The sequence below is a fragment of the Triticum dicoccoides genome, chromosome 3A, assembly GCF_002162155.2.
Source record: "Triticum dicoccoides isolate Atlit2015 ecotype Zavitan chromosome 3A, WEW_v2.0, whole genome shotgun sequence".
In the NCBI taxonomy this organism is placed as follows: domain Eukaryota; kingdom Viridiplantae; phylum Streptophyta; class Magnoliopsida; order Poales; family Poaceae; genus Triticum; species Triticum dicoccoides.
In genome coordinates this window covers 533,900,504-533,972,592 of record NC_041384.1, presented here as the reverse complement: position 1 = coordinate 533,972,592, position 72,089 = coordinate 533,900,504, and positions in this window count along the sequence as shown.

Here is a 72,089-nt window from a genome sequence, read left to right as displayed (position 1 = left end):
TTGATAAGGTAGGAACCTATTGCCCTGCATTCAAACCTTGGGAGTTACTATTATGTTATGCTTATATTGCCATGCTATGCTCGTAGATGTGGATTGGGTTTGAGTGTATTCCATGACAGATGTGAGATTGTTGATTAATGGTTAAACTTAAGGTGGCAACTTTAATACACATCTGGGTGGATTGAGGCACCTGGGTATTCCAGTGATTGCCTGTTTTTCTTTATGGACCGCCACCCAGGCTCAAAGGGATCATGGGATTATTCACGCTAGAAACTTCCGTGTGCAGCCACAAGCTACTATGGGCTCTAGCATAGTTGACTAAGTCATGCGAACTCTTATAGTGGTAGACTAGTAGATGTAGGGGAAAGTAGGTGTAACGGTCTACCCGATCGTAAGGTGCTAGCGCTTCTGAAAGACTATGTCTCGGTCATCCGTTTCTCAAACACCATGTAGTGCGAGAATCCTAACCGAGGAGATCGAGTCTTGTGGGGAAAAGTACGCAAACCTCTGCAGAGTGTACAAACTAATCATGATTAGCCGTGTCCCCTGTTATGGACAATCTTGAGTATCTGGTTCTTGGATTATCATGTTGATCTCATCACTCTATAATTAATTTGTTGGGTTGTTAATGATTATTTTTAATTGGGATTGAGAGGGGGTTTACCTTCTCAATGTTTTCAACAAACTTTGTAGTTAAATAAAATTTATTCTTTTGCAGTAGGGAAAAATTGGCTTTTCGCAAAACATATTAACCCTACAGCCTCCACTAGCCATATATGCATGTAGTGATAGTTATTATTCATCATTATCCTATGGTGTGAATTTGCCAGTACATTCAATGTACTGACCCTTTGTGGCTGCAACGTCTCATGTTGCAGGAATCTTACGACGAGTAAGTGATACGTTAGGGTTACAATTTCTACACTCAACTTTGCCGCTGGTGTTGATGGGAATCCACAACCTTGTTACTTCCGCTATTTGGATTGAGGTAATAGTACTAACGTTACTTTATACATGTGATTTACCTCTGTTATAAATCCTCGAGTACTGTGTGTGTCAGCATACCGATCCAGGGATGACACTTAAGCACAGAGACTTGACCGTCTGAGGTCGGGTCGCTACAAGATGGTATCAGAGCACATGTTGACTGTAGGACGTGACCCCTAGAAACTGGCAAGCCCATAGCAAAGATTTTTTCTCTACAAATTTCCCTTTCAAAAAGATCTTTTATCTCTCTTATCTTCTGAGATTATTAAAATATCCCCTTTTAGTGATACCATACCCCCTTTTCCCTTTTGACCACACGAAGATTCGACTGATGAGACCACTCCAAGAAGTACAAGATATCGGACAACCGAGACCATTCGGAATGAAGAGGATTTTACCATACATTATGATAATGGAAACTACAACTGTTGAAGACTCTGAAGACTAGGAGAATCTGAAGACTTTGAAGAATTTCCCGATTAGTATGACTAGGAAGACTACCCTTGTGGAACTTGGCAGACTATGGAAACTGTCAATACCCGAGATCAAGGTGTGTCGGAGAAAGACCGGAACATGGAGCATTAGAACTCAAAGTTTTTGTAAATAAAACCCCAATCCAGGAGATATCAATTATGGAATGAAAGCTCATGGCAGTAACATGGGCATAGACACGGCTAACCATGGAGTTATCGTCGCTTATGCTATTATCACCGTGCCAAGTTAAGCATGCATTTCTTCGGAAGGATTGGATGGTAGAAGGATGATGGAGCACCTATCAGCAAGAGGGGAAGTTTTAATCTTAGCTGGTGTATCACCAGGATCTGGAGTATTACATCAAGGATTTTAAGGTGGACCTGCAGGAAGCCGTATTTGACGAGAAAGCATTTCGTGAAGAACTTAGGAGCAAGAAGCTGAAGTAGCCAAGCTAGCGGAATAAAACCTTGAGATACATGAGATTCGTCAGGAACTGAAGGATAGTAGGACCATGGTTCATGCCAAGGATGTTGAAACCCAGAAGTTTGGAACACAACTCCAGAAATATTAAATGACGTCATGAGAGACTTCGCGTTAATAGAGATGATCTGGCAAAAAAACTTGTGAAAGACAAGCACGATTGGAAGAAGCCATCGGAGACATGAACAAGACTTGAAGAGTTTGGCGATGTTGACTTTTAGAAGACCAAACCCCAGTTATATCCCTAAGTTAGATGTGACTATTGTGAGCTGTCATTTGTTTGATGTTTTTCCAACAGCCACAATAAAAATCTGTCTTTTCAAAACTTTTGTTTGTATTGTGTGTATCCCTCTCTATCTCTCTTACCCCACCCCAAACCCCTGGATCCAATAGAGGATGAATGGAGATGAAACCATATTTTCTGGACCGATGAGTCAATTGGAGATAGACCGATGGATTCAGAACATGGAGGATCATATGGAGAATAACACTATAACTGGGAAGGATATGGCCCATCATGCTCTTGAGTGCTTTGAAAGAGGTGCCACTACCTGGTAGAGGATGTACCAAACCATCAATGGATGGCAAGGAGTAACCACTTGGAAGGAATTTAAGTGGACTTTGTTAAAGTCTTGGCTTGTGTCCCAGAAATTGAGGCCTTATGGAAAGGATATGAATAAACCTTGTGCATACAAGCTTTGTGAACAAATAGGACACAGCTATAAAGAAAACAAGGACGAATACCCTCATAATCGGAGGATTACCGAAGGAGTTAGCCGAGGATCTCAAGGAACTTCGGTTGGAGATTGTTCCCAAAGGTTTCATTGCAGCAATGGAAGTTCAGTCTACATTGTTGGGAAAGATCCGAGAAGCTCAGAAGGATGACAAAGAGATTGCTGAGGTAAAAGAGGGGATGAGCAAAGGAAAGGCCAAAGGTTTTCGAAAGGATGAGCACGACACCATATGGTTCGAGGACCGTGTATATGTGCCCAATAATGCAAAGATCAGGAAGTTAATACTTCAGGAGGCTCATGACTCACCATACTCGATTCGCCCTGGAAACACCAAGATGTATTTGGATTTGAAGGAGCGTTTCTGGTGGACTGTTATGAATAAGGATATTGCGGAGTATGTAGTCGTACGTGATGTATGCCAGAGAGTAAAGGTAGAGCATCAAAAGCCAGCAGAATTACTACAGCCTATGTCGATACCCGAATGGAAGTGGGATAAGCTTGTCATGGATTTCATTACCGGATTTCCCAGAACCCGATCGGGATATGATTCTATCTGGGTAGTAGCTGATTCGCTTGACCAAAGTGGCTCACTTTATCCCAGTGAAAACCACCTATACAAGTGTGAAGTTGGCCAAGATATATATGACCAAGATCGTATGTCTGCATGGAGTTCCGAGGACCATCGTATCAGATAGAGGAACACAGTTTATCTCCAAGTTTTGGAATCAGTTGCACCAGACTTTGGGTACTAGGCTAGAGTTCAGTACAACCTTTCATCCCCAGACAGATGGACAGACCGAGAGAGTCAATCAGATTCTGGAGGACATGCTGAGAGCGTGTGCGCTAAATTATGGATCTAGTAGGGATGATAATCTACCTTACACGGTGTTCTCATACAACAACAGTTACCAAGCCAGTTTGAAGATGGCCCCTTTTGAAGCTTTGTATGGGAGAAGGAGCCAGACACCGTTGATGTGCCTGATGTGATCAAGGAGTCAGGGCACTACCTCAGCCGTTGCCCAAAAAGGAAACCTCGAGACTTGTCAGAAGTAATATGTTTCTGCTGTAATGAAGCAGGGCACTCTGCCAGAGATTGTCCCAAAGAGAAGGAGCCTTGAGCTAAATAGTTGAGTTTGCAAGAAAGAAATGTAGTAGTAGAAGTGGTGGGAACAACTCTTTTGTATTGAGGTGTTGAGTTGAGGCATGTAATGGAAAAGCAGGAGATTGTAATCATTGGAGAATCAATTAATTTAGCCTCGTTGGTACTGATTGGATTTTACCCTATGAAGCAAGAGTTTGACCATTTTCGAGGATATGAGAAATATGGTCTATGGATGGTTGGAACATTTAAGGGTGGTAGTACCCTGTGAGGAGATTTGACCCCTAGCAAGGATAATGATGTACCACGGAGTGGACTTCATAAGTATAAGTTTTATCTCGGTATGTGGGATATCCCCAAGAGTATGAAGAGATGAAGTACTATTGGATAAAGGAGGTATGATGTTGGAAATATGGAGCAATTGCAACTCCATGATGAGTTTGAGTAAGCACGTCTTAGTCTTGTACAAATAGAAGGAAGGGAGACAATACAATTGGATGGATTTTAAGTATGCTAGGAAGCTGGAAGTTGGATGTTGGAATAACGATCAGTTGCCCCGAGGATGAGTTCAAGATTTACAAGTGATGAGATGGGCCATAACCCACATGCCCCCGGACCTGCCAAGAAGCAAGCACACTCTTGCTGAAGGCAAAACCCTGGAAGAGATTACGACCTTACCCGCCGATGATTTTATAGGAGTAACGCAAAACCTGAGAGTGGTGAAGGAACTATAGATGATTGTTTGGCTTGCAGAATCCATGGATTTATCCGAACCCAGTTCGTCGACAAGAGAAATTCTGCAATGCTTGTGAGGATGACCAAGTGTTAGAATGCTAGATTCACTAAACCATATACAGGGTAATGATTTGGGTGCGGGATGGATTGATCACCATACCGACTTACTCTTATTATTCGCCTTGCTATATGGGATGGTAAATCTGAGTGACTTACCTATAGTATAGAGATGACGATCAAAACCTTGTTTAAACCTTAGAATGGTATAGCAATTTTTCCCTAGTACAAGGAAGCTTTTGCCAACCGTAGGTTATACCGTGAGGATCAACCAGGCCCCTTCCCTGCAGGAGAAACCATGAATTGATGACCACCATGAGATATCGATAGTTGTTTAGTTTTGGCGCCAGACCCGTCAGCTAAGAAGACTCAGTCATGGAAGAACCTTACCAAGATGAAAGGATAGAAGAATTGCGATAAAGGTTATGCCACTACCAGAAGAGCCCAGAGAAGGAATTTTCTTGAGAATTTGAGAAGACGGCCCCATCAAGAATAAGGAGGAGTAAATGAGTTTACATGGAACAATAACCATGTTTCTAAGGGTGGTAGCACCCCAGACCCCCTGTGATGATCGATGGATTTCGAGAAGACCCCCAAACCCAACCTATTTCTTTCTAGCCTCTCCGAATCTCGAGGACGAGATTCATTTTAAGGGTGGTAGGTTTGTAACATCCCAAAATTCTAAATTTTGGAATGTTATAATAAATAGATAGATTTGATTGTTTGTTTGATTGTTGAGTGATTGATTGACTGAAAGTGAGTGAATTCGAAACCTTTTTGAAAGTTAAATGAGAGGGAATAAAAGTACTTCCCCAAACTTTCATTTTTGCATTTATGATCTCCGTGAATTCAAATTCTTTTCATCATAAAACCCTGGAGAGAAGATGACATGACTTCTTCCATTTAAATAAATGAAAAGGGTTTTTGAAATATTTGAATTCCATTTGGAAATATTTTCCAATTCAGAAACTTTAAGAAACTCAATGATTTTCACGAGCGAAGATAAAATGACTTCTTCAAAACATATGAAATATGAGTTGGGAGTTTAAAATGATCAAATTCAAAGTCCTTTTGGAAATTATTTTCAATTTGAAGTTATTTGGGTTATATTCAAATTATTTTCTCCAAAAATAAAATATACAAAAATTAGGGTAAAATGATTCCCTACATCAGAAAATTGGAGATAAATAATTTTGAAATTATTTTTGTATTTTAAAATGATTTTTATTGGATTTTATTAGAGCAGAAGCACTATTTGAATTATTGGAATTTTTGCGGATTTTATTTGACGTTAGAAAAATGTTCATGTCGTAGAAAATCTTTTTCTAAAATTTTTGATATATAATATGCCTATATAATTTGTTTTTTATTTTCGTTTTTCAGTTTCCCTTTATGTTTCTATTTAAAAAAACAGTACATGCGACCCATAATTATTTGTCGCCGACGTGCGCTGCATAGTGGCATCGGGCGCCCCCTCGCTTTAGTTTTTCTTCTCTCCTACATGGGCCAGGCCCAGCCAGCCTTTTCATTTTTTCCTTAGGCCGAATTTTGTTTCAAAAAAAAAGTTGCAGCGGCAGCGTGCGCGCGCGGCCGGCCGAAGGCCTTTAGGCCCATGCGAGCCGCCTCTTTTCTTCTCCGTTTCTTTTCTTTTCATCTACGTTTAGTCCCACATTGCCTAGTCTTTAACCTCTAAACCTCTATTCCACCAATAAATATAGACCCATAGAGCCTTCAAAAATCATCCGATTCGAATTAAATTAATATTTTGGTTTGACTAGATTCACTAAAGAAAAAATATTTCTTTTCTCCGGCGGGACTTCTAGAAATTGTCTCCTCTCTTCGAAGTTTTTTTCTCTACCTTATAAAGATATCTTTCTTCATATATACTTCTGTAGCTTATTATTTATAGACTAGTACGGTAGAATAATTAGATTATCAATTAGTCTCTGTATTTATACATTAGACATAGAATTTTCTCAGTCGTAGTTATTTTACTTCCGTAAAACAGCTTGGCCCTGATTTTTTTTCAAATAGCCATAACTTTTTACTCGTTCATCCAAATTAGATGAAACCAACGCCTATAGTTTTGTCTTGTTTTCACCTATCCAGTTAAGCTGTCATGTCAACTTTTTGAAATTTTCAAATTTCGAAATTTGTTCAGATTCATATTCAAACTTCTTTTGTTCATAACTTGAGTTTCGTAACTCCGTTTGAGTTGATTCTTTTTGCAAAGCGAAGCTCTTGACCTAAACTTTCTGATAAGGCCAAATCCACCTAAGGTACTGTTAGAAACTGTTTTATGTTGCAAGAGTTATTTTCTTGTTTTCCGTGATCTTTTCTTCGATTCTTTTGTTTGATTGCTTATATGTGGTTACTATTGCTTGCTTACGATAGATTGACCGAAGTGCGACGAGTAGAACTATCAAGAGTTTTGAGTGCGAATCATCTTCATCAACAGTACAGGCAAGTTCACACTTTGATCATATCCCTTTCATACCCAGTTTTTACGCATTAGTTTCACCTTCAAACATTGCATGAGTAGGATTGATAGCATGTGGGTATTGGGAAGTACTTGATAAGGTAGGAACCTATTGCCCTGCATTCAAACCTTGGGAGTTACTATTACGTTATGCTTATATTGCCATGCTATGCTCGTAGATGTGGATTGGGTTTGAGTGTATTCCATGACAGATGTGAGATTGTTAATTAATGGTTAAACTTAAGGTGGCAACTTTAATACACATCTGGGTGGATTGAGGCACCTGGGTATTCCAGTGATTGCCTGTTTTTCTTTATGGATCACCACCCAGGCTCAAAGGGGTCATGAGATTATTCACGCTAGAAACTTCTGTGTGCAGCCACAAGCTACTATGGGCTCTAGCATAGTTGACTAAGTCATGCGAACTCTTACAGTGGTAGACTAGCAGATGTAGGGGAAAGTAGGTGTAACGGTCTACCCGATCGTAAGGTGCTAGCGCTTCTGAAAGACTATGTCTCGGTCATCCGTTTCTCAAACACCATGTAGTGCGAGAATCCCAATGGAGGTTATCGAGTCTTGTGGGGAAAAGTGCACAAACCTTTGCAGAGTGTACAAACTAATCATGATTAGCCGTGTCCCCGGTTATGGACAATCTTGAGTATCTGGTTCTTGGATTATCATGTTGATCTCATCACTCTATAATTAATCTGTTGGGTTGTTAATGATTACTTTTAATTGGGATTGAGAGGGGGTTTACCTTCTCAATGTTTTCAACAAACTTTGTAGTTAAATAAAATTTATTCTTTTGCAGTAGGGAAAAATTGGCTTTTCGCAAAACATATTAACCCTAAAGCCTCCACCAGCCATATATGCATGTAGTAATAGTTATTATTCATCATTATCCTATGGTGTGAATTTGCCAGTACATTCAATGTACTGGCCCTTTGTGGCTGCAACGTCTCATGTTGTAGGAATCTTACGACGAGTAAGTGATACGTTAGGGTTACGATTTCTACACTCAACTTTGTCGCTGGTGTTGATGGGAATCCACAACCTTGTTACTTCCGCTATTTGGATTGAGGTAATAGTATTTACGTTACTTTATACATGTGATTTACCTCTGTTATAAATCCTCGAGTACTGCGTGTGTCAGCATACCGATCCAGGGATGACACTTAAGCACAGAGACTTGACCGTCTGAGGTCGGGTCGCTACATTGCAAGTTTTACGTGGCTGCTATGGGCTGAGCAAGAACCGTGCTTACCTACACATCAAAAACCACAACGCGATATGATACGTCTCCAATGTATCTATAATTTTTGATTGCTCCATGCTTTTATATTAACTATTTGGATGTTAATGGGCTTCATTTTACACTTTTATATCATTTTTGGGACTAACCTACTAACCGGAGGCCCAGCCCAAATTGTTGTTTTTTGCCTATTTTAGAGTTTCGCCGAAAAGGAATATCAAACGGAGCCCAAATGGAATGAAACCTTCGGGAACGTGATTTTCTCAACAAACGTGATCCAAGAGACTTGGAGTGGGCGTCAAGAAACGATCGAGGAGGGCACGAGGCAGGGGGGCGCCTACCCCCTGGACGCGCCCTCCACCCTCGTGGGCCCCTCATTGCTCCACCGACGTACTTCTTCCTCCTATATATATCCACGTACCCCCAAACATCCAGGGGCACCATGAAAACCTAATTCCACCGCCACAACCTTCTGTACCCGAGAGATCCCATCTTGGGGCCTTTTCCGGAGCTCCACCAGAGGGGGCATTGATCACGGAGGGCCTCTACATCAACTCCATGGCCTCTCCGGTGATGTGTGAGTAGTTTATTTCAGACCTACGGGTCCATAGTTATTAGCTAGATGGCTTATTCTCTCTCTTTGGATCTCAATACAAAGTTCTCCTCAATCTTCTTGGAGATCTATTCGATGTAATCATCTTTTGTGGTGTGTTTGTCGAGATCCGATGAATTGTGGGTTTATGATCCAGTTTATCTATGAACAATATTTGATTCTCCTCTGAATTCTTTTATGTATGATTGGTTTATCTTTGCAAGTCTCTTCAAATTATCAGTTTGGTTTGGCCTACTAGATTGATCTTTCTTGCAATGGGAGAAGTGCTTAGCTTTGGGTTTAATCTTGCGGTGCTCGATCCCAGTGACAGAAAGGGAACCGACACGTATTGTATTGTTTCCATCGAGGATAAAAAGATGGGGTTTATATCATATTGCATGAGTTTATCCCTCTACATCATGTCATCTTACTTAAAGCATTACTCTATTCTTATGAACTTAATACTCTAGATGCATGCTGGATAGCGGTCGATGTGTGGAGTAATAGTAGTAGATGCAGAATCGTTTCGGTCTACTTGTCGCGGACGTGATGCCTGTATACATGATCATACCTAGATATTCTCATAATTATTCGCTTTTCTATGAATTTCTCGACAGTAATTCGTTTACCCACTATAATACTTATGCTCTTGAGAGAAGCCACTAGTGAAACCTATGGCCCTCGGGTCTATCTTCCATCATATTAATCTTCCAACACTTAGCTATTTCTATTGCCGTTTATTTTACTTTGCATCTTTATTTCTCTTTATCATAAAAATACCAAAAATATTATCTTATCATATCTATCAGATCTCACTCTTGTAAGTGACCGTGAAGGGATTGACAACCCCTTTATCGCGTTGGTTGCGAGGTTCTTATTTGTTTGTGTAGGTGCGTGGGACTCGAGCGTGATCTCCTACTGGATTGATACCTTGGTTCTCAAAAGCTGAGGGAAATACTTACGCTACTTTATTGCACCACCCTTTCTTCTTCAAGGGAAAACCATAGCAGTGCTCAAGAGGTAGCACGGTATAGTGATTGCTTTTTGATCTTCAGAAAGAACCCTGTTCATTGAATCCGATTCAACTAAAGTTGGAGAAACTGACACCACTAGCCACCTGTGTGCGAAGCACGTCGGTAGAACCAGTCTCGCGTAAGCGTACGCGTAATGTCGGTCTGGGCCGCGTCATCCAACAATACGGTTGAATCAAGAATCAACTAGTGACGGCAAGCAATATGTATATACCCACGCCCACAACTCCTTTGTGTTCTACTCGTGCATATAACATCTACGCATAGACCTGGCTCGGATCCACTGTTGGGGAAAGAAGTAATTTCAAAAAAAATCCTACGCACACGCAAGATCTATCTAGGTGATGCATAGCAACGAAAGGGGAGAGTGTTGTCTACATACCCTTGTAGACCGTAAGCGGAAGCGTTATGACAACGCGGTTGATGTAGTCGTATGTCTTCACGATCCGACCAATCCTAGTACCAAAAGTACGGCACCTCCATGATCTGCACACGTTCAGCTCGGTGACGTCCCACAAACTCTCAATCCAACTAAATGTCGAGGGAGAGATTCTCAGCACGACGGCGTGATGACGGTGATGATGAAGCTACCGGCACAGGGCTTTGCCTAAGCACTACGACGATATAACCGAGGTGGATTATGGTGGAGGGTGCCATCGCACACGGCTAAGACAATGATAAACTTGTGTGGCTATGTGGTGCCCCCCTCCCTCGTATATAAAGGAGTGGAGGAGGGGGAGGGCTAGCCCTCTATGGCGCGCCCTAGGGGAGTTCTACTCCCATCGGGAGTAGGATTCCCCCCTTCCAAGTAGTAGGAGTAGAAGAGAAGGAAGGGAAGGAGACAGAGAAGGAAAAGGGGGGCACCCAATTCAGATTGGGCTATGGGCGCGCCTCCCACCTTTTCCCTTCCTCTCCTCTATTCCACTAAGGCCCAATAAGGCCCATATACTCCCGGGGGGTTCCGGCAACCTCCTGGTACTCCGGAAAATGCCCGAACTCATCGGGAACCATTCCAATGTCCAAACATAGGCTTCCAATATATCATTCTTTATGTCTCGGCCATTTTGAGACTCCTCTTCATGTCCGTGATCATATCCGGGGTTCCAAACTACCTTCGGTACATCAAAACACATAAACTCATAATACCGATCATCACTGAATGTTAAGCGTGCGGACCCTACGGGTTCGAGAACTATGTAGACATGACCGAGACTCATCTCCGGTCAATAACAAATAGCGGAACCTAGATGCTCATATTGGTTCCTACATATTCTACGAAGATCTCTATCGGTCAAACCGCACAACAACATACGTTGTTCCCTTTGTCATCGGTATATTACTTGCCCGAGATTCAATCGCCGGTATCTCAATACCTAGTTAAATCTCATTACCGGCAAGTCTCTTTACTCGTTCCGTAATGCATCATCCCGCAACTAACTCATTAATCACATTGCTTGCAAGGCTTATAGTGATGTGCATTACCGAGAGGGCCCGGAGATACCTCTCTGATACCCGGAGTGACAAATCCTAATCTCTATCTATGCCAACTCAACAAACACCATTGGAGACACCTGTAGAGCATCTTTACAGTCACCCAGTTACGTTGTGATGTTTGATAGCACACTAAGTGTTCCTCCGGTATTCGGGAGTTGTATGATCTCATAGTCATAGGAACATGTATAAGTTATCGAGAAAGCAATAGCAACAAACTAAACGATCATCGTGCTAAGCTAACGGATTGTAACATCCCAAATTTTCAATTTGGAATGTTATACATTAGATCATCATTGCATATCATATTTTATTTTTGCATTTTGGTTGATCCTAGAAAATTCTACGCAACTCAAGGACCCACGGAGAGAGTTGGGGATTTCGTTATTTTCATATTTGAGTTTTCTCAAATTTTGAGAATAGGATCATTTGATTTTATTTATTTTATCATCAATTATTTCTATTACAAAAATATGAGAGAGGGAATAAAATGACTTTCCCAAAATAGAGAAATATTGAGGATTTAATAATAAAATCAAATAAGATTTTTTCGGAGTTTTTCGGTGTTTTATTTGAATTTAGGAAAAATGTGCGTTTTTCAAAATTGCATTTAGGGCCCAAATAAATGTTCACTTTGTCGGGATTGATTTTAGAAGCCCGGGAAAATTTATTTCGGGATTTTTGGAGTCCGTTTAGTATTTCTTTTTATTTTTCTTCCGAGCGTAACTATTTAAAAAAAGGGAACCGACATACGGGCCGTGTCCGACTAGGACTCCCGGCCCGTAGGGGCTTTATAAGCCGGCCCACCCCGGGAGGGGGGGAACCCTAGCCCAGCGCCCGCCCTAGCGCCCCGCCCCAGCCCCGCACCCGCCGCCGCCGCCTGCGTGCCACCGCCGCCCCGCCGCGCCGCCCGCCGGAGCCGCCGCCCCGTCGCACGCCCGCCGAGGTTCGCCGCCGCCTCGTAGTCCGCACCGCCGGTTTTTTTAGAAAACTGAACGGTTTTCCGTCGGTTTTTTTCGGTTTAGGTTAAATAGCGAGCGTTCGCTCGTTTGTTCGTTTGAACGAACACGTTCATCGTTTAGATCTGGATAACGAACGTTCGTTCGTTAATCCGTTCGTCGTTTTCTTTTCTCGGATTAAATCTGCGATTTTTCTGATCGCGATTCCTGATCCGATTTTCGTTTTAGTATAACTTTTTGCTCGTTTATCGGAATCAGGCGATTCAAGCGCCTAGAGTTTCGTCTCGAAACCCTCTATCTGTTTAACCAACTTAAATAAAGATTTTGCTACTGTAAAACTTGCCCTAGACCCAGATTACTAGAACGAAGTTGTTTTCTTTCGCCGTTTGACTTTTGTTGCTTCGTTCGATTTGACTCTTTTTGCCAACCGGAGTTCTTAAGTTGAACCTTCTGGTTAGATCTCTTATTTGAGTTTTACCTATGCATTAGATGAGTACTTATTGTATGCTTGTTTGTTTGTTTGCGACAGAGTACCCGGAGTGCGCCGCCTGTTACTTCTAATCGTTAGGTTTCCAGGATCATCAGCAAGGCAAGTAACACTTTGATCATACCTTTTCTACTACCCAGTTTTATTGCATTAGATCAATCCTCACACATTGCATGATTAGGATCTAATTAAATTGTGGGATGGGAAGTAGATGAGGTAGTACCTATTACCTGTTTATTATCAAACCTTTGGGAGTTACTTCTACGTTTGCTTATTATGCCATGCTATGCTAGTAGACGTGGATTGGGTGAGTGATATCCATGACAGATGTGAGATTGTTAATTAATGGTTTATCTAAGGTGGCAACTTAAACACGCATCTGGGTGGATTAAGGCACCTGGGTATTCCAGGACTTGCCTGTTTTCTTTTGGACCGCCACCCAGGCTCAAAGGGATCATAAGACTATTCATACTAGAAACTTCCGTGTGCATCCACAAGCTATTATGGGCTCTAGCATAGTTGACTAGGTCGTGTGAACTCTTACAGTGGTAGACTAGCAGATGTAGGGAATGTAGGTGGTACGGTCTACCCGATCTTAAGGTGCTAGCGCTTCTGAAAGGCTATGTCTCGGTCATCCGTCTTCTCAAACACCGTGTAGTGCGAGAAAACAAACGGAGGTGATCGAGTCTTGTGGGGAAAAGTGCGCAAACCTCTACAGAGTGTAACAAACTAATCATGGTTAGCCGTGTCCCCGGTTATGGACATCTTGAGTATCTAGTACCTGGATTTTCATGTGAATCTCAACATGTTACTCTAAATTAATTTTGTTGGGTTATGTTTAATGATGTTGCTTAATTGGGATTGAGAATGCTGTCAACCATTCTCAATGTTTAACAACCACCATGATAGTAATTAAATTTTATTCCTTTGAAGTAGGAAAAAATTGGCTTTACGCAAAACTGTAACCATAGAGCTTTCCACCAGCCAAATATGCATATAGTATAGCTGTTCATTCCACTAATCTCTATGTGTTACCTTGCCAGCATATTCCATGTGCTGACCCGTTTCGGGCTGCAACGTTAATGTTGCAGACTTTTCAGACGACGATTAAGGAGTTTTAGGTCGTGGTTCTATACTCAGTGATGCCGTTGGAGTTGATGGACTCACTTATCTTCCAAGCCTTCCGCTGTTATAGTTATTAGATGGCCTTAAGCCATATTTATTGTAATAAGTTCTCTTTTGAAACACTCGATGTAATAAGTGTGTGATTGCTACTCTGCTATAAATCCTCCGAGTACTGTGTGGTGTCAGCATTGCTGATCCAGGGATGACACCAGAGCACAGAGATCAGACTGTTTGAGGTATGGTCGCTACAGAGATGGTATCAGAGCACACGTTGATTGTAGGACACGACCACTAAGCTACAGACCTAGATCACTCTCTTCTCTTCTGACTTCTCATCTTTTCTACTCTTTAGGATGGCAGATGCAAGGAACAAGTTCATACAACCGGATGAAGATACACCCTTTGGACGTCACTTGAAGGAAGTCACTAGATACCTGAACATAGGAGTACCAAGCTTCACGGGAACCTACAACGCCACTTTACCTGAAGAAGAGCGCTGGATGATTCAAGTTCAAGTTCCAGGAAGAACGTTCATGCCAGTCACTGAGCCCATAGAGTTTTCTTTTGATGCACCAACTTGGAGTCTAGGAAAGAGCATGGCAGCTCACATCGCCATGGGACGCATTGGAGAAGTCTACCGCAAGGATCTCAAGGATACTATCTACCAGATTTGTGGGCGCCGAGATGAACACTGGGAGATGATCAGCACCAGAAAGGATAGATCAATTGCAGCTTTTATCCAGGAGCTAAACCAGCACATTCGACGACAGGAGAACCAGATGTGCACCGACATGATGGATCTGAAGAAGGCTAAGACTAGAATCAAGGAACTGGAGGAAAAACTCAAGGCTACACGTGAAGATTATGAAGAGGGAATTGAAGTATTGGTGGAGAAGAATGACGACCTGATCAAGAAGATTGGAATATTTATGGGAGGCCCGACACCCATAGATGAAGACGAAGAACCCAAGGAGATTAGCCCGGAAGACTACATCATCATCGACGGCACCGACTCGGAAGCAGATAGTAGCGATGATGACTATGTTAATGAAGCAGGAGCAGATATTATGGAGTCAACGACCGTAGAATATTTCTAATAGACCACCTCATCAGTAGTAGTAGTCCACCATGTAAATATAGTAGCCCGAGCACTTTTGCGATAGTTAGATCGATTGTATGCCTTTGTTTGATTGATTGAAGTGAATTGTTTGCTTTTGCCTCATGTGCATATGGGTAGTGTTTTCTCTTTAGACCCTCTCTATTCTTATATCTCATCTTTTCTAAACCCTCAAATGCCTCCGAGACGTGACCCCGATTTTGCTTTCCCACCGGAGCTCACCCAGTTGATCCAACAGCAGAACACATTGATGCAGTTGCTAGTCCAGAATCAGAATCAGGGGAACAACAACAACAACCCACCACCACCACCACCTGTTGACCACTTAGCCAGTTTTCTTAGGCTAAATCCGCCGGTGTTTTCTAGTAGCACCGAGCCGATAGTAGCAGATGATTGGCTCCGCAAGACAGCTAGGGAGTTGACCACAGCAGGATGCACAGATGCGGAGAAGGTGAAGTTTGCCGCACATCAGTTAGAAGGACCCGCAGCATCATGGTGGGAGAATTTCACAGCCACCTTCCCAGTAGACACTGTCACATGGGACCAGTTTCAGCAGGCTTTCCATACTGCCCATGTTTTAGCAGGAGCTATGGCCATGAAGAAGCGTGAGTTTCGCAACTTGTGCCAAGGAGGAAGGATAGTTGGCCAGTATGTGGAGGAATTTAGTAAGTTAGCACGTTATGCCCCAGATGACGTCGCTACGGATGCAGCTAAGCAAGAGAAATTTTTGGAAGGACTGAATGATGAGTTGAGCATGCAGTTGATGGTAGCCACCTTCAATAACTACCAGGAGTTGGTAGATCGTGCTCTTATGATTGAAGGGAAGCAGCAGCAAATTGACAATCGCAAGAGGAAGTATGGACAAGGAAAGTACAATTCAGGAGCTCAGCAGAAGCCACGTTTTACCCCTAGACTGGGAGGACATTTTCAGCATACCCATGGAGGAGGTAGCTCGCACAATCACAATGGCACCAAGAATGGTAATGGCAATGGAGGAAGCAACGGCCAGAACCGCACCAACCCCTCACCCCCAGCCAAGGACTTGAGCCAAGTCACTTGTTATATGTGTTCGAAGACCGGACATTATGCCAATGAATGTCCTGAAGGCCAAAATGGCAATGGAAGTTCTGGGAAGAAGCCGAACCCTTTCAACAGGGGACAGGTGAACCACGTTAGCATGGAGGAGGTTGAAGCTCAGCCCGATGCAGTAATAGGTAAGTTTTTGGTTAAGTCATTTACTGCACTCGTTCTTTTTGATACTGGTGCATCGCATTCATACATCTCAAGGGGATTTGTGGATAAGTATAACCTACCAACCCAAGCCCTTAGGTCACCCATGTTAGTAACCTCGCCCAGAGCAGAGTATGTGGCTAGTCTATGGTGTGATCGGTTACCATTAAGGATTGGTAACTATGTTTTTCCCTCAGACCTAATAGTATTGGAATCTCAAGGATTGGATGTGATATTAGGCATGGATTGGTTATCAAAGTATGAAGGGAATATTGAGTGTGCTAGTAAGTCAATTTTGCTTACCACACCATAAGGGAGAAGGATCAAGTATGTATCCCGGCATGTGCCAAAGAGGACCCAAGTAAATTGCCTAACAGGAGTTGTGCAGGACGAAGTACCCGTGGTAAGGGATTTCCCTGATGTATTTCCAGAAGAGTTGCCAGGCATGCCACCGGATAGAGATATTGAGTTCTTGATTGAGCTATTGCCCGGCACTGGGCCAATATCAAAGAGACCTTATAGGATGCCAGCAAAGGATTTGGTGGAAATTAAGAAGCAGATTAAGGAGTTACTGGATAAGGGATATATTCGCCCAAGTTCTTCACCTTGGGGATCGCCAGTACTTCTAGTGGAGAAGAAGGATGGATCGTTAAGGATGGTTGTTGATTATCGAGGATTGAACGAAGTAACGATCAAGAACAAGTACCCACTACCAATGATCAACGATCTGTTTGATCGATTGCAAGGAGCTAAGGTATTTTCCAAGATCGATCTGCGATCAGGATACCACCAGTTGAAGATTCGAGAACAGGATATTCCGAAGACAGCTTTTACCACCAGGTATGGGCTGTATGAGTATACCATTATGTCATTTGGTCTGACTAACGCACCTGCCTACTTTATGAACATGATGAACAAAGTGTTTATGGAGTTTTTGGATAAGTTCATCATAGTGTTCATTGATGATATCCTGGTTTATTTGAAGAATGAAGAGGAGCATAAGGAGCATTTGTGTTTGGTACTTGGAAAGCTCAGAGAACACCAATTATATGCCAAGTTCAGCAAATGTGAGTTTTGGTTGAAAGAAGTAGGATTCCTCGGACACGTTATATCCGGAGAAGGTATAGCAGTAGATCCCGCTAAAGTTGAAACCGTGACCAAGTGGGAAGCCCAACAACAGTTGGAGAGATCCGGAGTTTTCTTGGACTCGCAGGATACTACCGGAGATTTATTGAGAATTTCTCAAAGATTGTGAAGCCTATGACTGATTTGTTAAAGAAAGATACCAAGTTCATAGGGACAGAGGAGTGTGAGGCTAGTTTTCAGGAGTTGAAGAAACGCTTGGTTACCTCACCAGTGTTGATTTTGCCAGACCAGACCAAAGATTATGAGGTGTACTGCGACACTTCACGTAGAGGACTTGGAGCAGTGCTTATGCAGGAAGGGAGAGTTGTTTCATATGCCTCAAGACAACTGAAGCCCCATGAGTTGAATTATGCTACGCATGATTTGGATTTAGCAGCCGTAGTGCATGCTTTGAAAACATGGAGACATTTCCTCATTGGAAACCATTGTGAGGTGTACATGGATCATAAGAGTTTGAAGTATATTTTCACACAGAAGGAGTTGAATCTCAGACAAAGGAGATGTTTGGAGCTTATCAAAGATTATGATATGAAATTACATTATCATCCCGGAAAGGCTAATGTAGTAGCTGACTCATTAAGCCGTAAGAGCCATGTCAATACGTTAATGACGGGAGAAATACCCAAGGAGTTAGCAGAAAATCTTCGTGAACTATGTTTGGAAATAGTTCCGAGAGGCTATGTAGCAGCATTGGAGATTCAGTCAACTTTGATGGATAGAATCAAGGAAGCTCGGAAGACTGACAAAGAGGTTGCCGCTATAAAGGAGAAACTGAGCAAAGGAAAAGCTAAAGGATTTCGTGAGGATGAGCATGATACCCTATGGTTTGAAGACCGTGTTTATGTGCCCAATAACCCGGAAATCAGGAAGTTGATTTTGCAAGAGGCACACGATTCACCGTATTCGATTCACCCAGGAAATACCAAGATGTATTTGGATTTGAAGGATATTTTCTGGTGGACCGGAATGAAGAAGGATATAGCGGAGTATGTAGCAGTTTGTGATGTATGACAGAGAGTAAAGGCAGAGCATCAGAAGCCAGCAGGATTGTTACAACCATTGCCGATACCCGAATGGAAGTGGGATAAGCTAGGCATGGATTTTATCACGGGTTTGCCCAGGACTCGTTCAGGCTATGACTCAATTTGGGTTGTAGTTGATCGATTGACGAAAGTAGCTCATTTCATCCCAGTAAAGACCACTTACACCAGTGCTAAGTTGGCAAAGATATACATGACCAGAATAGTATGTCTGCATGGAGTTCCGAGGAGTATCTATCAGATAGAGGAACCCAGTTTACCTCAAAGTTCTAGAAGCAGTTGCACGAAACTTTGGGTACCAGGCTAGAATTCAGTACAGCTTTTCATCCACAGACAGATGGACAGACCGAGAGAGTCAATCAGATTTTGGAGGATATGCTGAGAGCTTGTGCACTAGATTATGGATCTAGTTGGGACGACAATCTGCCATATGCCGAGTTCTCTTACAACAAAGTTACCAAACCAGTTTGAAGATGGCCCCTTTCGAAGCTTTGTACAAAAGGAGGTGCAGGACACCACTGTCGTGGGACGAAGTTGGAGACCGCCAGTTGTTTGGACCTGACTTGATTAAAGAGTCTGAACAGAAGGTGAAATTGATTCGCGGTAGCCCAGTCCAGACAGAAAAGTTATGCAGATTCTAAACGCAAGGAGACAGTTTGCGAAGTCGGAGATAGAGCTTATCTTCGAGTATCTCCACTTCGGGGAACAAAGCGTTTTGGAGTTAAAGGGAAGTTAGCGCCACGATTTGTAGGACCATATCGAGTTTTGGAGCGTATGGGAGAAGTGGCCTACAAGTTGGAATTGCCTGAAGGATTGTCAGGAGTGCATGATGTGTTCCACGTTTCTCAATTGAAGAAGTGTCACGAGGAGATGGCCGACATACCATTGAGAGACACAGTGCCTTTGGAAACTATTCAGTTGGATAACGATTTGACCTACGAGGAGAAACCAGTTAAGATCCTCGAGTTTGCCAACCGAGTTACCCGCAGCAAAGTTATCAAGTTTTGCAAAGTTCAGTGGAGCCACCACTCAGAGGATGAAGCCACCTGGGAACGAGAGGAAGATTTGCTCAGAGACCACCCTCACCTATTTTCTAGCCAACCCGAATCTCAAGGGCGAGATTCATCTTAAGGGGGGTAGGTTTGTAACATCCCAAATTTTCAATTTGGAATGTTATACATTAGATCATCATTGCATATCATATTTTATTTTTGCATTTTGGTTTATCCTAGAAAATTCTACGCAACTCAAGGACCCACGGAGGGAGTTGGGGATTTCGTTATTTTCATATTTGAGTATTCTCAAATTTTGAGAATAGGATCATTTGATTTTATTTATTTTATCATCAATTATTTCTATTACAAAAATATGAGAGAGGGAATAAATTGGCTTCCCAAAATAGAGAAATATTGAGGATTTAATAATAAAATAAAATAAGATTTTTTTCAGAGTTTTTCAGTGTTTTATTTGAATTTAGGAAAAATGTGCGTTTTTCAAAATTGCATTTAGGGCCCAAATAAATGTTCACTTTGTCGGGCTTGATTTTAGAAGTCCGGCAAAATTTACTTCGGGATTTCTAGAGTCCGTTTAGTATTTATTTTTATTTTTCTTCCGATCGTAACTATTTAAAAAAAGGGAACCGACCTACGGGCTGTGTCCGACTAGGACTCCCGGCCCGTAGGGGCTTTATAAGCTGGCCCACCCCGGGGGGGAACCCTAGCCCAGCGCCCCGCCCCAGCCCCGCACCCGCCGCCGCCGCTGACTGCGCGCCGCCGCCGCCCTGCCGCGCCGCCCGCCAGAGCCGCCGCATCGCCGCACGCCCGCCGAGGTTCGCCGCCGCCTCGTAGTCCGCGCCCGGTTTTTTAGAAAACCGAACGGTTTTCCGTCGGTTTTTTCGGTTTAGGTTAAATAGCGAGCGTTCGCTCGTTTGTTCGTTTAAACGAACACGTTCATCGTTTAGATCTGGATAACGAACGTTCGTTCGTTAATCCGTTTGACGTTTTCTTTTCTCGGATTAAATCCGCGATTTTTCTGATTGCGATTCCTGATCCGATTTTCGTTTTAGTATAACTTTTCACTCGTTTATCGGAATCAGGCGATTCAAGCGCCTAGAGTTTCGTCTCGAAACCCTCTATCCGTTTAACCAACTTAAATAAAGATTTTGCTACTGTAAAACTTGCCCTAGACCAGATTACTAGAACAAAGTTGTTTTCTTTCGCCGTTTGACTTTCGTTGCTTCGTTCGGTTTGATTCTTTTTGCCAACCGGAGTTCTTAAGTTGAACCTTCTGGTTAGATCTCTTATTTGAGTTTTACCTGTGCATTAGATGAGTACTTATTGTATACTTGTTTGTTTGTTTGCGATAGAGTACCCGGAGTGCGCCGCCTGTTACTTCGAATCGTTAGGTTTCCCGGATCATCAGCAATGCAAGTAACACTTTGATCATACCTTTTCTACTACCCAGTTTTATTGCATTAGATCAATCCTCACACATTGCATGATTAGGATCTAATTAAATTGTGGGATGGGAAGTAGATGAGGTAGTACCTATTACCTGTTTATTATCAAACCTTTGGGAGTTACTTCTACGTTTGCTTATTATGCCATGCTATGCTAGTAGACGTGGATTGGGTGAGTGATATCCATGACAGATGTGAGATTGTTAATTAATGGTTTATCTAAGGTGGCAACTTAAACACACATCTGGGTGGATTGAGGCACCTGGGTATTCCAGGACTTGCCTGATTTCTTTTGGACCGCCACCCAGGCTCAAAGGGATTATAAGACTATTCATACTAGAAACTTCCGTGTGCAGCCACAAGCTATTATGGGCTCTAGCATAGTTGACTAAGTCGTGCGAACTCTTACAGTGGTAGACTAGCAGATGTAGGGGATGTAGGTGGTACGGTCTACCCGATCGTAAGGTGCTAGCGCTTCTGAAAGGCTATGTCTCGGTCATCCGTCCTCTCAAACACCATGTAGTGCGAGGAAACAAACGGAGGCGATCGAGTCTTGTGGGGAAAAGTGTGCAAACCTCTGCAGAGTGTAACAAACTAATCATGGTTAGTCATGTCCCCGGTTATGGACATCTTGAGTATCTAGTACCTGGATTTTCATGTGAATCTCAACATGTTACTCTAAATTAATTTTGTTGGGTTATGTTTAATGATGTTGCTTAATTGGGATTGAGAATGCTGTCAACCATTCTCAATGTTTAACAACCACCATGATAGTAATCAAATTTTATTCCTTTGAAGTAGGGAAAATTTGGCTTTATGCAAAACTGTAACCATAGAGCTTTCCACCAGCCAAATATGCATATAGTATAGCTGTTCATTCCACTACTCTCTATGTGTTACCTTGCCAGCATATTCCATGTGCTGACCCGTTTCGGGCTGCAACGTTAATGTTGCAGACTTTTCAGACGACGATTAAGGAGTTTTAGGTCGTGGTTCTATACTCAGTGATGCCGTTGGAGTTGATGGACTCACTTATCTTCCAAGCCTTCCGCTGTTATAGTTATTAGATGGCCTTAAGCCATATTTATTGTAATAAGTTCTCTTTTGAGACACTCGATGTAATAAGTGTGTGATTGCTACTCTGCTATAAATCCTCCGAGTACTGTGTGGTGTCAGCATTACTGATCCAGGGATGACACCGGAGCACAGAGATCAGACTGTTTGAGGTCTGGTCGCTACACGGATGGGTCAAGTCAATCACATCATTCTCTAATGATGTGATCCCGTTAATCAAATGACAACTCATGTCTATGGTCAGGAAACATAACCATCATTGATTCAACGAGCTAGTCAAGTAGAGGCATACTAGGGACACTCTGTTTGTCTACGTATTAACACATGTACTAAGTTTACGGTTAATACAATTCTAGCATGAATAATAAACATTTATCATGATATAAGGAAATATAAATAACAACTTTATTATTGCCTCTAGGGCATATTTCCTTCATTATCTTAGTACAAACTCTAGGATAGATCGAACGAAAAGATTAGCTTTGTGTTATTTTAGTACGAACTCTTGAATAGAGCAAACGGAAAGAATAGCTTTGAGGTGGTTTCGTACCCTACAAACAATTTATTCTTATGTTCTCCGCCAGATAGGAACTCCGGAATGATTCTTCATTGCACGTTGAGGGACGGTTATATGATCCAATTATATTAGCATGAAGGAAATATGCCCTAGAGGCAATAATAAAGTTGTTATTTATATTTCCTTATATCATGATAAATTTTTATTATTCATGCTAGAATTGTATTAACCGAAAACTTGATACATGTGTGGATACATAGACAAAACATAGTGTCCCTAGTAAGGCTCTACTAGACTAGCTCGTTAATCAAAGATGGTCAAATTTCCTAACCATAGACATGTGTTGTCATTTGATGAAAGGGATCACATCATTAGGAGAATGATGTGATGGACATGGCCCATCCATTAGCGTAGCATATTGATCGTTCAGTTTTATTGCTATTGCTTTCTTCATGACTTATGCATATTCCTTCGACTATGAGATTATGCAACTCCCGGATACCAGAGGAATACCTTGTGTGCTATCAAACGTCACAACGTAACTGGGTGATTATAAAGATGCTCTACAGGTGTCTCCGAAGGTGTTTGTTGGGTTGGCATAGATCGAGATTAGGATTTGTCACTCCGAGTATCGGAGAGGTATCTCTGGGCCCTCTCGGTAATGCACATCATGATAAGCCTTGCAAGCAATGTGAGTAATGAGTTAGTTACGAGATGATGCATTACAAAACGAGTGAAGAGACTTGCCAGTAACGAGATTGAACTAGGTATGGTGATACCGATGATCGAATCTCGGGCAAGTAACATACTGATGACAAAGGAATAACGTATATTGTTATTGCGGTTTGACCGATAAAGATCTTCATAGAATATGTGGGAACCAATATGAGCATCCAGGCTCCAATGTTGGTTATGGACCGGAGAGGTGTCTTGGTCATTTCTACATAGTTCTCGAACCCATAGGGTCCGCACACTTGACGTTCGATGATGATTTTGTATTATATGAGTTATGTGATTTGGTGACCGTATGTTGTTTGGAGTCCCAGATGAGATCACAGACATGACGAGGAGTCTCAAAATGGTTGAGAGGTAAATATTCATATATAGGACGATGATATTCGGACACCGGAAGTGTTCTGGGGATACCGGGTACATATCGGGTCAGCGGAAGGGGTTCCGGGCATCCCCCCGGCAACTACATGGGCCTAATGGGCCAAGGTGGGGACAGACCAGCCCCTAGGGGGCTGGTGCGCCCCATGTAGGCCAAAATACGGGGGAAGGAAAGAGGACAAGAGGGAAAGGAAGGGGAGGGATTTGGCTTCCCCCTTCATTCTCTCCTCCCTCCTCCTTCCTTCCCCCTCCAGATGAATATGGAAGGGGGGAGGCCGAATTGGGAGGCGCCCAAGTAGGATTCCTACTACTTGGGGCGCCCCCTTGGCTACCTCTCCTCCCCTCCAACCTATATATATGAGGGGGCACCGCTAGAAGACACAACAATTGTTCCAAGCCGTGTGCGGTGTTTCTCTCCACAGTTTGGTCCTCTGGTTATATCGTTGTAGTGCTTAGGCGAAGCCCTACGTGGATCACATCACCATCACCGTCACCACGCCATCGTGCTGACGAAACTCTCCCTCGACCCTCTGCTGGATCAATAGTTTGAGGGACGTCATTGAGTTGAATGTGTGCAGAACTCGGAGGTGTCGTACGTTCGGTACTTGATAGGTTGGATCACAAAGACGTTCGACTAAATCAACCACATTGACGTAACGCTTCCACTTTTGGTCTACGAGGGTACGTGGACACACTCCCCCCTTCTCGTTGCTATGCATCTCCTAGATAGATCTTCCATGATCGTACGAATTTTTTTGAAATTGCATGCTACGTTCCCCAACAGTGGCATCCGAGCCAGGTCTATGTGTAAAAGATATGCACGAGTAGAACACAAAGAGTTGTGGGTGATCATAGTCATACTGCTTACCACACATGTCTTATTTTGATTCAGAGGTATTGTTGGATGAAGCGGCCCAGACCAACCTTACATGACCACGTTCATGAGATCGGTTCCACCGACAGACATGCAACTTGTTTTGCATAAAGGTGGCTGGCGGGTGTCTGTTTCTCCAACTTTAGTTGAATCGAATTTGACTACAGCTGGTCCTTGTTGAAGGTTAAAACATCAAACCTGATGAAACATCGTTGTGGTTTTGATGTGTAGGTAAGAACAGTTCTTACTAGAAGCCCGTAGCAGCCACGTAAAACTTGCAACAACAAAGTAGAGGACGTCTAACTTGTTTTTGCAGGGCATGTTGTGAGGTGATATGGTCAAGACATGATGTGATATATGTTGTTGTATGAGATGATCATGTTTTGTAAAAGTTATCGACAACTGGCAGGAGCCTTATGGTTGTCGCTTTATTGTATGAAATGCAATCGCCATGTAATTTCTTTACTTTATCACTATGCGTTAGCGATAGCCGTAGAAGCAATAGTTGGCGAGACGACAATGACGCTACGATGGAGATCAAGGTGTCAAGCCGGTGACGATGGAGATCATGACGGTGCTTTGGAGATGGAGATCAAAGGCACAAGATGATGATGGCCATATCATGTCAGATATTTTGATTGCATGTGATGTTTATCTTTTATGCATCTTATTTTGCTTAGTACGGCGTTAGCATTATAAGATGATCCCTCACTAAAATTTCAAGGTATAAGTGTTCTCCCTGAGTATGCACTGTTGCGATAGTTCGTCGTGCTGAGACACCACGTGATGATCGGGTGTGATAAGCTCTACGTTCAGATACAATGGGTGCAAGACAGTTTTGCACGTGCGGAATACTCGGGTTAAACTTGACGAGGCTAACATGTACAGACATGGCCTCGAAACACTAGAGACCGAAAGGTCGAATGTGAATCATATAGTAGATATGATCAACATAGAGATGTTCACCATTTAAGACTACTCCATCTCATGTGATGATCGGACATGGTTTAGTTGATATGGATCGCATGATCATTTAGATGACTCGAGGGATGTCTATCTAAGTGGGAGTTCTTAATGTTGGGGAACTTAGTAATATCAAAAAAATTCCTACGCACACACAAGATCATGGTGATGCATAGCAAGGAGAGGGGAGAGTATCGTCTACGTACCCTCGTAGACCGTAAGCGGAAGCGTTATGAGAACACGGTTGATGTAGTCGTACGTCTTCACGATCCGACTGATCCAAGTACCGAACGTACGGCACCTCCGAGTTCAGCACACGTTCAACTCGGTGACGTCCCACATACTCCGATCCAGTAGAGCTTCGAGGGAGAGTTCCGTCAGCACGACGGCGTGATGACGGTGATGATGATGCTACCGACACAGGGCTTCGCCTAAGCACTGCTACAATATGACCGAGGTGGATTATGGTGGAGGGGGGCACTGCACACGGCTAAAAGATCAACTGATTAACTTGTGTGTCTATGGGGTGCCCCCTGACCACGTATATAAAGGAGTGGAGGAGGGGGAGGGCCGGCCCTCCTATGGGGCGCCCTTGGGATTCCCCCCTTCCATGTAGTAGGAGTAGGAGAGAAGGAAAGGGAAAAGAGAAGAGAAGGAAGGAGGGGGCGCCGCCCCTCCCCCTAGTCAAATTCGGACTAGGCATTGGGGGGCGCGCAGCCTCCTCTCTCTCTTTCCCCTAAAGCCCAATAAGGCCCATATACTCCCGGGCGAATTCCCGTAACTCTCTGGTACTCCGAAAAATACCCGAATCACTCGGAACCTTTCCGATGTCTGAATATAGTCGTCCAATATATCGATCTTTACGTCTCGGCCATTTCGAGACTCCTCGTCATGTCCCGATCTCATCCGGGACTCCGAACTACCTTCAGTACATCAAAACACATAAACTCGTAATACAGATCGTCATCGAACGTTAAGCATGCTGACCCTATGGGTTCGAGAACTATGTAGACATGACCGAGACTCATCTCCGGTCAATAACCAATAGCGGAACCTAGATGCTCATATTGGTTCCTACATATTCTATGAAGATCTTTATCGGTCAAACTGCATAACAACATACGTTGTTCCCTTTGTCGTCGGTATGTTACTTGCCCAAGATTCGATCGTCGGTATCACAATACCTAGTTCAATCTCGTTACCGGCAAGTCTCTTTACTCGTTCCGTAATACATCATCCCTCAACTAACTCGTTAATTGCACTACTTGCAAGGCTTATAGTGATGTGCATTACCGAGAGGGCCCGGAGATACCTCTCAGACAATCGGAGTGACAAATCCTATGATCCATGCCAACTCAACAACCACCATCGGAGGCACCTGTAGAGCACCTTTATAATCACCCAGTTACGTTGTGACGTTTGGTAGCACACAAAGTCTTCCTCTGGTATTCGGGAATTTCATGATCTCATAGTCATAGGAACATGTATAGTTATGGAGAAAGCAATAGCAACAAACTAAACTATCATCGTGCTAAGCTAATGGATGGGTCAAGTCAATCATATCATTCTCTAATGATGTGATCCCGTTAATCAAATGACAACTCATGTCTATGGCTAGGAAACTTAACTGTCGGTGTCAAAACCGGCGGATCTCGGGTAGGGGGTCCCGAACTGTGCGTCTAAGGCGGATGGTAACATGAGGCAGGGGACACGATGTTTTACCCAGGTTCGGGCCCTCTTGATGGAGGTAAAACCCTACGTCCTGCTTGATTATTCTTGATAATATGAGTAGTACAAGAGTTGATCTACCACGAGATCGAAGAGGCTAAACCCTAGAAGCTAGCCTATGGTATGATTGTATGCTGTCCTACGGACTAAAACCCTCCGGTTTATATAGACACCGGAGGAGGCTAGGATTACACAAGGTCGGTTACAAAGGAGGAGATATACATATCCGTATTGCCTAGCTTGCCTTCCACGCCAAGGAGAGTCCCATCGGGACACGGGACGAAGTCGTCAATCTCGTATCTTCATAGTCCAACAGTCCGGCCAAAGGATATAGTCCGGCTGTCCGGAGACCCCCTAATCCAGGACTCCCTCAGTAGCCCCTGAACCAGACTTCAATGACGATGAGTCCGGCGCGCAGTGTTGTCTTTGGCATTGTAAGGCGGGTTCCTCCTCCGAATACACCACGGAAGAATTTGAATACAAGGATAGTGTCCGACCCTGCAAAATAAGTTCCACATACCACCGTAGGGAGAATAATATTACCACAAATCTAATCTGCTGACACGTTTTGGCAGCATGACATCACGCCACGGCCCGGTAATTATTTGAACCATTTTTCTTTAACCAGCCCCGCACATAACACGAGGCGGTTTCTTGACACGTCTTGTCAAAGCAGAGATCGTGTTCCCCTTATTATGGGATTCTCATCAATACGGACCTGGGTAACCCAACCGTGCCTAGGAATCCTAGGTTTTAGGCAAGTCCCAAACGACCACGAGGAGGACGCTTGATATTCACCCTCTTTATAAAGGGACAAGGCTTTTACTTTTTTCCCTCCCGTGATCAATCGAATCCTTCCCCCGCCTCGAGTTCTAACACCCAAAGCCAAGGTCAGGTGCTTCGGACCTTCAATCATGTCCGGATCCAGCCTTCAAGGCCAGTGGATGTCTTCCTCCTTCACGGAGGAGGACATCAAGAAGTTGAGGGAGGCTAGATATCTGACCGCCGAAATTTCGCATAGGCTGCCCGCCCGAGGGTAGGTCGTCCCTACTCCCGAACCCAATGAGAGCGTTGTGTTCGTCTTCCACTTCCTCCGAGGACTAGGCCTAGCTTTGGATCCCTTTGTCAGGGGTCTCATGTTCTATTACGGGATGGATTTTCATGATCTGGCCCCGGATTCCCTTCTTCACATCTTGTCATTTATTGTCATTTGTGAGGCCTTCCTCTGCATTACCCCTCACTTCGGCCTGTGGCTCAAGACCTAGGATGTGAAGCCGAAGATGGTCGAGGAGCAGTACGCCGCGTGCGGAGGTGCTCTAATAAGCAAAATTGCTGACGCTCCATGGCCAAAGTGTTCCTTTCCATAGGTGTCTGGATTGTGGCAATGGGAGTGGTTTTACGTCACAGCTCCCTGAAGTGCCAAGTGGGTAGCTGCCCCCACCTTTCGCTCGAGCCCTCCACCACAACTGATGTCATGGATCAGCAGGGGGCTGAGCTGGGGTCCAGCCAAGGACGTGCCAATACTGCAGAGCCGTATCCGAGATCTCTTCGAGGGAGATTTTAGTCTGGTTACGATAATGCAAGTTATGCTGGTTCGTCGAGTCCAGCCTTGCAAACGACGGCCCCTCCACATGTGGGAATTCAACCCAGAAGGACCGCGCACTATTCAGAATTTCCTCGGCATGATGCACGAGGAGATGTACAAATCGTTCTTCGGACCCCAAATAGAGTGTTCGGAAACTACCGAGGACGTGGGCCTAAGCAGCAACCGCACCGCTACCCAAGTAAGTAATCCCATGGCCGAACACACTGTCCTTTTATTTATCATGACATCATTCTGAAGAATCTCTCTTTAACCAGGACTGGATAACAAAGGTGAGGATGATCCGGTGTTCGGCCCACCTTCCTGAAGGCTTAGACAATCCGGTGCTGGAAAAGATGCTCGAGCCAGCACCTTGTCTAGTGCCCTTAAAGGAAGATGAAGGGGGGAATAAAAAGGGCGAAAGCGGGCCTCCATCGCTACCTATTCCAATCGAGGGGATAAGCGCCTCCGCGAGGGAGGATAACTAAGGAGAAGAATCCGACATTCTCTCTCCCCGGGGAAGGAAGAGGACTGCCTCTGAAGATCCGGAAACTAAGGCTTCCAAACGGGAGAAGAAATATCCGCCAGAGGGTCCTGCCTCGGAGGGTATTCTTGCCGCACAATATCCGCGCGGGGATCAGCCCTCTACCAAGCTGTAAGTAAAAGGGTATTCAATAATGAAAATATCTTGCTCTATTTCTGAGGAAAATAATCGAAGTATTTATCTTGCAGTTCGGATCTTAGCCCTTCTCAGCAGAGCTCGTCTTCGGGGGATCTTCTTCCGGAGATGATGGAGAGCGAAACGCCTCCCCTGCCACACCGCCTTACGAAGCGGGCGACCCCGAGGTGTCGTCGCGGAGGGTTTCTCCTGATCCGGCAAGGCCAGAAGGTAATCCTATGGCCACCTGAAGTCGTCAGTATCCATCTCTCGAAGAGAGCAATCAAAAGAGTCCGGCACCGTCTGGTGTGCGGTCGGATGTGCGGAGGGATCTGCTGGAGAAAGCGGCTATCTCAGAAGAGCACCGCACATTGATGGGTACGGTGATTGAAAGGATTTCGTCCGCCGAAAGCGGGCTGCATGAAGCCTTTATGAGTCTACTGACGGGTTTTGAGGTACGTGAGATGATGTACATTTTTTAAAGTACTGCACATTTTTAGATGTGCCCTGTGTAGATAGTAGCCCCTGAGACTCTGGTTGTCGTCGAAAACGGCGGCAAACAGAGGACCATAGACCCAGGTAATAACCAGGCTGCCTTTATGTGCAGGTGGTGGAGGCTCCGGTGGCTAGCCTGACTGATGAGTATGCCGAACTAAAGCGGCAGCTGGATGTGGCAGATGTCGACATCGTGCTTGTCAACAAGCGGCTTGACGAGGCGCAGGATAGGTGATTTTTCTGGTGAATGTCACATAGTAAGAGCAGCATAATGCCAGTATCTTTAATATGTTGTAACTGCAGATGGAGCTGCCACCATGGAGACCCTTCGGGCGGAGCTTGCCCGAGCCAAGGAGCAAGCAAGGAGTAGTAATGCGGCCGCTTTACAAGCGGCCAAAGAGTTAAGGGCCAAACAGGCCGCACATTGCTGGAGCAAAGAAAAAATTGCCAAGATGGCCGTGGAGTTAAAAGATGCTGCTGACCGTTACCGGCTTCTCGAAGAGGAAAACCGGGTGAAGGCGACGGACCTGGAGAAGGCCCGGGTGGCTGCAGAGGAAGCCCACTCCAAAATTAGAGCGGCGAAGGAGGAGCTGAATCAAGCTGCGGATATCTTCTCTGGGAAGCCCTTCTTGTTGCAGACTAAGTTCAGAGATCCGAAATATGCTCCTCTAGACCGGCTATGGAGTTCTGCAGATGAGTACATGGATTTGGCTGCAAGTGTTGCGGATGCGACCGAGTACTTCAAGGATCAGAAAGGTCCTGAAGTGGAGAAGCTGTTGTAACACCATCGATGCGGCTATATCTCCCACGTGTCGGAGCACGACTTAGGGGCATAACCGCATTGAAGGCAATGTCGCAAGAGGGGTAATCTTTACACATCCCATGTACTGAAAAAGGAAAAGATACAGGGTTGGCTTACAATCGCCACTTCACACAATACATGAATAAAGCATTACAATCATCCAGATACAATCAATGTCCGGCTACGGAACCAAAATAAAAGAAGACTACCCCTGATGCTACAAATCCCCGATCGCCCCAACCGGGCTCCACTACTGATCAACTAGAAACGGAACAACATAACAAACACGGTCTTCATCAAGCTCCTCCTTGAGCTCGGTTGCATCACCTGCACGGTATCATCGGCACCTGCAAACTGGTTTTGGAATTAATCTGTGAGTCACGGGGACTCAGCAATCTCACACCCTCGCGATCAAGACTATTTAAGCTTATGGGTAGGGTAAAGGTATGAGGTGGAGCTGCAGCAAGCCCTAGCATATATGGTGGCTACGCAAAAGAGAGCGAGAAGAGAAAGGCAAAGCACGCTCAAGAATCTATGATCAATAAGTGATCCTAGACTACTTACGTTCAAGCATAACTCCAACACCGTGTTCACTTCCCGGACTCCGCCGAGAAGAGACCATCACGGCTACACATGCGGTTGATGCATTTTAATTAAGATAAGTCTCAAGTTTTCTACAACCGGACATTAACAAATTTCCATCTGCCCATAACCGCGGGCACGGCTTTCAAAAGTTCAAAACCCTGCAGGGGTGTCCCAACTTAGCCCATCACAAGCTCTCACGGTCAATGAAGGATATTCCTTCTCCTAGGAAGACCCGATCAGACTCGGAATCCCGGTTACAAGACATTTTCACAATGGTAAAACAAGACCAGCAAAGCCGCCCGGATGTGCTAACAAATCCCGATAGGAGCTGCACATATCTCGTTCTCAGGGCACACCGGATGAACACTACGTACAACTAAAACCAACCCTCAAGTTTCCCCGAGGTGGCGCTGCAAGTGGCTCTGTTTTGGACCAACACTCAGAGGAGCACTGGCCCGGGGGTTTTAAATAAAGATGACCCTTGAGTCTACAGAATCCAAGGGAAAAAGGCTTAGGTGGCAAATGGTAAAACCAAGGTTGGGCCTTGCTGGGGGAGTTTTATTCAAGGCGAACTGTCAAGGGGTTCCCATTATAACCCAACCGCATAAGGAACGCAAAATCAAGGAATATAACACCGGTATGACGGAAACTAGGGCGGCAAGAGTGGAACAAAACACCAGGCATAAGGCCGAGCCTTCCACCCTTTACCAAGTATATAGATGCGTTAATTAAATAAGAAATATTGTGATATCCCAACAATAATCATGCTCCAACAAGGAACAAACTCTAATCTTCACCTGCAAGTAGCAACGCTATAAGAGGAGCTGAGCAAAGCGGTAACATAGCCAAACAACGGTTTGCTGGGACAAGGTGGGTTAGAGGCTTGATATGGCAATATGGGAGGCATGATATAGCAAGTGGTAGGTATCGCAGCATAGGCATAGCAATAGAGCGAGCAACTAGCAAGCGAAGATAGAAGTGATTTCGAGGGTATGGTCATCTTGTCTGAGATCCCGCAAGGAAGAAGAACGAGTCCATCAAGAAGACAAACGGACGTAGTCGAACGGATCCTCACAAACGCGACGTTATCGGAACCAACCCGAAGAAGCAACATCGGAAAGAAGCAAACCATATAGTAAACAACCACCACATAATCATGGCATGATGCACAACCAAGTATGATGCATGTCCAGTTTAATGAGGCATGGCATTGCAAAGAGCACAAACAACACTACAAATTAAGTGGAGCTCAATATGCAACGAGTTGCATATTGACGGAACACCACATTCAAATTATTTAGTTCGATCTCATTTATGTACCCAACAATATTAAATGTTGATTAACATGGCAAGAGGGTGAAGCATAATAAAACTACCTAACTAGGCAAGTTTAAATGAGGCCGGAACAACAAACAACAAGTCCGGAAAATCCTCGTGAGCATAATCATCGATTTGGTACTGTTCTGCCCTAAACCATATTTTAGAGTTATTAAACAAGCAAAGTAAAGACACCATGATAAACTAGGCATTTTTCTACCCCATTTACATATAAAGTTTATTAAATTTGAAGCTACGGTTAATTAGTTATGAATTAAAGCATTTTAACATGGCATAGAGCAAAAATTAATCAAACAACATTTTAAACATGTTAAACATGGATGAAAATGGCATAGTATGAAACTAGATGAAATTCTAGTCATGTTTAATATATAACTTATTTTAATTCGATGCACGATTAATTAGATATTAAATGCATGAACTCTAGAGACTTTTCTGCAAAACAACCGTCTCAGGAATAATAGCTAAATTCGTTCCACGGGAAAAAACGTGATTCGGGCCGCATCTAAGATCTGGCCCAATAGGAGAATAGCAACAGGGGCGCTGGGGTGTGCCTCACCCATGGGACAGGCCCAGTTGGGAACTCCTAGTCAGCGCCTTCAGCGCCGCGCAAGCTAACCGGCGCCTGCAGCCGCGGCTGGATGGGCCGGCCCACAATGGCGCGGCGAGAAAAAAGGTGTTTTCTACCCCATTTACATATAAAGTTTATTAAATTTGGAGCTACGGTTAATTAGTTATGAATTAAAGCATTTTAACATGGCATAGAGCAAAAGTTAATCAAACAACATTTTAAACATGTTAAATATGGATGAAAATGGCATAATATGAAACTAGATGAAATTCTAGTCATGTTTAATATATAACTTATTTTAATCCGATGCACGATTAATTAGATATTAAATGCATGAACTCTAGAGACTTTTCTGCAAAACAACCGTCTCAGGAATAATAGCTAAATTCGTTCCACGGGAAAAAACGTGATTCGGGCCGCATCTAAGATCTGGCCCAACAGGAGAATAGCAACAGGGGCGCTGGGGTGTGCCTCACCCATGGGACAGGCCCAGTTGGGAACTCCTAGTCAGCGCCTTCAGCGCCGCGCAAGCTAACCGGCGCCTGCAGCCGCGGCTGGATGGGCCGGCCCACAATGGTGCGGCGAGAAAAAAGGTGGCCGTAAAAACTGCTATCGATCGGGATCGATCTCCCGCCCTCACGCTTCCAAAGAGCGAGGCTAACCACTTGACCAACCAAACTGTAGTGATTATTTAGAGCGTGAAGTTTAAAAGAATAGAAACACAGACGCATTATTAATTTCGCATTACACTGTAGCGTTTAGATTTTCCAGTTATTTAAAAACATGTGCACATATTACAAATGAAGTTCATGCGCATGCAAAAATAGTTCGCGTACTCAAAAAATAGTTCAACAAATAAAAAAGTTCATGTATTCAAAATAAAGTTCACAGATTCAAAAGTTCATCGATTTTCAAAAAATGTCCATCGAACAATAAAATTAGTTCATCAATGTGAGTAAAAAAAGTTCATCAATTTGAATAAAAAAAGCTCGTCGAATTTGAAAAAAGTTCATCAGATTTCAGAAAAAGTTCATCTAAATTGAAAAACGTTCATGTATTCAAAAACAAGTTCACAGATTAAAAAGAGTTCATCGATTTTCAAAAATGTTCATCAAACAATGAAAGTAGTTCATCAATTTGAAAAAAGTTCATCGGATTTGGAGAAAGTTCATCAGTTTTGAAAAAAGTTCATCAACGTTGAAAAAAAGTTCATTGATTTGAGAAAAATTTCAAACAAATGAAAAAGTTCATCAAATTTGAAAAAAAAAGTTCATCGATTTTGAAAAAGGTTCAAGAGTTTCAAAAAACAGTTCATGGATTTTGAAAACAAGTTCATCTATTTGAAGAAAACAATTACGAATTTGGAAAAAGAAAGAAGAAAAGAACAGAGAAAAAAGAAAAAAGAAAGAAAAAAGGAAAAATGGAAGGTATAAATGGACGAAAAGCGTTTTTGTTATCATAGTTAGTGAGGTAGTCGGGTTGGTCACGCCACGAGCATTGATAACCAGCGATGCAGTGTTCGAATCCTAGCTCGCACTGTGTTTTTGCAGTTTTCCATAGAGTTTAGAGAGCGGAAGAAAAATGAAAGATGGGCCGGCACACGAGATCCTGCTGCAGGCGCCGGTTAGCAAAAACAGTAGAAAACGGCGCCTGCAGTGCTAAATAGGAATTGCCGGCCCAGTTTGCGGAGAGGGAGAGGCCAAGGCAGGCCGGGCGCCGCTAGGCTGGCAGCTGGGCCGGTTGGTGGACCTCGCGCGAGACACAGCCCAGGCGCGGTCTTCTGCGGTCCACGCGACGACGAGGGAGCGCTCGTTCTCGACAGACAAAGCAGTCGCAGCGAGGCGCAAGGTTCAGAGCGGCAGCGGCGGCTGAAACGAGCGGGTCCATGGCGGAATGTCTTTCTCCGGCGAGGTTCTTGGCGGCGGCGGCAAGAGTCACCGGATCCGGGCGGTGGAGGTCTGGGACGGCCCGTTCTGGCCGGAGACGAGGCCATGGGCGGCGCTGGCAGTTCCTGACGACGGCGGAAGCGACCGACAGCGCGGCGAACTTGTGGGCAGGTGGCGAGCTTCCTCCTTGGGCGGCAGCGCTGGTTCCTTGGAGAAACAAGAGAGGTGAGGTGAGGGAGAACTAAGGAGGTAAAGAGATAGGCAGGGCGCCGGGCTGGCCTGGTCAGGGTCGTCGACGGGGATGAGGCCTCGGGCGCGAGGAGATCGGGAGCTGAGGGCGAACGGGAGGCACGGGAGGATGGTGAGCTGCGAGGGGATTTGGGCAGGTAGTGGCTGCAGCGAACTGATAGGGTGGGGATGGATCGGGATGGATCCCGAGGTGAAAGAGGATCGGCGGCGGCGGGATGGGACAAGGGTCCTAATTTTTAGGGTTCGCTAAGATTTATATAGTGAGTGGTTAGGTTAGGGTTACCTCGGTCTCTCTGATCGGAATCGGATGATCGCGAAATAAAAGCTTAGGGAGTCTAAATGAGAAAACGGTGATGTTTTGTAGATGTTTGGGGATGATCCGGACCCAGGTGACGATTGCCCGGGTCGTGTCCGGGATAGCTTTCGGACGCGCGCGCGAGGAGACCGCGGGCCAGCGAGAGAGGTTAGGTTGGGGGCTGGCAGTGAGTGGACTGTGTAGACGGTCTTAAGCTAAGAGAAGAGAATAGAGAGAGACCCGACGACTGTTTCCAGAGACTAAAAACGTCCGACGTTTGACCGACTATAATGCCGTTATAGTTACCCGTTGGGGCGTCAAACAGACTCTAAATGCGATAAAACTTGGCAAAAACAGTAGAAACCGGCGCCTGCAGCGCTAAATAGGAATTGCCGGCCCAGTTTGCGGAGAGGGAGAGGCCAAGGCAGGCCGGGCGCCGCTAGGCTGGCAGCTGGGCCGGTTGGTAGACCTCGCGCGAGACACAGCCCAGGCGCGGTCTTCTGCGGTCCACGCGACGACGAGGGAGCGCTCGTTCTCGACAGACAAAGCAGTCGTAGCGGGGCGCAAGGTTCAGAGCGGCAGCGGCGGCTGAAACGAGCGGGTCCATGGCGGAACATCATTCTCCGGCGAGGTTCTTGGCGGCGGCGGCAAGAGTCACCGGATCCGGGCGGTGGACGTCTGGGACGGCCCGTTCTGGCCGGAGACGAGGCCATGGGCGGCGCTGGCAGTTCCTGACGACGGCGGAAGCGACCGACGGCGCGGCGAACTTGTGGGCAGGTGGCAAGCTTCCTCCTTGGGTGGCAGTGCTGGTTCCTTGGAGAAACAAGAGAGGTGAGGTGAGGGAGAACTAAGGAGGGAAAGAGATAGGCAGGGCGCCGGGCTGGCCTGGTCGGGGTCGTCGACGGGGATGAGGCCTCGGGCGCGAGGAGATCGGGAGCTGAGGGCGAACGGGAGGCACGGGAGCATGGTGAGCTGCGAGGGGATTTGGGCAGGTAGTGGCTGCAGCGAACTGATAGGGTGGGGATGGATCGGGATGGATCCTGAGGTGAAAGAGGACCGGCGGCGGCGGGATGGGACAAGGGTCCTAATTTTTAGGGTTCGCTCAGATTTATATAGTGAGTGGTTAGGTTAGGGTTACCTCGGTCTCTCTGATCGGAATCGGATGATCGCGAAATAAAAGCTTAGGGAGTCTAAATGAGAAAACGGTGACGTTTTGTAGATGTTTGGGGATGATCCGGACCCAGGTGACGATTGCCCGGGTCGTGTCCGGGACAGCTTTCGGACACGCACGCGAGGAGACCGCGGGCCAGCGAGAGAGGTTAGGTTGGGGGCTAGCAGTGAGTGGACTGTGTAGACGGTCTCAAGCTGAGAGAAGAGAATAGAGAGAGACCCGGCGACTGTTTCCAGAGACTAAAAACGTCCGACGTTTGACCGACTATAATGCCGCTATAGTTATCCGTTGGGGCGTCAAACAGACTCTAAATGCGATAAAACTTGGCAGGCGGCCTACCGGCAACAAAACAACACCGCACGCCAACTTTCAACCCATTCCGAGAACATTTTCCGGCCACTTATAAAATACTATTTCAGACGTGTCGCGGGCGCGTGCAAGTGTGTCTGGGCTCAGAACGGACAATGGACGGAACTGGGGAACCCGGACGAATGCAAGTTTGAAAACATGATGATGCAATGCACATGATGACATGACAAGATGCAACACGCAAGCGAATGACATGGCAACGACGGCGAATAACTGGGAGACACCTGGCGCAACAGTCTTGGGGCGTCACAACACTCCACCACTACGAGAGGATCTCGTCCCGAGATCTAGAATGGCACCAGAGGGAAAACAGAAGAGGAAGAGAAGAGGTAAAACTAAGTTGCTTCTTTGACAACTAGTGAAACCAAAGAACCTTGAAAAGTTGAACAACTTGAAAGGAATAATACCACGGAGGTGATCGATGTTGTAAAACACTCCGTCAGGAATGAGGACCAAGGAAGAACAAATTCGGACAGCACTCCGTTTGAGAAAGAGATGCAAGGCTTGATAGGATGAAAAGGACTTGAGCAGAGGACACAACACTCCGGATAAATGGATAAGCAAAGGAAAGAACATGATCTTCGATAAAAAAACGAGATGATGGTTGAAGAAAGCAATATCACCATGCCTCCGGAAAGAAAGAATAGAAGTTGGAACGTCGGAACAAAAGAACGGATAAGAAAACACCATCTTCTACCTCAAATGAGCTTGAAAAGCATCTTTAGGAGAAGGGTCGAACGGAATTGTTGAAACCCAACAACGAAAAGGATAAGCTTGAAGTGGGCTTCTGGAAAACATCCCAAAATTATGAGGTGAAATTCTATCTCTAACGAAACAATAGATTGGATTGATATCACCAAGGGGACGAGAAACTTAGTCACCAGGATGATAAAAGAACTTGGGTCATTTATAAGCACCATAATAGCAACAATCCTTAGGGAAGGCTTTAGGTGAAACATGACACAAGATAACTCCAACGAAGAGGTTGATGGATTTAAAATACCTCATTCTTAACAACATGTGAATCATGAAACATGAACTCAAATTATCAAGAATGACATAATACCACCTCCAATGATACGGAAGAAAGAATTGCACTCCGGATTGCAAGATGAAGAAATGCTTGAACTCCTCTGGAAAGAATCTCGATGAACACTTCGAGAAAGAATTAAATCCTTGACGAACCATCAAGTAGAGCCTCCAAGAATAACTCCGGTAATCAAAAGGATGACAAAAGAAAGAGAAGTTGAGAAAATAATGTGAAGCCTTGGAATGATTAAATGGAGCTTTGCGACGAGATAAATGAGAGATCTTGAAACCCCGGGAAAAGAAAAGATGAAACAAATGAAACCGAGAATTTGATGAGCCTTTGGAATAATGAATTAAATCACTTGGATGAAACAATAATAAGAATTACGTTATGGCATCCTTCACCAATTAAATTGATGACCCACCTTGGATTTGGCATGCCACTTATTCTCGTAGAAGGATTAAGAGAGACATGGCGCAAACTTGAGAAAGTCTTCAACGAACCACCGGTAGAATTTGGAAAGCACGAATGCATTTATATGAAAACGAAGGAAGAAGAATCTTGAATAGCCACCGTAAGAATTAGAAATGAATGAAGTAAAGGGATGAAACACCGGTAAGAATTAGCAAATGAACGAAAATACATGAGAGAGTTTAGATACAAGAGAACGAAGAGATCAAGAACTGATTAGAGGACACTTGAATGATGCACCGGTAAGATTTGGGGGAACAAGAGCTGAAAGCTGAGAATGAATACTTCTGAGATGATGGGCTCCATAGAATCAAACTGGAAAGACTCTTGAATTGCTCCGGAAAGGTGAAAAGAATTATCACAATCAAAAACAATTATGAGAGGAAGGCATCAAGCTAAAATCACGAATCTTGAAGAGAATGAATAAGATATGGAGGAAAAATTCTTCTTCGGTCTTCAAATGCAGAGAATGACGATGAGAAACACCACCATGAATTTTTGAGGCACTCCGGAACTAAAATTGGAAATGTTGAACCAACGATGAAAAGAATTTGACCGATCTTGGAGAAACACATATGACTGATGATGAATCATTCTTACGTCAAACTTCGAAAAGAATTTGGGCGTAACTCCAGAAAAAAAATTAGAAGAGTCAGGTAAGATCCTGGGAAAAGACCTGTGGGTTAGGACCCACTCAAGAGAAATACCATTGAAATTATTACTTGAAAAGGAGATAGCACCGGTTGAATTAAATGGCTTGAATAAGATAAGACCTCGAAATAGCTTGAACGATTGGGAATGGCAACGCGAATCTTTCGAGATATCTTCAGTACTCCGGAATAAATGGATAGTGAGAGGTGAATAAATAAGAGAGTCTTCGATAAGAACTTCCAACATGAAAAGCATGTGAACCAAAGAAAATGATATGATCAACACCGAAAGCTTGAATTGGATCCATCGGAGAAGAAAAGAGAACGAAGAATGATAAACTAGAAGCTCCATTAAAATCTTCATGAGAATCACCGGATAAGAATATTGACGGAAAAGAACGGAGAGACTTCACATGAATAAAATGGATACTTGATTAAGAAATCCGAGTCCTTGAAGAAATAAGGGTGGGAGGGCGGGACAACAAAGACAACTTGGGATGGATGAAACGAACACCATTGAGAAAGTTGAGATTGAATCTTGCGGATGTTGAAAATGAACGGATCCGGTTGAAGAGAAAACACACCGGTAGAAAAGGATTGACATGACAATCTCTATTATCATGAAGGATTGGTATTCACATCGGAGTATGAGAACACCGTTTAGGAAAGGTATGGAATCAACATTTGAGATCGAAGCAACTCGAATACCACAAACACAACAAAACAACGGATTGGCTTGCAAAATAAGCCGGAACAAACATATGATAGAGATTTCATCCAAAGTTTTTGTGGTGGGGCCTACACGGGCTCGATCGTACAACACCATCATGTACAAGGCAGTGCACATGACATACAAAGCGTCCCCGAGTCAGCATAGCCAAGGACTCTTAAAGACACAACGAGACCACTGTAAAACCAACCGTGGATAGGCGGACCACTACACGTCGAACCCCAATTTCATATCATACATCTGTCAGAAAGATATCCTATGAGCTACTTGAATCCCCACTTATAAACTCCCGATACTTTCCGGTTATGCAATCAGGTGTTGGCGATACAGGGGAAGCATAATATCTCACCCCAGGTTGTCAGAATCGCGATTCTGTTATATGATTCTATGACTTTACGATCCAAACTAACCCCTATGATTCTATGATTTTAGTTCATAGAATCTATGTTTCTACGATCCTGATAGTGAAGATTCTACGATTTGCGATCTTACAATCGGAGCTCCGATCCGATTCAAAATCGCGATTCTGTATTCATCCTTCAACACATAACCAAGAAACCTTCAGAAATCATTTACCTCAACCTTCGAAAAGCATCCGTTATACGAGTTATGGCAATACTCCTGAACTCCTGCCTCAGTACTGGGTGGCGTCGAGGTTATCTCACCAACAACTGCATAAAAGAGATTTTCGATGTCGATGAAACTCAGGTATTCCAGAATTGCAACGATAAAATTGTGACGACAACACCTCGGAGCTCAACTCCCCGGGACACTGCCACAACCCCTAAATGTCAGGAGGCACCAAGAACAATGTTCTCGTCACAAAACCATCGGAACGATTCCAAGATACCCGTGTGATCCTAAAAAAAATTTAGTGAAATTTGAGAAGAGAAGAGTCAAAACTCTACGTCAGGATGCCTCACCAGAGCGACGAAGGGACTAAGGAGTAAAAGAATCCTACTCTCCGAAATATAATCCTATAAGACTCAAAACATTTTTCTAGACTCAACAACGCCAGCGATTCGATCAAGTAGGGGGCTCCTAAGTCGGGGAAGGCTCTGATTACCAACTTGTAACACCCTCGATGCGGCTATATCTCCCACGTGTCGGAGCACGACTTAGAGGCATAACCGCATTGAAGGCAATGTCGCAAGAGGGGTAATCTTTACACATCCCATGTACTGAAAAAGGAAAAGATACAGGGTTGGCTTACAATCGCCACTTCACACAATACATGAATAAAGCATTACAATCATCCAGATACAATCAAGGTCCGGCTACGGAACCAAAATAAAATAAGACTACCCCTAATGCTACAAATCCCCGATCGCCCCAACTGGGCTCCACTACTGATCAACTAGAAACGGAACAACATAACGAACACGATCTTCATTGAGCTCCTCCTTGAGCTCGGTTGCATCACCTGCACGGTATCATCGGCACCTGCAAACTGGTTTTGGAAGTAATCTGTGAGTCACGGGGACTCGGCAATCTCACACCCTCGCGATCAAGACTATTTAAGCTTATTGGTGGGGTAAAGGTATGAGGTGGTGCTGCAGCAAGCCCTAGCATATATGATGGCTAACTTACGCAAAAGAGAGCGAGAAGAGAAAGGAAAAGCACATTCGAGAATCTATGATCAAGAAGTGATCCTAGACTACTTACGTTCAAGCATAACTCCAACACCATGTTCACTTCCCGGACTCCGCCGAGAAGAGACCATCACGGCTACACACGCGGTTGATGCATTTTAATTAAGATAATTCTCAGGTTTTCTACAACCGGACATTAACAAATTCCCATCTGCCCATAACCGTGGGCACGGCTTTCGAAAGTTCAAACCCCTGCATGGGTGTCCCAACTTAGCCCATCACAAGCTCTCACGGTCAACGAAGGATATTCCTTCTCCCAGGAAGACCCGATCAGACTCAGAATCTCGGTTATAAGACATTTCGACAATGGTAAAACAAGACCAGCAAAGTCGCCCGGATGTGCCGACAAATCCCGATAGGAGCTGCACATATCGCGTTCTCAGGGCACACTGGATGAACACTACATACAACTAAAACCAACCCTCAAGTTCCCCTGAGGTGGCGCTGCAAGTGGCTCTGTTTTGGACCAACACTCATAGGAGCACTGGCCCGGGGGTTTAAAATAAAGATGACCCTTGAGTCTGCAGAACCCAAGGGAAAAAGGCTTAGGTGGCAAATGGTAAAACCAAGGTTGGGCCTTGCTGGAGGAGTTTTATTCAAGGCGAACTATCAAGGGGTTCCCATTATAACCCAACCGCGTAAGGAACGCAAAATCAAGGAACATAACACCGGTATGACGGAAACTAGGGCGGCAAGAGTGGAACAAAACACCAGGCATAAGGCCGAGCCTTCCACCCTTTACCAAGTATATAGATGCATTAATTAAATAAGAGATATTGTGATATCCCAACAATAATCATGCTCCAACAAGGAACAAACTCCAATCTTCACCTGCAACTAGCAACGCTATAAGAGGGGCTGAGCAAAGCGGTAACATAGCCAAACAACGGTTTGCTAGGACAAGGTGGGTTAGAGGTTTCACATGGCAATATGGGAGGCATGATATAGCAAGTGGTAGGTATCGCAGCATAGGCATAGAAATAGAGCGAGCAACTAGCAAGCAAAGATAGAAGTGATTTCGAGGGTATGGTCATCTTGCCAGAGATCCCGCAAGGAAGAAGAATGAGTCCATCAAGAAGACAAACAGACGTAGTCGAATGGATCCTCACAAACGCGACGTTATCGGAACCAATCCGAAGAAGCAACATCGGAAAGAAGCAAACCACATAGTAAACAACCACCACATAAGCATGGCATGATGCACAACCAAGTATGATGCATGTCCAGTTTAATGAGGCATGGCATGGCAAAGAGCACAAACAACACTACAAATTAAGTGGAGCTCAATATGCAACGAGTTGCATATTGATGGAACACCACGTTCAAGTTATTTAGTTCGATCTCGTTTATGTACCCAACAATATTAAATGTTGATTAACATGGCAAGAGGGTGAAGCATAATAAAACTACCTAACTAGGCAAGTTTAAATGGGGCCGGAACAACAAACAACAAGTCCAGAAAATCCTCATGAGCATAATCATTGATTTGGTACTGTTCTGCCCTAAACCATATTTTAGAGTTATTAAACAAGCAAAGTAAAGCCACCATGATAAACTAGGCATTTTTCTACCCCATTTACATATAAAGTTTATCAAATTTGGAGCTACGGTTAATTAGTTATGAATTAAAGCATTTTAACATGGGATAGAGCAAAAATTAATCAAACAACATTTTAAACGTGTTAAACATGGATGAAAATGGCATAATATGAAACTAGATGAAATTCTAGTCATGTTTCATATATAACTTATTTTAATCCGATGCACGGTTAATTAGATATTAAATGCATGAATTCTAGGAAAACAACCGTCTCAGGAATAATAGCTAAATTCGTTCCACGGGAAAAAACATGATTCGGGCCGCATCTAAGATCTGGCCCAACTGGAGGATAGCAACAGGGGCGCTGGGGTGTGCCTCACCCATGGGCCAGGCCCCGGTTTGCGGAGAGGGAGAGGCCAAGGCAGGCCGGGCGCCGCTGGACTGGCAGCTGGGCCAGTTGGTGGACCTCGCGCGAGACACATCCCAGGTGCGGTCTTCTGCGGTCCACGCGACGACGAGGGAGCGCTCGTTCTCGACAGATGAAGCAGTCGCAGCGGGGCGCAAGGTTCAGAGTGGCAGCGGGGGCTGAAACGAGCGGGTCCAGGGCGGAACATCGTTCTCCCGCGAGGTTCTTGGCGGCGGCGGCGGCAAGAGTCACCGGATCCGGGCGGTGGAGGTCTGGGACGGCCCGTTCTAGCCGGAGACGAGGCCATGGGCGGCGCTGGCAGTTCCTAACGACGGCGAAAGCGACCGATGGCACGGCGAACTTGTGGGCTGGTGGCGAGCTTCCTTGTTGGGCGGCAGCGCTGGTTCCCTGGAGAAACAACAGAGGTGAGGTGAGGGAGAACTAAGGATGGAAAGAGAGAGGCAGGGCGTCGGGCTGGCCTGGTCGGGGTCGTCGACGGGGATGTGGCCTCGGGCGCGACGAGATCGGGAGCTGAGGGCGAACGGGAGGCACGGGAGGATGGTGGGTTGCGAGGGGATTTGGGCAGGTAGTGGCTGCAGCAAACTGATAGGGTGGGGATGGATCGGGGTGGATCCCGAGGTGAAAGAGGACTGGCGGCGGCAGGATGGGACAAGGGTCCTAATTTTTAGGGTTTGCTCAGATTTATATAGTGAGTGGTTAGGTTAGGGCTACCTTGGTCCCTCTGATCGGAATCGGACGGTCGCGAAATAAAAGCTTAGGGAGTCCAAATGAGAAAACGGTGACGTTTTGTAGATGTTTGGGGATGATCCGGACCCAACAGTGACGATTGCCCGGGTCGTGTTCGGGACAGCTTTCGGACGCGCGCATGATGTCTACTACACAACCTTCTTCTTGTAGACGTTGTTGGGCCTCGAAGTGCAGAGGTTTGTAGGACAGTAGCAAATTTCCCTCAAGTGGATGACCTAAGGTTTATCAATCCGTAGGAGGCGTAGGATGAAGATGGTCTCTCTCAAGCAACCCTGCAACCAAATAACAAAGAGTCTCTTGTGTCCCCAACACACCCAATACAATGGTAAATTGTATAGGTGCACCAGTTCGGCGAAGAGATAGTGAAACAAGTGGTATATGGATAGTAGATAAAGGTATTTGTAATCTGAAATAATAAAAACAGCAAGGTAGCAAGTGATAAACGTGAGCGTAAACGGTATTGCAATGTGTTGAAACAAGGCCTAGGGTTCATACTTTCGCTAGTGTAAGTTCCCTCAACAATACTAACATAATTGGATCATAAAACTATCCCTCAACATGCAACAAAGAGTCACTCCAAAGTCACTAATAGCAGAGAACGAACGAAGAGATTATGGTAGGGTACGAAACCACCTCAAAGTTATTCTTTCCAACCAATCCGTTGGGCTATTCCTATAGGTGTCACAAACAGCCCTAGAGTTCATACTAGAATAACACCTTAAGACACAAATCAACCAAAACCCTAATGTCACCTAGATACTCCAATGTCACCTCAAGTATCTGTGGGTATGATTATACGATATGCGTCACACAATCTCATATTCATCTATTCAACCAACACAAAGGACCTCAAAGAGTGCCCCAAAGTTTCTACCGGAGAATCACGATGAAAACGTGTGCCAACCCCTATGCATAGGTTCATGGGCGGAACCCGCAAGTTGGTCACCAAAACATACATCAAGTGGCACATGGTATCCCATTGTCACCACAGATATCCACGGCAAGACATACATCAAGTATTCTCAAATCTTTAAAGACTCAATCCGATAAGATTACTTCAAAGGGGAAACTCAATTCATTACAAGAGAGAAGAGGGGGAGGAGAAACATAGGATCCAACTATAATAGCAAAGCTCGCGATACATCAAGATCGTGCCAAATCAAGAACACGAGAGAGAGAGAGAGATCAAACACATAGCTACTGGTACATACCCTCAGCCCCGAGGGAGAACTACTCCCTCCTCGTCATGGAGAGCACCGGGATGATGAAGATGGCCACCGGTGAGGGATCCCCCCCTCCGGCAGGGTGCCGGATCAGGGTCCCGATTGACTTTTGGTGGCTACGAAGGCTTCTGGCGGCGGAACTCCCGATCTGTTGTGTGTTCTGGAAGTTTTAGGTTACGTAGGTATATATGGGTGCAGGAGGTACGTCGGTGGACCGAAGGGGGGGCACGAGGCAGGGGGACGCGCCCCAGGGGGGTGGGCGCACCCCCTACCCTCGTGAGCTCCTCCTTCATCTTCTCACGTAGGGTCCAAGTCTATCCGGTAGGTTTCCTTCCAAAAATAACTTCTCCAGTTGATTTCGTTCCGTTTCGACTCCGTTTGATATTCCTTTTCTTCGAAACACTGAAAGAGGCATAAAACAGCAAATCTGGGCTGGGCCTCCGGTTAATAGGTTAGTCCCAAAAGTAATATAAAAGTGGAAAATAAAGCCCAATATAGTCCAAAACAGTAGATAAAGTAGCATGGAGCAATCAAAAATTATAGATACGTTGGAGACGTATCAGGCATCCCCAAGCTTAATTCCTGCTCGTCCTCGAGTAGGTAAATGATAAAAAGAGAATTTTTGATGTGGAGTGATACTTTGGCATAATTTCAATGTAAATCTTCTTAATCATGGTATGAATATTCAAATCCGAAAGGTTCAAGACAAAAGTTCATATTGACATAAAAATGATAATACTTCAAGCATACTAATCAAACAATTATGTCATCTCAAAATAACATGGCCAAAGGAAGTTCATCCCTACAAAATCATATAGTTAGGCTATGCTTCATTTTCGCCACACAAAGATGTTCCCAACTTCTATACCCCTGATGACAAGCCAAGCAATTGTTTCATACTCAAATAATCTCAAACTTTTTCAACCTTCACGCAATACATGAGCGCGAGCCATGGACATAGCACTATGGGTGGTATAGAATATGATGATGGGGATTGTGTGGAGAAGACAAAAAAGGAGAAAGTCTCACATCAACGAGGCTAATCAATGAGCTATGGAGATGCCCATCAATTGATGTTAATGCAAGGAGTAGGGATTGCCATGCAACGGATGCACTAGAGCTAAGAATGCTCAACAAAAGAAAACTAGTGGGTGTGCATCCAACTTGCTTGCTCATGAAGACCTAGGGCATTTTGAGGAAGCCCATCGTTGGAATATACAAGCCAAGTTCTATAATGAAAAATTCCCACTAGTATGAACAAGACAACTTATGAGACTCACTCTATGAAATCATGGTGCTACTTTGAAGCACAATATATGAGACTCACTACATGAAGAACAAGGTGCTACTTTGAAGCACAAGTGTGGAAAAAGAGATAGTAGCATTGCCCTTTTTATTTTCTCTTTTTTTGGGCCTTTCTTTTTTTTATTTTTTTATTTGGCCTTTTCTTTTTTTGGCCTTTCTTTTTTTTTGCCTTTCCCTTTTTTTGGGACAATGCTCTATTGAATGGTGATCATCACACTTCTATTTATTTACAACTCAAGAATTACAACTCGATGCTAGAACAAAGATGACTCTATATGAATGCCTCCGGTGGTGTACCGGGATATGCAATGAATCAAGAGTGACATGTATGAAAGAATTATGAATGGTGGCTTTGCCATAAATACAATGTCAACTACATGATCATGAAAAGCAATATGACAATGATGAAGCGTGTCATAATAAACGGAGCGGTGGAAAGTTGCGTGGCAATATATCTCAGTGGGTGTTTTGAGGAAGGTATATGGTGGGTTTATGGTACCGGTGAAAGTTGCGCGGTACTAGAGAGGCTAGCAAAGGTGGAAGGGTGAGAGTGCGTATAATCCATGGACTCAACATTAGTCATAAAGAACTCACATACTTATTACAAAAATCTATTAGTTATCGAAACAAAGTACTACGCACATGCTCCTAGGGGGATAGATTGGTAGGAAAGACCATCGCTCGTCCCCGACCGCCACTCATAAGGAAGACAATCAATAAACACCTCATGCTCCGACTTCGTTACATAACGGTTCACCATACGTGCATGCTACGGGAATCACAAACTTCAACACAAGTATCTCTCAAATTCACAACTACTCAACTAGCATGAGTCTAATATCACCATCTCCATATCTCAAAACAATCATCAAGCATCAAACTTCTCTTAGTATTCAACACACTCATAAGAGAGTTTTTATTATTCTTGAATACCTAGCATATTAGGATTTTAAGCAAATTACCATGCTATTTAAGACTCTCAAAATAATCTAAGTGAAGCATGAGAGTTCATCTATTTCTTCAAAATAAAACTACCACCGTGCTCTAAAAGATATAAGTGAAGATCAATGAGTAGTCGAATAATTATGCAACTATGTGAAGACTCTCTAACATTTAATAATTTCAGATCTTGGTATTTTATTCAAACAGCAAGAAAATCCTAACAAAATAAATTGACGCTCCAAGCAAAACACATATCATGTGGCGAATAAAAATATAGCTCCAAGTAAAGTTACCGATGAACGAAGACGAAAGAGGGGATGCCTTCCGGGGCATCCCCAAGCTTAGGCTCTTGGTTGTCCTTTAATATTACCTTGGGGTGCCTTGGGCATCCCCAATATTAGGCTCTTGCCACTCCTTATTCCATAGTCCATCGAATCCTTACCCAAAACTTTAAAACTTCACAACACAAAACTTAAAGTAGAAAACTCGTGAGCTCTGTTAGTATAAGAAAATAAATCACCACTTCAAGGTACTGTAATGAACTCATTATTTATTTATATTGGTGTTAAACCTAATGTATTCCAACTTCTCTATGGTTTATAAACTCTTTTACTAGCCATAGATTCATCAAAATAAGCAAACAGCACACGAAAAACAGAATCTGTCAAAAACAGAATAGTCTGTAGTAATCTGGATCAAACGTATACTTATAGAACTCGTAAAATTCTCAAATAAATTGCTGGACCTGAGGAATTTATCTATTAATCATCTGCAAAAATAATTAACTAAATATCACTCTCCAAATAAAAATGGCAGTAATTTTCGTGAGCACTAAAGTTTCTGTTTTTGACAGCATGATCAACAAGACTTTCCCCAAGTCTTCCCAAAGGTTCTACTTGGCGCAAACACTAATTAAAAGCATAAAACCACATATAAACAGAGGCTAGATGAGTTATTTATTACTAAAAAGGAACAAAAATAAAGTTGGGTTGCCTCCCAACAAGCGCTATCGTTTAACGCCCCTAGCTAGGCATGATGATTTCAATGATGCTCACCTAAAGGATAAGACTTTGAACATAAAGAGAGCATCATGAAGAATATGACTAGCACATTTAAGTCTAACATGCTTCCTATGCATAGGTATTTTTTGAGCAAACAACTTATGGGGACAAGAATCAACTTGCATAGGAAGGTAAAACAAGCATAACTTCAAAATTTCAAGCACATAGAGAGGAAACTTGACATTATTGCAATTCCTACAAGCATATGTTCCTCCCTCATAATAATTTTCAGTAGCACCATGAATGAATTCAACAATGTAACCAGCACCTAAAGCATTCTTTTCATGATCTACAAGCATAGAAAATTTATTACTCTCCACATAGGCAAAATTCTTCTCATTCGGAATAGTCGGAGTATCATAGGAAACTCGAATACTATAAATTGTTTCCACATTAAAAGAGTAATGTTCAGAAAAGAGGTAATCATAATCATGAAAAGTTTTATAAATATAATCATCACTACTTTTTATAGCATAAGTTTCACCACAATAATCATCATAAGTAGCAATTTTGTTGTCATCATAATCACTTTGCATATCAAAACATGGAAGGCTAAAAATATCATCATTATTAAACATAGCATCCCCAAGCTTGGGACAATCATTACTTGCAGCAAATATATTCTCAAATATGTCATCCTCATCAAACATAGCTTCCCCAAGCTTGGGCCTTTTTGTATCATAAGCATAATCACTCTCATCATTAATAGCATGGATAACACCAATAGTATAGCAATTATTATATTCTTCCAAGCATGTGCCAAAAAGATTTTCAAGATCATAAGAAGTATCATTATCTTCATTTTCATGAGGCACATCAATAATAGGAGCAACTTTATCTGGGAGAGATACGTTTTTACCTCTCTTCCTTTTTCTTTTCTTCTTCTTTACCACATCATGTGTGGGTTCAATCCTCTTTTTGGAGCTCCTTATTAATGAGATTGGTTGAATAGGAGGCTCCTCCTCGTTACCTGATTCATCATAAGAGATAATAGGAGGATATTGGGAAGTCTCTTCCCTTTCATTAGTATTCTCTTCATCTTCTATTTGTTTCCTTTTCTTTATGTAGTTGGCAATATAAGGATTTTCAATGCAATTCACCGCACAATACATATAGATCTTATCTAGATCAAAACCAAGAAGTTTGTAACGGGCTAATTTTGGAAGATCATTAGTTAAACATTTCATTTCTTCATAAACCATAAGCAAACTAAGTTCATTATAATGTGCAAGGGAAATCAAGTCATCACAATTTTTGGACACGATCAGATCGTGAAACAATTTGCATCGGATAGCTAAATGACCACTTTCATTGCAAAGTCCACAAGTACGTCCAAGATAATTTAAATTTTTAGCACATTCATCTAGCTCTTCTTGCAACAATTTGGTTTCTAAGTACTTATGCCTCTTACAATATCTATCTTCCCTATTCAGTGTGTACTTGCAAACCCAATCTACTCCACAAAAATTGACATGTTTATAGGAGTTATTTTCATCATAACTAGTGCAATCATCATTAGCATCATGGATATTCAAAGAATTCGTACTAACAACATTGCAATCATGCTCATCATTCAAAGATTTAGTGCCAAACATTTTGTAGATTTCTTCTTCTAGCACATGAGCACAATTATCCTTTCCATCATACTCATGAAAGATATTAAAAAGGTGAAGTGTATGAGACAAACTCAATTCCATTTTTTATATAGTTTTCTTTTATAAACTAAACTAGTGATAAAATAAGAAACTAAAAGACTCGATTGCAAGATCTAAAGATATACCTTCAAGAACTCACCTCCCCGGCAACGGCGCCAGAAAAGAGCTTGATGTCTACTACACAACCTTCTTCTTGTAGACGTTGTTGGGCCTCCAAGTGCAGAGGTTTGTAGGACAGTAGCAAATTTCCCTCAAGTGGATGACCTAAGGTTTATCAATCCGTAGGAGGCGTAGGATGAAGATGGTCTCTCTCAAGCAACCCTGCAACCAAATAACAAAGAGTCTCTTATGTCCCCAACACACCCAATACAATGGTAAATTGTATAGGTGCACCAGTTCGGCGAAGAGATAGTGAAACAAGTGGTATATGGATAGTAGATAAAGGTATTTGTAATCTGAAATAATAAAAACAGCAAGGTAGCAAGTGATAAACGTGAGCGTAAACGGTATTGCAATGTGTTGAAACAAGGCCTAGGGTTCATACTTTCGCTAGTGTAAGTTCCCTCAACAATACTAACATAATTGGATCATAAAACTATCCCTCAACATGCAACAAAGAGTCACTCCAAAGTCACTAATAGCAGAGAACGAACGAAGAGATTATGGTAGGGTACGAAACCACCTCAAAGTTATTCTTTCCAACCAATCCGTTGGGCTATTCCTATAGGTGTCACAAACAGCCCTAGAGTTCATACTAGAATAACACCTTAGGGGGGTGGGCGCGCCCCCTACCCTCGTGAGCTCCTCCTTCATCTTCTCACGTAGGGTCCAAGTCTATCCGGTAGGTTTCCTTCCAAAAATAACTTCTCCAGTTGATTTCATTCCGTTTCGACTCCGTTTGATATTCCTTTTCTTCGAAACACTAAAAGAGGCATAACACAGCAAATCTGGGCTGGGCCTCCGGTTAATAGGTTAGTCCCAAAAGTAATATAAAAGTGGAAAATAAAGCCCAATACAGTCCAAAACAGTAGATAAAGTAGCATGGAGCAATCAAAAATTATAGATACGTTGGAGACGTATCGGCGCACGAGGAGACCGCGGGCCGACGAGAGAGGTTAGGTTGGGGGCTAGTGGTGAGTGGACTTTGTAGACGGTCTCGAGCTGAGAGAAGAGAAGAGAGAGAGACCCGGCGACTGTTTTCGGAGACTGAAAACGTACGACGTTTGACCGACTAAAATGCCGCTATAGTTATCCGTTGGGGCGTCAAACGGACTCCAAATGCGATGAAACTTGGCAGGCGTCCTACCGGCAACAAAACAACACCGCACGCCAACTTTCAACCCATTTCGAGAACATTTTCCGGCCACTTATAAATACTATTTTGGACGTGCCGCGGGCGCGTGCAAGTGTGTCTGGGCTCAGAACGGACAACAGACGGAACTGGGGAACCCGGACAAATGCAAGCTTTGAAAACATGATGATGCAATGCACATGATGACATGACAAGATGCAACACGCAAGCGAATGACATGGAAACGACGGCAAATAACTGGGAGACACCTGGAGCAACGGTCTCGGGGCGTCACAGCTGTTCTTGTCACAATTTCACGCTCCAGTCCATCCGCTGTTGCTGAATGAGCAATTGACCGGTTGGGCCGAGCTCCATAGATTATCCGGACTGGCCATGAGGTCCGTTGTGGATCATTTGTGGCCAGGAGGGCCAAGGCCGAATAGCTACTTTAGCTTAGTGCAACAATTCCTTGGTGTTGTGCCACACATCGATGCTATAAAAAGGTCGGCATGCATAGAAGGCTCGCGGATGGCCCTTGCCCGTGTCAAAACATACTGGGCGGAGATGGATGCCACCACTGTTGTGGCACAGGGTTCGGCCATAGGCCGAGTGGGTGCCGAGCACTACTTTGAAGAAGTTCTTGAAGGCGCTCGTTCGATAGAGGCTGAGTGCTCGAAGAATATTATGTTTGAGTGACATGTATTCCCATTGTAAAAAAATGTTTTATTGAATTTATCAAGGTTGTATTTATACTTTTGCCCGAAAGTACTATGGTGCCTCCTGTGCGGCCGTTTATGTATATATGTATATAACCTGAAAGATGGCAGTCGTCGGCTTCAGCCCCCACGCATATAATGCGGCGGTGTTCGCAGAAGACACATGTTCACACTTGATCCAACGTCTTGGTCCATTAAGGAGGTGATAGCGCAGCGAACTAGGCAACCGGACTATAATGCTTTAACACTTTCACTTAGCTAGAGGAGTTTGACAGTGGGGCTACTATATAGCCCCTGGTGGCTCCGCGCTCATCCGGATTCGGGGCGCGTACATGCCTGGCCGGGAAACGACCCTTCGTTAAGGCGGAGGAATCCCGAAGATTCCGCTAGGTCATCGAGTGGTTGACCAGTCTCACGCTATATCATGACAGTCAGTTTTCGGCTTTCTCTACTGAGGTGCTTGTCCGGATGAACCAGGGCACAATCGCAGTAGTTCTCCTGGTGCCTCCTTAGCCGATAGAGCGGAACATAAGGCATCAAAACACGGGAGCCGGGCAAACCCAACATTTGACCAAAGACATGATTCGGAGCTGATGCATATAAGGCCAAACTCGCGACGCCGAACACTCCCTAAGGTATTCGGTCTTTATGATGTAAACCGGGCTAAACAGTGCCCTTTGTAATAAGCCCCTGGTGTCCAGGTACGTGCAATATTCTGACATGGCCACATACCAATACGTCAGCATCCTTCTCAATTGTACTGAGAATCCGAGGGATGTGTATCAACAAGAGACAGTAAAAAAGGTTTATGCAGGGTCTTAATCTAAAAAGAATCCTTGGAACGGGTCCCTGCTGCACGTCTACGACTATGTCTCCATTGTGCCGTATTTTGGACGGGTGTAGCACGATGGTCATCTGGAAAAGAGAGGAACTTAATCGAAAAGTTGCCGTGCAAAAGGTAAGTTATACTAAATAAACAATATATAGTTCGAAATGAGTAAAGTTGAGCCTAATTGCCACTAGTGCGCGCGCGTTGAGCCCCTTGTATTGTAATAGGGGTATAGCCATCAAACCTGTATCAATTACATATAGCTGCACCGGACTCGTCCAACCGTGTCCGTGGTCTTAATGACCTGTCAGATGCTTTAGTTGGTGAGGTCGTTTAGTGTGCGGCTGTCAAGGCAGCCGCGCGGTCTTCCGCGCGCAAGGAGCGCTCAATATTTCCATTTACTGTAATGATGCCACGTGGACCAGGCATTTTAAGCATGAGGGAAGCATAATGCGGTATTGCGTTAAAGTGAGTGAAAGCTTCGTGTCCGAGTAGTGCTTGATAGCCACTTTGGAACGGAGCAATGTGGAAGGTTAAATTTTCACTGCAGAAGTTATCGGGGAAGCCGAATATAACCTCTAGTAGTAGGGAGCCCATGCAATGGGATTCTGGGCCTGGCGTTACTCCTTTAAAGGTAGTATTGCTATGACTAATTTTTGTTGGGTCTATCCCCATTTTGCGGACTGTGTCCTGATATATCAGGTTTAAACTGCTGTCGCCGTCCATCAGGACTCGTGTGAACTGGTATCCGTCAATTATTGGATCTAATACCAAGGCAGCCCATCCTGCACGCCGGATACTTGCCGAGTAATCTCGATGGTCGAAGGTGATCGGTTGGGACGACCAGTGGCAGAACTCCGTGGTCATAGGCCCTGGGGCATGTGTCTCTAGGAGTGCCACTTTGTTTCTCCCCTTTGTCACGTGTAACATGTTTACTGTTTTGACTTCTGGTGGGAATTTCTTCTGTTCCCCAGTGCTTTTCTTGCGAGGCTCGTCCTCATCTTCGCTTGGTGTATCCTTCCCCTTATGTTTGGCATTGAGCTTGCCGGACTGCTTGAAGACCCAACATTCTCTATGGGTATGATTTGCGGGTTTATCGGGGGTGCTATGGATGTGACATATTTGGTCCAGAATCTTGTTTAGGCTGGATAGTTCGTCTCTGTTGCCCTTGGAGGGCAGCTTTTGCTGACCTGGCCGAGAGCTTCTGAATCCGGCGTTTACCGTCGTGCTCTTCGGGCTGTCTTCTTTATTCCGGTGCTTATTTTTGTTGCGTCGTGATTTCCCGTTTCCATCCCTGACTTCGGATGTACTTGGGTCGCTGGTGCTGCATCGGGCTAACCAGCTGTCCTCACCCGCGCAAAAGCGGGTCATGAGGCTTGTTAATGCTGCCATTGTTCTCGACTTTTCTTGGCCGAGGTGTCTAGCAAGCCATTCATCTCGAATGCTGTGCTTGAAAGCTGCTAAGGCTTCGGCGTCCGGACAGTCGACTATTTGGTTCCTTTTAGTGAGGAACCTGTTCCAAAGCTTTCGGGCTGACTCTCCGAGTTGTTGAGTTATATGACTTAAATCGTCTGCATCCGGTGGTCGGACATAGGTCCCTTGAAAATTTGCTCGAAAAGCATCTTCAAGCTCTTCCCAGCTTCCAATGGAGTTTTCGGGGAGGCTTTTAAGCCAGTGCCGAGCTGGCCCTTTGAGCTTGAGGGGTAAGTACTTGATGGCGTGGAGATCGTCTCCTCGAGCCATGTGGATATGGAGGATGTAGTCCTCAATCCAAACCCCAGGGTCTGTCGTTCCATCGTACGCCTCTATGTTTACAGGTTTGAATCCCTCTGGAAGTTCATGGTCCAGGACCTCATCGGTGAAACATAGGGGGTGGGTGGCACTCCTGTATTTGGGTGTACCGTGGTGTTCAGATGTTTGTTGTGTTGCATTGCATGCTGGAGCGCGCTTGCGTGGCCCGTATATGGATCTGGTTGCGCCGTCCTTTTGATGCGAGCCCTCGCGTGGATCGCGTACTGGCTTATGTGCGGCGGCGTTTGCCGCTCTATGTTAGCCACGAGGTCGTCTATCCGACCGGATGGCCGTTTTGTTTTTTAATTGCAGGGGATCTAAGGCCTCCTCGTCGAATTCAGGTAGCAGCTTTCACTTTGGGTAGCTCTTGGTGTGGCGATTACCGCCGTACCTCGCTGCAGTGTTGAGTACTTCACTCCATCTGATTCTAAGTGTGTCTTGTGCAGCCCTGAGCCTTTGCTTCTGCTTTTTCAGACTCCTTGCAGTGGCAACAAGCTTTTGACGGGCATTCTGTTGCTCCGGGCGCCTGTCCGATGTGATGTCATCCGGACTGTTATCTTCGATGGGGCTGGGTTGTTCGGTTTGATTCTCTGTGTTGCCCTGGTCGGGCGATGGTTCACCCTGCTCTATCGCTGGGTATATATGATTGTTGTTTCTGCCGAGGCGGGATTTGGAGCGGCGCTTACGCTGCCGCTTTGACTGCTTCTCGAGGGAACAACCCTTCGTTGCGTCCTTCCGTTCCTCGTCGTCGTTTTCTTTGGGTGTGTCCACCATGTATACATCATATGATGAAGTGGGCGTCCAATGCCCTGTGGGCAGTGGTTCCTGTTCATCTCCTGCATCGTCGTCCATACCGTCGATGTCTTCGGAGTCGAAGTCGAGCATGTCGGTCAAATTGTTGACAGTGGCTACTAAGTGGGTGGTGGGTGGGCAGCGAATTTCTTCGTCATCCGCATCCCAATCTTGCTGAACATAGTTCGGCCCGGACTCTCCTGATAGGGAGACATATCTTAATGAGTTTAGTATGTCGCCGAACGGCGAGTGCTGAAAGATATCCGCGGAGGTGAACTCCATGATCGGCGCCCAGTCGGATTTGATAGGCACGGGCGCAGGCGGTTCAGAGTCCGTGGCCGGGGAAGAATCTGGTAGTTCGGCTTCACGGCTCCCATGAAGGGTAAGGTTGATATTCGGCTCGATCGCCGCTGAGAATACAGCCTCCGTGGCAGGGTCTATCCACCTGTCCATGGATGGCGCAATTGGCTATGAATTGAGGGTTGGAGCGGTTGCCGGTGCAGTCTCCTGAACATTGTCCGATGGTAGAGCTAAATCATGCTCATCATGACCGTGCGGCACACTCGGCAGGGGCTCGAATTCGTCGAAGATCAAGTCTCCGCGGATGTCGGCTGTGTAGTTTAAGCTTCCAAACCTGACCTGGTGGCCAGGGGCGTAACTCTCGATCTGCTCCAGATGGCCAAGCGAGTTGGCCCGCAGTGTGAAGCCGCCGAATACAAAGATGTCTCCGGGGAGAAAAGACTCACCCTGGACTGCATCACTATCGATGATTGAAGGAGCCATCAAGCCTAATGATGACGACATAGAGGAACTCTCAATGAAAGCACCAATGTCGGTGTCAAAACCGGCTGATCTCGAGTAGGGGGTCCCGAACTATGCGTCTAAGGCAGATGGTAATAGGAGGCAGGGGACACGATGTTTTACCCAGGTTGGGGCCCTCTTGATGGAGGTAAAACCCTACGTCCTGCTTGGTTATTCTTGATAATATGAGTAGTACAAGAGTTGATCTACCACGAGATCGGAGAGGCTAAACCCTAGAAGCTAGCCTATGGTATGATTGTATGTTGTCCTACGGACTAAAACCCTCCGGTTTATATAGACACCGGAGGAGGCTAGGGTTACACAAGGTCGGTTACAAAGGAGGAGATATACATATCAGTATTGCCTAGCTTGCCTTCCATGCCAAGGAGAGTCCCATCCGGACACGGGACGAAGTCTTCAATCTCGTATCTTCATAGTCCAACAGTCCGGCCAAAGGATATAGTCCGGGTGCCCGGAGACCCCCTAATCCAGGACTCCCTCATTAACCATCTTTGATTCAATGAGCTAGTCAAGTAGAGGCATACTAGTGACACTCTGTTTATCTATGTATTCACACATGTACTAAGTTTCCGGTTAATACAATTCTAGCATGAATAATAAACATTTATCATGATATAAGGAAATAAATGATAACTTTATTATTGCCTCTAGGGCATATTTCCTTCAGTCTCCCACTTGCACTAGAGTCAATAATCTAGTTCACATCTTTATGTGATTAGTTCACATCTCCATGTGACTAATACCCAAAGGGTTTACTAGAGTTAATAATCTAGTTCACATCGCTATGTGATTAACACCCAAAGAGTGATCATGTTTTGCTTGTGAGAGAAGTTTAGTCTAGGGGTCTGCAACATTCAGATCTGTATGTATTTTGCAAATTTCTATGTCTACAATGCTCTGCACAGAGGTACTCTAGCTAATTGCTCCCACTTTCAATATGTATCCAGATCGAGACTTAGAGTCATCTAGATCGATGTAAAAAGCTTGCATTGACGTAACTCTTTACGACGAACTCTTTTATCACCTCCATAACCGAGAAATATTTCCTTAATCCTCTAAAGATAATTTTGACCGCTGTCCAGTGATCTACTCCTAGATCACTATTGTACTCCCTTGCCAGAATCATGCTAAGGTATACAATAGGACTGGTAAACGGTATAGCATACTTTATAGAACCTATGACTGAGGCATAGGGAATGACTTTTCATTCTCTTTCTATCTTCTACAGTGGTCGGGCATTGAGTCTTACTCAACTTCACACCTTGTAACACAGGCAAGAACCCTTTCTTAGCTTGATCCATTTTGAACTTATTCAAAACTTTATCAAGGTATGTGCTTTGTGAAAGTCCAATTAAGCATCTTGATCTATCTCTATAGATCTTGATGCCCAATATATAAGCTGCTTCAGCGAGGTCTTTCATTGAAAAACTCTTATTCAAATATCCTTTTATGCTATCCAGAAATTATATATCATTTCCAATCAACAATATGTCATCCACATATAATATTAGAAATGCTACAGAGCTCCCACTCACTTTCTTGTAAATACAGGCTTCTCCAAAAGTCTGCATAAAACCATATGCTTTGATCACACTATCAAAATGTTTATTCCAACTCCGAGAGGCTTGCACCAGTCCATAAATGGATCGCTGGAGCTTGCACACTTTGTTAGCACCCTTTGGATCGATAAAACCTTCAGGTTGCATCATATACAACTCTTCTTCCAGAAATCCATTCAGGAATGCAGTCTTCACATCCATTTGCCAAAATTTCATAATCATAAAATGCGGCAATTGCTAACATGATTCGGACGGACTTAAGCATCGCTACGGGTGAGAAGGTCTCATCATAGTCAACTCCTTGAACTTGTCGAAAACCTTTCGCAACAAGTCGAGCTTTGTAGACAGTAACGCTACCGTCAGCGTCAGTCTTCTTCTTGAAGATCCATTTATTCTCGATGTCTTGTAGATCATCGGGCAAGTCAACCAAAGTCCACACTTTGTTCTCATACATGGATCCCATCTCAGATTTCATGGCCTCAAGCCATTTTGCGAAATCTGGGCTCATCATCACTTCCTCTTAGTTCGTAGGTTCGTCATTGTCAAGTAACATGACCTCCAGAACAGGATTACTGTACCACTCTGGTGTGTATCTTACTCTGGTTGACCTACGAGGTTCGGTAGTAACTTGATCTGAAGTTTCATGATCATCATCATTGGCTTCCTCACTAATTGGTGTAGGTGTCACAGGAACCGGTTTCTGTGATGGACTACTTTCCAATAAGGGAGCAGGTACAGTTACCTCATCAAGTTCTACTTTCCTCCCACTCACTTCTTTCGAGAGAAACTCCCTCTCTAAAAAGGATCCACTCTTAGCAACAAAGATATTGCCTTTCGGCTCTGTGATAGAAGGTGTACCCAACAGTTTCTTTTGGGTATCCTATGAAGACACACTTTTCCGATTTAGGTTTGTGCTTATCAGGCTGAAACTTTTTCAGATAAGCATCACAACCCCAAACTTTAAGAAACGGCAGCTTAGGTTAGCCAAACCATAGTTCATACGGTGTCGTCTCAACGGATTAGACGGTGCCCTATGATGTGAATGCAGCTGTCTCTAATGCATAAGCCTAAAACAATAGTGGCAAATCGGTAAGAGACATCATAGATTGCACTATATCCAATAAAGTAGGGTTATGATGTTCGGACACACCATTATGCTGTCGTGTTCCAGGTGGCATGAATTCGTGAAACTATTTCACATTGTTTTAGTTGAAGACCAAACTCGTAACTCAAATATTCGTCTCCGTGATCAGATCGTAGAAACTTTATTTTCTTGTTATGATGATTTTCCACTTCACTCTGAAATTCTTTGAACTTTTCAAATGTTTCAGACTTATGTTTCATCAAGAATATATACCCATATCTTACTCAAATCATCTGTGAAGGTCAGAAAATAACGATACCTGCCGTGAACCTCAACACTCATCGGATTGCATACATCAGTATGTATTATTTCCCAACAAGTCTGTTGCTCGCTCCATTGTTTTGGGAGAACGGAGTCTTAGTCATCTTGCCCATGAGGCATGGTTCGCAAGCATCAACTGATTCATAATCAAGTGATTCCAAAAGCCCATCAACATGGATTTTCTTCATGCGCTTTACACCAATATGATCTAAATGGCAGTGCCACAAATAAGTTGCACTATCATTATTAACTTTGCATCTTTTGGCTTCAATATTATGAATATGTGTATCACTACGATCGAGATTCAATAAACCATTTATATTGAGTGTATGACCATAGAAGGTTTTATTCATGTAAATAGAACAACAATTATTCTTTGACTTAAATGAATAACCGCATTGCAATAAACATGATCCAATCATATTCATGCTCAACGCAAACACCAAATAACATTTATTTTAGGTTCAACACTAATCCCGGAAGTATAGGGAGTGATGATGATCATATCAATCTTGGAACCACTTCCAACACACATCGTCACTTCACCCTTAACTAGTCTCTGTTCATTTTGCAACTCCCATTTCGAGTTACTACTCTTTAGCAACTGAACCAGTATCAAATACCGAGGGGTTGCTATAAACACTAGTAAATTACACATCAATAACATGTATATCCAATATACCTTTGTTTAGTATGCCATACTTCTTATCCGCCAAGTATCTAGGGCAGTTCCACTTCCAGTGACCATTTCCTTTGCAATAGAAGCACTCAGTTTCAGGCTTGGGTCTAGCTTTGGGCTTTTTCATGGGAGTGGCAACTTGCTTGCCATTCTTCTTGAAGTTCCCTTTCTTTCCCTTGCCCTTTTACTTGAAACTAGTGGTTTTGTCAACCATCAACATTTGATACTTTTCTTGATTTCTACCACTACTAGGGAAAACCCTATACACAGAATCTTAGCAGCAGCACGGCTCAAAAAGGAGCGCTGCTGCTAATTAGCAGTAGCGCAGGTGTGGAAAACCCACTATTGACAAGTGCTTAGCAGTAGCGCGCCCGGCGTAACCCGCACTGCTACAAATATCGACCGACAGTGCCCACCCAACTCCATTTAGCAGCAGCGCGGTGCCGCGAGCCGTGCTACTGCTATAGTTGTAGCAGTAGCGCAGTTTTTCTGAGGTCGCTGCTGCTAATTTTGAAATCGGGCACACTTTTGGTCCCGGTTAGCAGTAGCACTTGTACCGAAAGCGCGCTGCTGCTACTTTCTTAGCAGCAGCGCGTTTTAAGTACCGCGCTACTGCTAATCCGCACCCACCATCTTTTCCCCACCCGTCCTCCCCCTCCCCCTCCTCTCCCTTTCCCCTACGTGCGGAGGCCCAAATCCAAACCCACACTCTTCTGATTCCCCTTCTCCTCCCACTCGCCATTCCTTCCTCGCCCAGCACCACTGCCGGCCTCGCACCTCGGCGCCACTCACAAATCCGGCGACCTCCTCTCGCAGACCCCTCCCTTCCCCTTCCATCCTCCTTCTCCGTTGTTGGAAGGAGAGGAAAACCAGCAGAGCGTCGTCCACATGGCGGCGGCCAGATCCACCATGGACACAACCACTTGCACCTCCTCGCCGGGTCAAGGGTCCCACGACAAGCAGCAGCAAGTCACCGAGCTTCATCTAGGGTTTCGGGCATCGACACCAACTCCGGCGGCCACCGGTGAGTTCCTCCTCCTACTGCTCTCTATCTCTCTATTCCCTTTCTAATAATTTTCTCTTCTTTTGTAGCAGCAGTAGACGAGAGCTGCGGGCACAAGTTGGGTGGGGAAGCACCATCACCACGAACAACTTCATCCCCTCCAGGACCAGTAGCATCCATGAATGGAGAGGACGATGATGCCGAGCAGACGCAGCCGCCATTGATGCAATTAATTTCTTTAATTCTGAATTAGTTAGTAGTAGCGCGAGGCTCTGACTCGCGCTACAACTAAGTAGTAGCAGCGCGGGTGGCAACCGCGCTACTACTACTAGAAGTAGCAGTAGCGCGGGTACCACCCGCGCTACTGCTAAAAGTTAGCTGTAGCGCCCTAGTAGTAGCGCAGCCCCCCACGCTACTACTAGCAATTATCCCGCGCTACTACTAGGGTTTTCCCTAGTAGTATACCTTCGTCGATTTCAGCATCACGAAGAGCTCGAGAATCGTTTTCGTCATCCCTTGCATATTATAGTTCATCACGAAGTTCCAGTAACTTGGTGATAGTGACTAGAAAATTCTGTGAATCACCTTTTTATCTGGAAGATTAACTCCCACTTGATTCAAGCGATTGTAGTACTCAGAAAATCTGAGCACATGCTCACTAGTTGAGCTATTCTTCTCCATCTTGTAGGCAAAGTACTGCTAGAGGTCTTCTACCTCTCGACACGGGCATGAGTATGAAATACCAATTTCAACCCTTAGAACATCTTATATGCTCTGTGGCATTCAAAACATTTTTGAAGTCCCGGTTCTAGGCCGTAAAGCATGGTGCACTAAACTATCAAGTAGTCATCATACCAAGCTTTATCAAACGTTCATAACATCTATATCTGCTCCTGTAATAGGTCCGTCACCTAGCGGTGCATCAGGGACATAATTCTCGGTGCAGCAATGAGGATAATCCTCAGATCACGGACCTAGTTCGCATCATTGCTACTATCATCTTTCAATATAGTTTTCTCTAGGAACATATCATAAATAAAACGAGGAAGCTATACGTGAGCAATTGATCTACAACATAGATATGCAAATAATATCAGGACTAAGTTCATGATAAATTTAAAGTTCAATTAATCATATTACTTAAGAACTCCCACTTAGATAGACATCCCTCTAGTCATCTAAATGATCACATGATCCAAATCAACTAAACCATGTCCGATCATCACGTGAGATGGAGTAGTTTTCAATGGTGAACATCACTATGTTGATCATATATACTATATGATTCACGCTCGAACTTTCGGTCTCCAGTGTTCCGAGGCCATATCTGCATATGCTAGGCTCATCAAGTTTAACCCGAGTATTTCTGCGTGTGCAAAACTGGTTTGCACCCACTGTATGTGAATGAAGAGCTTATCACACCCGATCATCACGTGGTGCCTAGGCACGACGAACTTTGGCAACGGTGCATACTCAGGGAGAACACTTGTACCTTGAAATTTACTGAGAGATCATCTTATAATGCTACTGTCAATCAAGCAGAATAAGATGCATAAAGGATAAACATCACATGCAATCAATATAAGTGATATGATATGGCCATCATCATCTTGTGCCTTTGATCTCCATCTCCAAAGAATCGTCATGATCACCATTGTCACCGGCGTGACACCTTGATCTCCATCGTAGCATCGTTGTCGTATCGCCAAATATTGCTTCTACGACTATCACTACCGTTTAGTGATAAAGTAAAGCAATTACAGGGCCATTGCATTGCATACAATAAAGCGACAACCATATGGCTCCTGACAGTTGTTGATAACTCCGTTACAAAACATGATAATCTCATACAATAAAATATAGCATCATGACTTGACCATATCACATCACAACATGCCTGCAAAAACAAGTTAGACATCCTCTACTTTATTGTTGCAAGTTTTACGTGGCTACTATGGGCTGAGAAAGAACCGTTCTTACCTACGCATCAAAACCACAACAATATTTCGTCAAGTTAGTGATGTTTTAACCTTCAACAAGGACCAGGCGTAGTCACACTCGGTTCAACTAAAGTTGGAGAAACTGACACCCGCCAGCCACCTGTGTGCAAAGCACGTCGGTAGAACCAGTCTCGCGTAAGGGTACGCGTAATGTCGGTCCGGGCCGCTTCATCCAACAATACCGCCGAACCAAAGTATGACATGCTGGTAAGCAGTATGACTTGTATCACCCACAACTCACTTGTGTTCTACTCGTGCATATAACATCTACGCATAAACCTGGCTCTGATACCACTGTTGGGGAACGTAGTAATATCAAAAAAATTCCTACGCACACACAACATCATGGTGATGCATAGCAACGAGAGGGGAGAGTATCGTCTATGTACCCTCATAGAACGTAAGCGGAAGCATTATGAGAACGCGGTTGATGTAGTCGTACGTCTTCACGATCCGACCGATCCAAGTACCGAACGTATGGCACCTCTGAGTTCAGCACACGTTCAGCTCGGTGATGTCCCACGTACTCCGATCCAGCAGAGCTTCGAGGGAGAGTTCCGTCAGCACGACGGCGTGATGATGGTGATGATGATGCTACCGACGCAGGGCTTCGCCTAAGCACCACTATGATATGACCGAGGTGGATTATGGTGGAGGGGGGCACCGCACACGGCTAAAAGATCAACTGATCAACTTGTGTGTCTATGAGGTGCCCCCTGGCCATGTATATAAAGGAGTGGAGGAGGGGGAGGGTCGGCCCTCCTATGGCGCGCCCTGGGGAGTCCTACTCCCACCGGGAGTAGGATTCCCCCCTTCCATGTAGTAGGAGTAGGAGAGAAGGAAAGGGAAAAGAGAAGAGAAGGAAGGAGGGGGCGCCACCCCTCCCCCTAGTCAAATTCGTACTAGGCCTTGGGGGGATGTGCAGCCTCCTCTCTCTGTTTCCCCTAAAGCCCAATAAGACCCATATACTCCCGGGCGAATTCCCGTAACTCTCTGGTACTCCGAAAAATACCCGAATCACTCGGAACCTTTCCAATGTCCGAATATAGTCGTCCAATATATCGATCTTTATGTCTCGACCATTTTGAGACTCCTTGTCATGTCCCCGATCTCATCCGGAACTCCGAACTACCTTCGGTACATCAAAACACATAAACTCATAATACCGATCGTCACCGAACGTTAAGTGTGCGGACCCTACGGGTTTGAGAACTATGTAGACATGAGCGAGACTCATCTCCGATCAATAACCAATAGCGGAACCTGGATGCTCATATTGGTTCCTACATATTCTACAAAGATATTTATCGATTAAACCGCATAACAACATACGTTGTTCCCTTTGTCATCGGTATGCTACTTGCCCGATATTCGATCGTCGGTATCACAATACCTAGTTCAATCTTGTTACTGGCAAGTCTCTTTACTCGTTATGTAATACATCATCCCGCAACTAACTCGTTAGTTGCATTGCTTGCAAGGCTTATAGTGATGTGCATTACCAAGAGGGCCCAGAGATACCTCTCCGACAATCGGAGTGACAAATCCTAATCTTGATCCATGCCAACTCAACAAACACCATTGGAGACACCTATAGAGCACATTTATAATCACCCAGTTACGTTGTGACGTTTGGTAGCACACAAAGTGTTCCTCTGGTATTCGGGACTTGCATGATCTGATAGTCATTGGAACATGTATAGTTATGGAGAAAGCAATAGCAACAAACTAAACGATCATCGTGCTAAGCTAACGGATGGGTCAAGTCAATCATATCATTCTCTAATGATGTGATCTCGTTAATCAAATGAAAACTCATGTCTATGTCTAGGAAACTTAACCATCTTTGATTCAACGAGCTAGTCAAGTAGAGGCATACTAGCGACACTCTGTTTATCTATGTATTCACACATGTACTAAGTTTCCGGTTAATACAATTCTAGCATGAATAATAAACATTTATCATGATATAAGGAAATAAATGATAACTTTATTATTGCCTCTAGGGCATATTTCCTTCACTTAAGTAATATGATTAATTGCTTTAATTTATCATGAACTTAGTCCTGATATTTTTTGCATTTTTATGTTGTAGATCAATAGCTCGCGTATAGCTCCCCTGTTTTATTTTTAATATGTTCCTAGAGAAAACTAAGTTGAAAGCTGATAGTAGGAATGATGCAGACTAGGTCCGTGATCTGAGGATTATCCTCATTGCTGCACAGAAGAATTATGTCCTTGATGCACCGCTAGGTGACGAATCTATTGCAGGAGCAGATGCAGATGTTATGAACGTTTGGCAAGCTCGATGTGATGACTACTTGATAGTTTAGGGCACCATGCTTTACGGCTTAAAACCGGGACTTCAAAAACGTTTTGAACGCCATAGAGCATATGAGATGTTCCAAGAGTTGAAATTAGTATTTGAGACTCATGCTTGTGTCGAGAGGCATGAGACCTCTGACAGTACTTTGCCTACAAGATGGAGGAGAATAGCTCAACAAGTGAGCATGTGCTCAGATTGTCTGGGTACTACAATTGCTTGAATCAAGTGGGAGTTAATCTTCCAGATAAGATAGTGATTGACAAAGTTCTCTAGTCACTATCACCAAGTTCCTAGAATTTCGTGATGAACTATAATATGCAAGGGATGAACAAGACAGTTCCTGAGATCTTCACAATGCTAAAGGCTGCAGAGGTAGAAATCAGGAAAGAGCATCAAGTGTTGATGGTTAACAGGACCACTAGTTTCAAGAAATAGGGCAAAGGGAAGAAAGGGGAGCTTCAAGAAGAATAGCAAGCAAGTTGCTGCTCCCGGGAAGAAGCCCAAGTCTGGACCTAAGCCTGAAACTGAGTGCTTCTACTACAAAGGAAATGGTCACTGGAAGCGAAATTGCCCCAAACATTTGGCGGATAAGAAGGATGGCAAAGTGAACAAAGGTATATTTGATATACAGATTATTGATGTGTACTTTACTAGTGTTCATAGTAACCACTAGGTATTTGATACCGGTTCGGTTGCTAAGATTAGTAACTCGAAACAGGAGTTACAACATGAACAGAGACTAGTTGAGGGCAAAGTGACGATGTGTGTTGGAAGAAGTTCCAAGGTTGAGAAGATCACCATCGCATACTCCCTCTACCTTCAGGATTAGTGTTGAACCTAAATAAATGTTATTTGGTGTTTGCATTGAGCATGAATATGATTGGATCATGTTTATTGCAATACGGTTATTCATTTAAGTCAGAGTTGTTCTGTTTACATGAATAATACCTTCTATGGTCATACACCCAATATAAATGGTCTATTGAATCTCGATCGTAGTGATACACATATTCATAATATTGAAGCTAAAAGATGCAAAGTTAATAATGATAGTGCAACTTATTTGTCGCACTGTCGTTTGGGTCATATTGGTGTAAAGCGCATGAAGAAACTCCATGTTGATGGGCTTTTGGAATCACTTGATTATGAATCACTTGATACTTGCGAACCATGCCTCATGGGCAAGATGACTAAAACTCCATTCTTCAGAACAATGGAGCGAGCCACCGAGTTATTGGAAATAATACATACTGATGTATGCGGTCCGATGAGTGTTCAGGCTCGGGACGTGTATCGTTATTTTCTGACATTCATAGATGATTTGAGCAGATATGGGTATATCTACTTAACGAAACATAAGTCTGAAACATTTGAAAAGTTCAAAGAATTTCAGAGTGAAGTGGAAAATCATCATCACAAGAAAATAAAGTTTCTACGACCTGATCACGGAGGCGAATATTTGAGTTACGAGTCTGGTCTTCATTTGAAACAATGTGGAATAGTTTCGCAACTCACGCCACCTGGAACACCATAGTGTAATGGTGTGTCCGAACGTCGTAACCATAATTTATTAGATATGGTGCGATCTATGATGTCTCTTACCGATTTACCACTATCGTTTTGGGGATATGAATTAGAGACAACTGCATTCACGTTTAATAGGGCACCGTCTAAATCCGTTGAGACAACAACGTATGAACTATGGTTTGGCAAGAAACCAAAGCTATCGTTTCTTAAAGTCTGGGGTTGCGATGCTTATGTGAAAAAGTTTCAGCCTGATAAGCTCAAACCCAAATCGGAGAAGTGCGTCTTCATACGATACCCAAAAGAAACTGTTGGGTATACCTTCTATCACAGATCCGAAGGCAAGACCTTTTTTGCTAAGAATGGATCCTTTCTAAAGAAGGAGTTTCTCTTGAAAGAATTGTACCTTCTCCGGAATTAGAAAGTAGTTCATCACAGAAATCAGTTCCAGTTATGCCTACACCAGTTAGTGAGGAAGTTAATGATGATGATCATGAAACTTTAGATCAAGTTACTACCGAACCTCGTAGGTCAATTAGAGTATGTTCCGCACCAGAGTGGTATGGTAATCCTGTTCTGGAAGTCATGTTACTAGACCATGACGAACCTACGAACTATGAGGAAGCGATGATGAGCCCAGATTCCGCGAAATGGCTTGAGGCCATGAAATTTGAGATGGGATACATGTATGAGAACAAAGTGTGGACTTCAGTTGACTTGCCTGATGATCGGCGAGCCATAGATAATAAATGGATCATCAAGAGAAAGATGGACGCTGATGGTAGTGTTACTATCTACAAAGCTCGACTTGTCGCAAAAGGTTTTCGACAAGTTCAAGGTGTTGACTACGATGAGATTTTCTCAAGTCTGTCCGAATCATGTTAGCAATTGCCGCATTTTATGATTATGAAATTTCGCAAATGGATGTCAAAACTGCATTCCTTAATGGATTTCTTAAAGAAGAGTTGTATATGATGCAACCATAAGGTTTTGTCGATCCTAAAGGTGCTAACAAAGTGCGCAAGCTCCAGTGATCCATTTATGGACTAGTGCAAGCCTCTCGGACTTGGAATACACGCTTTGATAGTGTGATCATAGCATATGGTTTTATACAGACTTTTGGAGAAGCATGTATTTATAAGAAAGTGAGTGGGAGCACTATAGCCTTTCTGATAAGTATATGTGAATGACAGATTGTTGATCGGAAATGATGTAGAATTTTCCGGAAAGCATAAAAGGAGTGTTTGAAAGGAGTTTTTCAAAGAAAGACCTCGGTGAAGCTGCTTACATATTGAGCATCAAGATCTATAGAGATAGATCAAGATGCTTGATAAGATTTTTCAATGAGAACATACCTTGACAAGATTTTGAAATAGTTCAAAATGGAACAGTCAAAGAAGGAGTTCTTGCCTGTGTTGCGAGGTGTGAAGTTGAGTAAGACTCGAAACCCGACCACGGCAGAATATAGAAAGAGAATGAAAGTCAGTCCCTATGCCTCGGTCATAGATTCTATAAAGTATGACATGATGTATACCAGACCTATTGTGTACCTTGCCATGAGTTTTGCAAAGGGGTACAATAGTGATCCAGGAGTAGATCACTGGACAGCGGTCAAAATTATCCTTAGAGGACTAAGGAAATATTTCTCGATTATGGAGGTGATAAAGAGTTCATCGTAAAGAGTTATGTTGATGCAAGCTTTAACACCAATCTGGATGACTCTGAGTCTCAATCTGGATACATATTGAAAGTGGGAGCAATTAGCTAGAGTAGCTCCATGCAGAGCATTGTAGACATAGAAATTTGCAAAATACATACGAATCTGAATGTGGCAGGCCCGTTGACTAAACTTTTCTCACAAGCAAAACATGATCACACCTTAGTACTCTTTGGATGTTAATCACATGGCGGTGTGAACTAGATTATTGACTCTAGTAAATCCTTTGTGTATTGGTCACATGGAGATGTGAACTATGGGTGTTAATCACATGGTGATGTGAACTATTGGTGTTAAATCACATGGCGATGTGAACTAGATTATTGACTCTAGTGCAAGTGGGAGACTGAAGGAAATATGCCCTAGAGGCAATAATAAAGTTGTTATTTTATATTTCCTTATATCATGATAAACGTTTATTATTCATGCTAGAGTTGTATTAACCGGAAACTTGATACATGTGTGGATACATAGACAAAACACCATGTCCCTAGTAAGCATCTATTAGACTAGCTCGTTAATCAAAGATGGTTAAGTTTCCTAACCATGGACATGAGTTTTCATTTGATAACGGGATCACATCATTAGGAGAATGATGTGATGGACAAGACCCATTCATTAGCTTAGCATAATGTAATGATCGTTAAGTTTTATTGCTATTGCTTTCTCAATGACGTATACATATTCCTTTGACTATGAGATTATGCAACTCCCGAATACCGGAGGAACACCTTGTGTGTTATCAAACGTCACAACATAACTGGGTGATTATAAAGATGCTCTATTGGTGTCTCCGAAGGTGTTTGTTGGGTTGTCATAGATCGGGATTAGAATTTGTCACTCCGAGTATCGGAGAGGTATCTCTGGGCCCTCTCGGTAATGCAGATCATGATAAGCCTTGCAAGCAATGTGACTAATGAGTTAGTTACGGGATGATGCATTACTGAACGAGTAAAGAGACTTGCCGGTAATGAGATTGAACTAGGTATGATGATACCGACGATTGAATCTCCGGCAAGTAACATACGATGGCAAAGGAATAACGTATGTTGTTATTGTGGTTTGACCGATAAAGATCTTCATAGAATATGTGGGAACCAATATGAGCATCCAGGTTCCGCTGTTGGTTATTGACCGGAGAGGTGTCTCGGTCATGTCTACATAGTTCTCGAACCCGTAGGGTCCGCACACTTAACGTTCGATGATGATTTTGTAGTATATGAGTTATGTGATTTGGTGACCGAATGTTCTTAGGAGTCTCGGATGAGATCAGGGACATGACGAGGAGTCTCGAAATGGTCGAGAGGTAAAGATTCATATATAGGACGATGATATTCGGACACCGGAAGTGTTCTGAGGGTACCGGGTACATATCGGGTCACTGGAAGGGGTTCCAGGCATCCCCCCGGCAACTACATGGGCCTAATGGGCCAAGAAGGGGACATACCAGCCCCTAGGGGGCTGGTGCGCCCCATATAGGCCAAAATAAGGGGGAGGAAAGAGGAGAAGAGGAAAAGGAAGGGATTTGGCTTCCCCCTTCCTTCTCTCCTCCCTCCTCCTTCCTTCCCCCTTCGGATGAATATGGAAGGGGGGAGACCGAATTGGGAGGCACCCAAGTAGGATTCCTCCTACTTGGGGCGCCCTCTTGGCTGCCTCTCCTCCCCTCCAACCTATATATATATGAGGGGGCACCGCTAGAAGACACAACAATTGTTCCAAGCCGTGTGCGGCGTCTCTATCCACAGTTTGCTCCTCCGGTTATAGCGTCGTAGTGCTTAGGCGAAGCCCTGCGCGGATCACATCACCATCACCATCATCACGTCGTCGTGCTGACGAAACTCTGTCTCAACCCTTTGCTGGATCAAGAGTTCGAGGGACGTCATCGAGCCGAACGTGTGCAGAACTCGGAGGTGTCGTACGTTCGGTACTTGATCGGTTGGATCGCGAAGACGTTCGACTACATCAACCGTGTTAACCTAACGCTTCCACTTTCGGTCTACGAGGGTACGTGGACACATTCTCCCCTTCTCGTTGTTGTGCATCTCCTAGATAGATCTTGCGTGATCGTAGGAATTTTTTTTTGAAATTGCATGCTACGTTCCCCAACATAGCATTGTTGAGAGATTGCACTAGTGAAAGTACGGGCCCTAGGCCTTGTTTTCAAGCATTGCAATACCGTTTTTGTGCCCGTTTACTATTTGCTACCTTGCTGTTTTTATTTATTCAGATTATAAAAATACATTTCTATCATCCATATTACACTTTTATCATCATCTCTTCGCCGAACTAGTGCACCTATACAGTTTGCCATTTGTATTGGGTCTGTTGGGGACACAAGAGATTTCTTGTATTTGGTTGCAGGTTCGTTTGAGAGAGACCATCTTCATCCTACACCTCTCACGGATTGATAAACCTTAGGTCGTCCACTTGAAGGAAAATTGCTACTATCCTAGAAACAATGCGCTTGGAGGCCCAACACATGTCTACAAGAATAAAGTTGCATAGTAGACACCATCCGCTGACAGTGACCGGATGTGTCCATGGATAGTGACTGGTCACACCTTAAGCCACTCTACATCCCAGTCTCCCATATTTCAATCCCTAAATTCATGCAAAGCATGCAAAAGAAATCCTACGTACTACATATTACGTACTACCTTAACTAATCTTCGTCGTCGGAGATGTCCACAACGTTGGTGCCGGACGCGTAGGAGGGCTCCGGTTCATCCTCCTCCTGCTCAACCTCATCCATGTAGGCGAGCATCTCCGCCTCCTCCACGGCCTCCACCTCCTGCCGGCGATGGCGTCTGGCCTTCACAGCTGACTTCGAGCGAAGGGTATCGAGAATGGCCTACTGCTCCGCTTGCAGATCCGCGTCGCCAGCGTACCCCACGTACTCCTCCTCCTACCCAGCCTCCTCCTTTGGATCCAACTCCTCCTCCGGATCCACTACATCTGGAGG